Source organism: Amblyomma maculatum, chromosome 1 (assembly GCF_055883805.1).
Source record: "Amblyomma maculatum isolate TAMU_Amacu chromosome 1, ASM5588380v1, whole genome shotgun sequence".
Classification (NCBI taxonomy): domain Eukaryota; kingdom Metazoa; phylum Arthropoda; class Arachnida; order Ixodida; family Ixodidae; genus Amblyomma; species Amblyomma maculatum.
Window position 1 is genome coordinate 391,862,903 of NC_139344.1, and position 72,089 is coordinate 391,934,991.

General features: G+C 44.7%; 2 protein-coding genes across 2 annotated transcripts; both read right to left on the reverse strand.

The window, feature by feature from the left end:
- Nucleotides 1-382: 382 nt before the first annotated feature.
- Nucleotides 383-34,671, reverse strand: LOC146208542 (aspartyl/asparaginyl beta-hydroxylase-like). The gene is made up of 14 exons (XM_084594676.1): nt 34,393-34,671; nt 33,804-33,983; nt 33,105-33,208; nt 32,929-33,001; nt 29,576-29,839; nt 26,422-26,576; nt 22,996-23,230; nt 19,690-19,826; nt 17,320-17,514; nt 16,388-16,525; nt 15,585-15,714; nt 9,220-9,311; nt 4,477-4,607; nt 383-983 (listed from the first exon to the last, which is right to left on the reverse strand). Exons 1-14 carry the CDS (start codon nt 34,445-34,447, stop codon nt 833-835), a joined length of 2,040 nt encoding a protein of 679 aa, XP_084450802.1. The 5' UTR covers nt 34,448-34,671; the 3' UTR covers nt 383-832.
- LOC146208543 (uncharacterized) lies at nt 34,661-43,869 on the reverse strand. Its single transcript, XM_084578839.1, is given in 7 exon segments — nt 34,661-34,755; nt 40,088-40,330; nt 41,321-41,461; nt 42,509-42,637; nt 43,519-43,553; nt 43,555-43,575; nt 43,577-43,869. Coding segments are annotated over 7 exon segments (957 nt in total).
- Nucleotides 43,870-72,089: the final 28,220 nt, after the last annotated feature.

Sequence of the window (72,089 nt, forward strand, 5' to 3'; positions counted from 1 at the left end):
GGGGATCTTTAACATGCACTGATCATACAGATGCCTCTCCATTTCACCTCCATCAAAACGCAGCCGGCGGCCGTCAGGTTCGAACCTAAGTTGCCGCTTCTCGATACATGTAAAATATATGAACTTGTGAAAAATCTGTCACCTGCTTTTGGGCTACCTACTAGACTTGCAAATGAAAGCAGCTCTATCTACTTGCCAAAGCAAGTAAAGCGGTTTTGACCCGCGTTATTCTGCTGCAATTGTAAGTAACGAGAAGGCGGATAAAAACGAATAAATATGGTTCCACTGATGACCCCATAAATGGCTACCAGCCACTACCACCCTTCCCAGTCAATACGGCTGATTCAGAAAAGGAATGAAACGTATAGAATTAGACAGCCAATCCAGTATCAACAGGTAACAAGATTTTATTGAAGCAGCAGCATTTATGATTCACCCAAGGAACACTGGGTTCATAACATGGACATCACAGAGAGTTGCAAGAATATGAAACTCATGAGAAATTCATGAAGTCCTAAGGCTCATTACCAAGCATATGTGCCATTGTGTGCACTGTCACCTAATGAATGGGATTAGCTTTTCTGGCCGTACAAAAGAATAGCAGCCTCTTTGATTTCTTTGGCAGGGTCCCAGAGAGCTCCAACAAAGGTGAAACCTTAGCTAGCAAGCCTTTCATAATAAATAAAAAAATGTGTATTCATGTGGACCACAAGGCAGTATTTCAGAGGCTAAATGCTTTCAGAAAATGCAGCTTTCAATTATAATAAATGCAGATTTTAAGAATTGGGCAACAGAGATAACTGACAAAAAAAAACTTGTATTCGTAAAAAGACTAGATTGGTGAAAGGCTGGCTTTCTGACTGGCTGAAAGGTCAGGGTGCCAGAAATCCACAATAAGTACTATCCGCAAACTCTCTCCTTCATGCCAAACCTCGTGCTCAAAGGAGTCGTCAAACATCAGCACCTTGCCTTCTTCCCATTGCCTGCAAAAAAGGACAGAAATTTGAGAAAACGTTCACACAATATACCCTAGTCACAATTAAAATACAAGGAAAAAATCTATTTACACAGTTAATAAGACATTTGATCCACAAATGGAGAAAGACCACATCACGTCAATCAGTTCAGGCATTGTGGCATCTCACTCGAGAACATTGAGCTCTGTTTTCTGTCGCCGAAAGCGACAACAGCGTTGCAACCACTAGACCAAGAAATTATCCGTGCATTCAACTACAGATACCAAAAATGCATAGTTGAGTGGCTCCTAGTGAACCTACGGAAGAAAGAAAATCTCAAGATAAATTTGCTAGGGGCAACCCAGATGATGAACCGCACCTGGCAAGACTAACACGCAACACAATCGAGAACCGTTTTCGGCATGCCGGACTCTGTTGGGTGGGTGCAGAATCCACCAGCACCGCGAGAGCGGCTGAAGAGAACAAAGAGTTGGCTGCTCTTTGTCAAGAACTTTCCCGCATTCCTGATGCTGTGCCAAAAGAAGTCTGTTTTGAAGATTTGGTGGCAGTTGATAACGAGGTAGCCGTGACGGCAACCCCACTGGATGCAGGGGCCAGATCCCGCGACGGTTCCGTTCGGGAACTGGTTCCTTTCGCCGCTCCTAATTGGTTGCTGTGTCACGTCCGGCGTGACCCCCAAAACTTCCGGAGGTGGCTCCACGTTTTTCGCCTACGTCACGGAGCGGCACGGGGCGGAGCCACCGCTCCGAAAGGAACCGTTTTGCCGGCCGGCGCAGGAACCGCGACGAGTTGGTCTGCTTCGAGATGGAACCGCTCTGCGCTCGCTGTGGCGCCTCATGGCCGTAGTCGAGCGACGGCGCGCGCCGCGCAGCTGCTTGAGTACGGCCGTGGTATCATTTTTTTTTTGTGTGTGTGTCTTTTTTGGGCAGCGCTTTGCGGGTTTAGTAAACTGACGCAGTAAAAAAAAAAAAGAAAAACGAGACAACGCCTTCTACATGTCGCAGGAGGTTTTGCGGCAACACTGGCTAAGGCTGCGTGCCGATCGCGAAGCGAAGTGGGGACGAAGGGGCATGCCGGGCTGCCGTCAGAAGCAAAGGTGCTCTACGCGCTTCGATCGCTACTTAGCGATCGGGAGCTCGGCCAACAGCAGTGCGACCATTTGAATCCGGCAGTCGTAGAGACAAATAATTCGCGTCCCTAAGTGCGGACTGAGTTTTCCCTCCTTCTACATCAGCGGAAGGGGAGCAGACGGTGGCTGACTGGGTCGAGTGCAGTCGGATTCCATGTGTCATCGGCTGCGTCCTACATTGACAGCTATTCACGGAAAGGTCGCGCATACTCACGACGCTTGAGCGGCCGATAAGGCTACGGACGCTGCCCCGCTTCATAGGCAGGCGCGGACTCCCCGGCGCGGTGCCAGTATCAAGCAGCTCGTTCGTACTCGCAACGGCGGCAGCAACTCCTCCGTCAAAGAGCTAGCGTGATTCGGACTGCATACTACGGGCGTTGTAGACATCGTTATTAGGATATTTGCCACTCTGTGCGAAAGGCAGAACTTACAAAAACTTCACAGCGAGCGAGAAAGCAGACGACGCCGCCGCGCGCGCAGCACCATCTAGCGGCGAAGAAAGGTACTCATGAGCCAAGATAATTGCTTGGCAGTTGTTAACAGGATGCTTCTAAGAATATTTCAGTCTATTATTCACTAGTTTGCATTACCATGTAATTATTAGATTTATTTCGTGCTTAACACCACTTTGGTACAAGTATTTGGTACCAGAAAAAGCCACATGCTCGTGATGGACACGCCTACGATCTGGGGCCATCGCTGATTGGCCGCTGTCTTTCCCGTCTTCGTCGTGAGGTGGCGCCCGCTGTCTTGCTGACGTCAAATTGACGTCATCTTGAAAGAGAACGGTTCCCGAAAGGAACCTCCGCTGGATACGGCCCCAGAAATCGTTGCTGATGTGCTGGCGTCCAGTGACATGGAAGACGAGGAGCCGCCGCCGCAAGATGATTACCCTCGCCCTACATTTGCTACATTTGCTGAAGCACTTTCCAACAGATGTGCTGCGCCTCTACTGTGCCAACATCAAAGAAAGCGGACTTGAGTTGGTTGACATTCTATCACGTGTTGAGGATGCAATTGAAGTTAATGTTGCTAGGTGCTCTGTGCAATCTAAAATAACCGCCTACTATATTATCGATGCAGCACATACGACGAGGACGAGAGGAGACAAAGACACAGCACTGTCTGTGTATCCTCTCATCCTTGTCGTATGCGCTGCACCAATACTAGTAGGCTGTTATTTTAGATTGCGCAGAGCACCTAGCAACATCAACTTGAACTACATTGTCTCCTCTCATCCTTGTCATATGCGCTGCACCAATACTGTCTAATCAACATGCCCAAGCGTCTACCTTGCCTACTGCAAGTAAGTGCAGATTGCTGAACAATAAATTGCTTTTGGAGGAGATTATGCATAGTGAGCGGTGTGGCATTACTTTCATTAGCAGGTTTTTTTGCCCGACGTCTTTTTTTTTTTTTTTGCCCTACTTCGCAATATTCTGTATACTGAACTAGGTACTGAAATTCGTTAAAAGCGGGTTCGGCTATAACGAAATATTTGATATATTGAACTAATTCCGAAAAATAACGCTGTTTGTTATAACCGGGTTTGACCATATACAAGGTTTTCAAGCCTTTTTTTAAGACTCTTAATCACTGTTTCCTATTTATAGTCCTGGTTCCAGCAGGCTGTAATTATCAATAACTCTACTGTGCCACAATGGTGGGAATGCACAGGATACCAGTAAACTATGCATACATAAAATTGTATCATTCCGTTATTACAAAAACGCAGCACAACAGCTTCTAGTCAAGCACTCATGAGAATGGTTAAAGATAGTGCTTGTTTTGTTTGATTTAATGGTGTTTAACACCTCAAAGCGACTCAAGCTATGCCTGGGATACTGCTTGTGGCATAGTGGGTAAGCGTTCTAGGACGCACAAGACAGCAGTTCAAATTCCTTGCTGACATAATGTTTTATTTCATCATCATCATCTTCTTCGGCCTGACTATACCCACTGCAGGGCGAAGGCCTCTCCCATATTCCTCCAATTAACGCAGTCTTGTGCGAGTTGCATCCACTTGACCCCTGCGAACTTCCACCTAACTTTCTGCCGCCCCCTACTACGCTTTCCTTCCCTTGGAATTCAGTTTGTTGCCCTAATCGACCATCGGTTACCCTTTCTTCGCGCTACATGCCTTTTTAACGCTTTACTTTTTTTAACTTAACGCTATTTTGCACTCAAGACTAACAGCATGTAAATTATTAACAATTTTTTGTGGTGACAGTTATAGTCCAGGCCAGATATTGAGAAGCTGCGAGACATGCCAAAGGGCATAACCAGAAGCTGTGGTGCTGTTCATTTGCAAAGACTGGTTTGTGTCCTAAAATTAATGATTGGTGACCAGAGATCCAAGCTTGAACTGACCTCGTCTCATTGGCCACTCGAATCCGAACTTTAGGTGGCACCACGAGGCCGAGATGCAAACGAAGCCTGCAGTTTGTCGGCCCGACATGCGCCCAAACGTGGGTGCCCGGATGCATGAGTGAGAACTTTGCCTGGAACCAAACAAAAAGTGCTCATCAGACATAATGTGCAAGAAAAAAACCCAAGTGGCCGCCTAAGTACCCTTAAAAGTTGACGCAACAGCATTGCAGTATGAACATTAAGCACTACTGCTAAGTAGCTATCTTAATCTTCTGCTAATTAGTAGTCATCATTTGTAGTGCTAATTAGTACAAGGTCACATGACATGGCCACAAGAGCTGCAAACTCAGGTAGCTTCTTTGATATGGGCGGGTGAGATGGGAATCAAATCCTGCCCCTGAAACGATAATTGCAGTAATATCCTAACGCAACAAATTCATTGAGGTGGTAACTGTAGCTATTCGAGTCAAATTTAAAAGCTCTACATGAAGCCTATAATTTACAAATAATTTTTATAAAGTGCTCCTGGCGACCGCTCGCAACTGATTAGGGCAAAGCCTTTCTGCGCTCTCCTTCCATCTTGACGTCAACTGGGCTTTTTAGGTACGCACACTCACTGGACGATCCCAAGTGATGCGGGCCGGACGAGCGTCGTGACTTTTCGTTTTTCTTCCGCGCCGGCATGCGCTAAGCTCAGGGGGAGGAGTGTCATTTTTTATCACTAATATGTTCAATGTTAATTAAACTCTTGCATTACAGAAAAGACTGATGGAATAACTACTGCTCGTGTGCGTTTTCTAGTTGTAAATAGCTTTCCATGGTCCCTAATAAGTAGTCGTCATTTGTAGTGCTAATTAGTACAAGGTCACATGACATGGCCACAAGAGCTGCAAACCCAGGTAGCTATGGGTTTGCAGCATCAAATCCTGCCCCTGAAACACTTCATCAACCTTTGGATCCTTTATTGGTCAAGAGGTAGGCGGCGTCACAAGGTCATGTGACATGGCTGTGTGCTGATTGGTCAGCAGATGTATGACATCACAAACCTCTCTCAACGAATTAGGGAGTTCCATGACAGATGCAGGGTGCCAGCAAACCAATGGGGAAGTTTCGTGACTGATGGCAGATGCAGGATGCCGCCTGGTTTTCCTCACAATGCAGATTCCAATATAAATCTTGCATAGACTTCATAGCAAGTACACAGCTATTATGAAGGCATATCACTTGTGTATACAAGAAGTCTCCTTTTAGGGATTCTGAGTACTTTAAAACCAGGTCTGTATTTGAACAAAGATTATAATACAGTAGAATCTCGATGATACGAATTCCAAGGGAGCACGCAAAATATTCGTATCATCCCGAATTCGTTTGATCCAAAACAAGTCAACTTCCACATGGGAATGAATTGAAAATGAACCAAACTTTGTTATGGCGAACTACTTGCGACCGAAAAAGTCCGTAATGCTTGTCTGCACTTTTTTGCTGTTGATGTCGCGGACAAGCTCCGCCTGAAAGGCATAAAACTGTGCCGCGGTTTCGTCGCTCACGCTGCCCCGGCACTTACGGTGCGGCGCAGAACATCCAAAGCGTGAAGAGTATCTGCCGTTGACGGCGGCTGATCACACTCGTCGTCAGCGTCACCATCGCTGTCAGGCTCACTTTCGCAATCATTCGCTTCGTTGAGCTAGTCTTCAATAGACCTCAGCCCACAGGTCGCGACGTTGTCGTCCGCGGTAACGAAGTCCCGAGCCGAAGCTTCAGTTTCCAGATTGTCCCAGCCATCAATCGTGAGATCTTCATCTGGCTCTTGACAATCTCCTGCCGAAGCCGCATCAAGTCCGATGGCAAATCCGCACTTTCTAAAACAGTTCGAGATTGTGTCTGAAGTTACACTAGCCCACGACATGGCTAGAAAGTGCAAAGTATCTAAGAGACTGATCCGCAAGTTTGCTTTTTTACGGTCAATTTTCGCCAGCAGACGACTCACTAGAAATCCTTTGAAATGATGTTTCACATTTCTAATTATCCCAGCGTCCAGTGGCTGAAGATGGCTGGTAGTGTTCGCCGGCAGGAACCTAACTTTCACGTTATTGAATGTCATTTCCTTTTGGGTGGGCAAAGCACTGGTCCACAAAAAGCAAAATTTTCCGGTTTCTTGACGCCATTTTCCGATGAAGGCTTGTCAAGAACTCGCAGAAAAAATCTCCAGTCATCCAAGCCTTTCAGTTAGCTTTATAAAAGACAGGCAAACGCTCCGCAGATCGGAAACACCTCGGTTTCTTCGACTTACCGATGACGGTAAGCTGGAGTTTCTCGGATCCATCCGAGTTGCAGCAAAAGAGTACTGTTACTCTCTCCTTGCTTTTCTGACCGCCCTGGCATGCCTCGCCTTTTACGCACAAACTTCTTTCCGGTTGAAGGTTGAAAAAGAGGCCCGCCTCGTCGGCATTAAATATGTCGTGTGGCGCATACTCCGAAATCAGCGCCGGCAGCGTGTTCAGCCACTCATCTACAGCTGACTGGTCCACTTTCTTGCCTTCACCTGAGACGACCCGGTAGACAAGTCCGTGCCGCTCCTTAAACCGGTGCAGCCATCCCCCAGACGCTTGGAAATTTTCAATTCCAAGCGAAAGCGCGACAGTGTCGGCTTTTTCATTTAGCACCTTGCCGTCCACGTTGACGCCGGCCGCTGTCACTTCGCGGAACCAAGTCAGCAGAACCTCTTCCAGCTTGATATGGGTCGCTGTTTTAGCCTGCTTCACGTTCGCACCGAAGTGCCGCACATTCTTCAAGATGCCATCTCGCTGCCCGGCAATGGTGCAGAGCGTCGACGGTGCCAACCCTAGCTCTTTTGCTAAGTTGACACGCTTCTTCTTAGGGTTTTTGTCAACCCTCTTCAGCACTTCAAGCTTTTCTTTAAAAGAAAGGGCTTTACGCTTCCGCGACATTTCGGCAGCAGCGAACGCTTGAGTCTTTCTAACGTCTAGGGCACTTCACGTCACAGCAAACGACAGAAAGAAGCGGCGAACGGAGAACTACCAAGCCTCAAGGTGAACTATGCAGGGGCAGCCAGCATCACAGGCCTCCTGGGAACAGCCGGCGAGACGTTTTGATAGACCAATGAGCTGCCAGCAAATGAGTGACGTACACGACTGGGCACGTGCCTCGCCTGGGCCGTCCTTGTCTAGTGCTCGTCGGTTTGCTATGAAAGGGAGGTGGGGATAGGGTGGCTAGTGGGGTGAGGGGGTTTGGAGAGGAGAGGCAGCGGCCGCGGTGGGTACTCTCTCCCCTGAGAGCTCTTGCGCTGAGCTGCTCGGTGGCTTTGTGCATTTGTACAACGTTCGTTCGTATCATTCGTGGCGGGGGGGGGGGGGGGGGGGGGGGGGGGAGAGGAGTTAGCAGTGGCCGCGTCGGTTATGTTACCCTCTTGAGGCCAGCCGCGCCGGCCCGCTCGCATGCGCGGCTGGTTTGCACGTTCGTATCAACCGCGGCGGGTTCAGAAATTCTTCGTATCACCCCAAATCTTAACGTATTCTATGCAATGTAGTCCGTTCAAAGCATTCTTAAAATTCGTATCATCCCGAAATTCGTACCAGCCGTAATCGTATCATTGAGATTCTACTGTACAGTCAAAACTCGATTTAACGAAACCCGATTTAACGAAAATCTCGATTTAACGAAGGTATCCTAATTCCCCTCAGACGTCTATAGGGTTCAATGCTTTGACTAACCCGAAATAACGAAACCGATTCCGTGATCTGTCCCGATTTAACGAACCTTTTTTCGAAAAATACAGGTGAAAAAGTGTGAATTTTTGGTCTATTTTGTAGACAGCACCCCAAAATTTATTTATTGCGAGTCAGCGGTAACAGCGCGGAGCATCTTCATACCGTCGCTTTTTTCAAACTGCGCGGCGCAAAACGAGTTTTAATTTTGAGTCGAGCTCACGAGATGGCGCCAGCAGTAAAAAAAAGTTTCGTGCCACATTTCATAGATGGCGCTGTTGAAGTTCGCGTGTTTTTTTTGTGTGTGTGTTTGTGTGTTGTGCTCTGTGTTAGCTCTTGTGCGGATTTCCCCGTGCCTTTGAACGCACGTCTTTGTCAAGCTCAGCTTGTTAGGCCTCCATCAGTCTAGCCTTGCTATTGTGAACGCGGACGTGGTGTGTGCGAGCAAGCGCGCCGCTAACCCTCCTGACTAGCAGATGGAGCCTTGCAAGAAACGAAAAAGGCTTACCCTGGACGAGAAAGCGGACATAATTCGTGCTGTGACAAGTGGACAGAAGAAATGTGACGTGGCTGCATCACATGGCATTCCAGCGAGTACTCTCTCCACAATATTGAAAGGGACTTGACTTTACTACTTTTAAAACGAAAGTACTGTTTAAGCGGGTACGTTTTAACGAGGTTTTACTGTAATCGAATGTACTGAATTATGTGCCCAAGAAATGCCTCATTCAATTTAACGAAGTTCTCGATTTAACGAAATAATTCGCGGCTCCCCTCAACTTCGTTAAATCGAGTTTTAACTGTAAAAGGTTTTCGTCTGTTGAGGTTTTTGCCTTCAAAAATTCCTAAAAGTATAGCAATCATGAAAAAAAAAAAAGAAAAACAAACAAACAAAAAAAACATCATTGTCATTTTAGTCCAGTCATGCCTGGCAGTACTTCCAGAGTTAAGCCAGACTCAACAGCCTCTAGTACTCTCTTAGTCGCTACATCTTGGCAATCCCAGTGACCCTACTTACCTGGCCTCTCTTACAGCCTGCAGCGTCTGGTATCTTGCTTATCAATGCACATGTTTTCGGAGCCAGTCTACAATTTCTCTCAATTTTTCGACCTGAAACAAAGCATGTCTTCCATTAACATCTCAAATTAAAACAAAAGTGATCATGGCATTCCTATCAACAGATATGAAGACTCCATTGCTAAAATGCATAGCCTCTGTGAGAAGTTAAATTGCGCCGAAATTATGAGAAGTTCTTAGTTCTTCATTACGTGCACATACATTTATTTATTTATTTATTTATTTGGAAATACTGCCAATCCCAATCAGGATTATTGCAGTAAGGGCACACAAATTTGGAAATACACAACAAAAGTACAAAAATATACAGCGTTACAATGGTTTGAAACAGTAGTACAGTTAATAGCAAGTATTTGATAATAACGGATTACAAATAACATGAGAGTAACTAAAAAAATGCCTGAAAACACACCACAACGAAGCACACTTGACATTAACATAATGCATGAGAAAATTGCTTAATATTTAGAAAACATGACAGCAATTCAATAAGTGCCTTTGTGAGTTGTTTCGAAGAAATATTAATGAACTCATTTCCATAAATACCATTATCTGCCACAGTGGGCTCTGCAGCATACGATGGTAGATGAGATCTTAACATCCAAGGTTATTTTAACCCTTTGAGTGTTATTGCCATATGGGTACCATAGACGAATTCCGTCCCACAGGGTTTTTGCCCTCCGCATACTACACTGAGTGTGCGTTTGAAATTTTGCACCCTGAACAGACGCGCTTACTCGGAGGTGCTGCCATTTCTAGAATGTACAAGTATTAAAAATTGTCTATGCTACCATCTTGCGAAGAAAAAGAAAACTGACCACGGCCATCGTGTTGCAGTGTTTGCAGTGGCGCACCCTCCCAGTTTCAGTTTCTTCACGCGATCGCAACAGACACACAAAATTCGATCTCTACCTTTGTTAGAACTACTATAGCGGAGGCCCATGAAGATCTAGGACTTGCAAGATAAGTGTTGAAAAATTATTTTAACTACAATTATACAGAAAAAAAAAAAAACTTATTGTGACCTTCGGTGCTACGTGTAGTTTACGGCGACTCGCCCTCGCAGTTTCTTTTTCTCCGCCTGATAGCAAAGGAAACCCAACAGTTATCTCTATCTTTGGTTGGACACTAGCAGAGGCCCATGAAGGTTGATTTTTATCTTTGTTGGTGCTCTTTGCTTATCACCACTCGAGAAGTGTTATTGCTCTCCCACTTAGTTTCATTGATGCTATGACTGTTATACTCTCCCTATATGCCTTTCGCCTATTTTTTTCCAAACTTCCACAATTTTGTTTGTTTAAAATCGGTAATAAAAAAAATGTGACACTGGGCGAAAAAAAATATTTTCGACACTCAAAGGGTCAACAGCCTAAAATCAAACAGGTCAAACAGACTAAATATAGCACTAAAACCTCAAAATCAGAACATTTTTACATTTCATGACCATTGCAAAGCAGTCACAATAGCCATTCTAATTCTACGAGAAAACTAAATATGTGCTGCATTACTATAGATTTAACATTTGAAAAGGTATGAGCGAGCAAGCAATACTCAGCATGTTGCCGTGCAAAAAAAAACTATGGCTTCGTCTTAAAAGGGGGCGCTACAAATTTGGTTGGCCATATACATAAAGGTTACCATGATTTCGCAAGATCAAAGGAACGCAAAAATAGATTGCCACCACTTCAAAAGCAAAGGATGGTGATGGCAAGTGCAGCTTTTTAGCAGATGATTCCAATTCCAGATAAAACTAATCATCTCTTCTTTGTTGCTCTCATGGTGTTTCCAATGCATATTTACGGCCATCGTCAATGTCACAACATTGAACCAGAGTGGCAAAGAAACATGTCAGAGCTTTGCTATGCCTCTTGGTGCAAAACAAAACAAGCAACAGCAGAGTAAACAAAAATCCCCCTCTACCAAGAAAAAAAAAATTCACTATTTGTCTGCCACGCTCCTTTAACGAATTATTACCTCATGGGTACATGTTCCACATGGAGCAAGAGCATCCGTGGGTGGGCAAAAGCTGCATACAGTTGAATCCCGCTACAGCTGAATCCCGCCACAACGAATACCGCCACAACGAAATTTCTGCGACAACGAATAATTTTTTATTCCCCGCGAGTATCCTATAAGAATTAATGGCCTAATTTCTCTGCACAACGAACCATTTTTGCAGAGCGTTTCCGCTTCAACGAAATTTTCGCGTTCAAAATCGAAACCGAAACTAGTTTTATTGGCGAGAAGTCCAAGTGAAATCCAAAGCCACATTAAGCATGAAATCACGTGATTGCAGTTCCGCCATTTTGGCTTTGTGTCGTGGTCGCGTTGTTCACTCGCTGCCTTTCTCTTCGACAACGACGAGTTTTCATCCGCAGGACACGATGGCAACGCAAGTGAAAAAACGCAAAACTCTTTCCCTTGAGCAAAAAGCTCAAATAATCGCCCAAGCAGAAAGCGGAAGGAAGAAAGCGGCAATTGCTGAAGACTTCGAATTCCTACAAAGTTCGCTGTCAACGATTCTAGGCAATAAGGACAGCGTGAGAATGGCACTTGCTTCAGGCACATCCTCGAAGCACAAAAAGGTGACGCGGCCCCTCCATGAAGAGTTGGACAAAGCAGTGCATGCGTGGTTTGTGGAAGCACGAGCCAGCAACGTCCCCCTGTCCGGAAGCATCGTTCAGCAGAAAGCCTTGAACTATGCATGCCTACTTGGCATTGATGATTTTAAAGCCAGCATTGGCTGGCTAAACCGTTTCAAGGCCCGCCATAACATTGTTGGAAAAGTGTTGTGCGGCGAGTCAATGTCAGCAGACGTGGACGGAGCAGCTGCTTGGAAGGCGAGTAACATGGCCGGAATTTTAAGCAACTTCGCGCCTGCAGACATTTACAACGCCGACGAGACCGGGCTATTCTACGAGATGTTGCCGGCTAGGACGCTCGACTTCAAGGGGCAGCGCTGTCACGGCGCCAAACACAGCAAAAAACGCATCACAGTGCTGCTTTGCACAAACATGGATGGCTTGGACAAGCGTCCGCCGTTAGTCATAGGCAAAAGTGCCAAGCCGCGCTGTTTTAAGGGAACTCGTAGCCTACCTGTGCAGTACAAGGCGAACAACAAGTCATGGATGACCCGCGCTATTTTCACCGAGTGGATGATGGCATTCGACCGCGACATGAAGCGGCAGGGCCGTAAAGTTTGCTTGCTTTCGGACAATTGTTCAGCGCATCACTCCGACGAAGTCAAGCTCACTAACACGGAGCTGAGGTTTTTCCCTCCCAATTGCACGTCTGTCTTACAGCCTCTCGATCAGGGCGTGATTCTTACCCTGAAGCGCGCTTACCGCGGGAGGTTAATTCAGCGGCTGCTTTTTAACACTGAAACCGGCCGAGACACGAAGGTGGACTTGTACATGGCACTGCAGATTATGTCTGCTGCCTGGAGCACACTGGGGCGCTCAGTAATTGTGAACTGTTTCAGGCACGCCGGATTTGCCGAAGGTCGACCCGTACACTCTGCTGGCCTAACACCAGGCGTTACAGACGACGACGAAGAGGCGTCACCGGCTCCGGGGATCGCGGCCGCCTGGAAAACGCTGGGAGAAATAGGAACCGTGCCGCCTAATCTCGAGCTCGACGAATACATCGGCGCTGACGCTTGTGTTGTTGTTCACGAAGATGTGAGTGATGAGCAGATCATAAAAGCTGCCCGGAATGATAAGGACTCTTCCGATGAAGAAGACGACGACGTACAGGAAGCGCCGGCTGCGGCAACCGCCGTACAGGTGATGGACGCTTTTGATGTCATCAGGAATTTCGTTGCTGTCGGAGACGACGATGTTGCAATGGGTTTGCTGACCGAGTGCGAAAATCGCGTGACGGCGTTGCTCGCCGTGAAGCGTAAGCAAACCAAGCTTACAGATTTTTGGCATTAAACGCCTTTGCTGCTGCTTGGGCAATTCTTTCTGCGTTTCACGTCAAATTTTTGCGATAACGAAGTTCCGCGAGAACGAATTTTTTTTCGTGCACCGTGAATTTCGTTATAGCGGGATTCAACTGTATAACGAAATTCACGGTGCACGAAAAAAAATTCGTTCTCGCGGAACTTCGTTATCGCAAAAATTTGACGTGAAACGCAGAAAGAATTGCCCGAGCAGCAGCAAAGGCGTTTAATGCCAAAAATCTGTAAGCTTGGTTTGCTTACGCTTCACGGCGAGCAACGCCGACGCGATTTTCGCACTCGGTCAGCAAACCCATTGCAACATCGTCGTCTCGGACAGCAACGAAATTCCTGATGACATCAAAAGCGTCCATCACCTGTACGGCGGTTGCCGCAGCCGGCGCTTCCTGTACGTCGTCGTCTTCTTCATCGGAAGAGTCCTTATCATTCCGGGCAGCTTTTATGATCTGCTCATCACTCACATCTTCGTGAACAACAACACAAGCGTCAGCGCCGATGTATTCGTCGAGCTCGAGATTAGGCGGCACGGTTCCTATTTCTCCCAGCGTTTTCCAGGCGGCCGCGATCCCCGGAGCCGGTGACGCCTCTTCGTCGTCGTCTGTAACGCCTGGTGTTAGGCCAGCAGAGTGTACGGGTCGACCTTCGGGAAATCCGGCGTGCCTGAAACAGTTCACAATTACTGACCGCCCCAGTGTGCTCCAGGCAGCAGACATAATCTGCAGTGCCACGTACAAGTCCACCTTCGTGTCTCGGCCGGTTTCAGCGTTAAAAAGCAGCCGCTGAATTAACCTCCCGCGGTAAGCGCGCTTCAGGCTAAGAATCACGCCCTGATCGAGAGGCTGTAAGACAGACGTGCAATTGGGAGGGAAAAACCTCAGCTCCGTGTTAGTGAGCTTGACTTCGTCGGAGTGATGCGCTGAACAATTGTCCAAAAGCAAGCAAACTTTACGGCCCTGCCGCTTCATGTCGCGGTCGAATGCCATCATCCACTCGGTGAAAATAGCGCGGGTCATCCATGACTTGTTGTTCGCCTTGTACTGCACAGGTAGGCTACGAGTTCCCTTAAAACAGCGCGGCTTGGCACTTTTGCCTATGACTAACGGCGGACGCTTGTCCGAGCCATCCATGTTTGTGCAAAGCAGCACTGTGATGCGTTTTTTGCTGTGTTTGCCGCCGTGACAGCGCTGCCCCTTGAAGTCGAGCGTCCTAGCCGGCAACATCTCGTAGAATAGCCCGGTCTCGTCGGCGTTGTAAATGTCTGCAGGCGCGAAGTTGCTTAAAATTCCGGCCATGTTACTCGCCTTCCAAGCAGCTGCTCCGTCCACGTCTGCTGACATTGACTCGCCGCACAACACTTTTCCAACGATGTTATGGCGGGCCTTGAAACGGTTTAGCCAGCCAATGCTGACTTTAAAATCATCAATGCCAAGTAGGCATGCATAGTTCAAGGCTTTCTGCTGGACGATGCTTCCGGACAGGGGGACGTTGCTGGCTCGTGCTTCCACAAACCACGCATGCACTGCTTTGTCCAACTCTTCATGGAGGGGCCGCGTCACCTTTTTGTGCTTCGAGGATGTGCCTGAAGCAAGTGCCATTCTCACGCTGTCCTTATTGCCTAGAATCGTTGACAGCGAACTTGCAGGAATTCCGAAGTCTTCAGCAATTGCCGCTTTCTTCCTTCCGCTTTCTGCTTGGGCGATTATTTGAGCTTTTTGCTCAAGGGAAAGAGTTTTGCGTTTTTTCACTTGCGTTGCCATCGTGTCCTGCGGATGAAAACTCGTCGTTGTCGAAGAGAAAGGCAGCGAGTGAACAACGCGACCACGACACAAAGCCAAAATGGCGGAACTGCAATCACGTGATTTCATGCTTAATGTGGCTTTGGATTTGACTTGGACTTCTCGCCAATAAAACTAGTTTCGGTTTCGATTTTGAACGCGAAAATTTCGTTGAAGCGGAAACGCTCTGCAAAAATGGTTCGTTGTGCAGAGAAATTTAGGCCATTAATTCTTATAGGATACTCGCGGGGAATAAAAAATTATTCGTTGTCGCGGAAATTTCGTTGTGGCGGTATTCGTTGTGGCGGGATTCAACTGTATAAATAAACACTGTCAGATGGCTTCAGCACTTTAATCTCCACAGAATTCAATGCCACCATGCCTTTGCAATCAAGTGACAGGGTTGCAGTTTCCAGCAGAGCCACAATGTGGAAATTAAGGTGAGACTTCACTCATTTAAACCGCCGCGAGATTGATCATAGCCTTAATCAAAGAAACAGTGTGGGGACCCAGTGTGTGCTCCTTTCAATGGCTACAGACTACAGAAAAAGAGCGCACACTTGTACTTGCCTCTTGCGAAGATTTCAAACTGCTTCCAGTCTCCAGAATCCCTCAGGTTTTCAGATTCGGGTTTAAAGCCTTTGTCTGTCATTAGAGACAGTGCTTCGTTCTTTATGTCAAGCCAGTGTTTTTCCAGTTCCTAAATTAAAAGCGAGAAAAACTGTAATGTAATTTTCAGCTAGTCTATATACTACACAGGCCATATCTGCCCCAACAAAGCACATCTCAAGTCTCACTAACTGTCTTCAAGGGGTGACTGAAACAAAATACTGCAATTTTTACCGACACAGCTTGTAGAAGTACTCGCACACCTACTTGAAAATAACAATTTTCAGATTCACAACACTATTTGCAGTACGCAGTATCGCAAAATAGGAATTGAACTGGACAAACAATAGCTGGCGTGCCACTAAATTAAATTGGTTCACAGGAAGGGAAAGGCGCAGTAACTGTCACACTTGCTCTGTGGACACCCGAACCGCGCCGTAATGGAAGGGAGGAAGGTGGGAATGAAAGTGGAAAGAAAGAAAGAGGAGCCGTACTGGAGGGCTACGGAGTAATTTCGACCACCTGGGGATCTTTAACGTGCGCTGACATATTTTCGTAAATCAATTTTTTTCTGAGCACATGCTGAGAAATAGCACCCACAGCTTGCCAAGCTTCCTTTGCCACCGTGCTGCAAGTTTCGGTTAATGACCATTTCTATAGCTTTGTATGCTGACTCTGTGCTGACACAGCATACTTCAGTCCCAAAATTCCCTTGAATTGGGCTGCGGTACACAAACAACACAGTCAATGACCTTTGATGCTACCTTGATGCTTGATGCATACGGTGTTTCATCTGGGCTCCACCATGGCTGGGCTTTGAGGCCGTCAACACTGTACAAAGAGCGCTGGTACACTGATGCAAATAAGCCCTCTTTAACTCCTTCCTTGTAGATCTCCAGTGCCTGCAAAAGTAAACCTGCGTGTGAATCTTTCAACCTTGCATCGAAAAACAGTTATTAAGTTTTTTGCAAGCTCGTACATGACAAAAATTCCACCCCAAGATATTGGCAAAAGGCTGCTGAACTCTGTTGGTGGATAATAGGCAACTCTAGCCTCTGTACATAGATATCCCTTCCAAACGCCGTTGTGCCTTAGGTTATCGAGCCTGTGAATGCCCGAAGAAGCAATGAGATGCTATTTGCTTCTTTTAAACATTGCTACAGAGAAAGAAGCAAGCAATGCTGAAAGCGATGCATAACTATCAGCCATAATTAGCAGCATACCCATACTCTTTTGACCCTAACTCCACACTTGCACTTAATAAAACTAATGCCTTTACTTTATTAGTGTTATAAAAATGCTTGACACTGGAAGCGAGGCCAGTAATAAAGCAGCAACCACTGATAGCTCGACAGAGCCGAAAGCCTGCCTCACCACCCACTAAGCAGCCGTCACACCAACACCGCAACAAGTCTTGCCATTTCATGCTATAGACATTCACTTTCTTGTATGGAAATTAACCTCGCCCTCATTACGTGGCTCAACACACCCTCCACTAATTCCAGAAACTGCCTGCCTTGAAAGTCACGCAAATGCAAGAACAGTCCTGAAAAGTTGTGCAGAATTTCAGACTCTACAACATATGGCTGGATGCAAGGCATACTGGAGTATGCCTAAACCAACTTTTCTTGCTTCAGCATGTCTTGTTACTTTGTTGAGATAATGTGTGGAGTGGAAGGTACCATTCAAACGTCACCTTTTCATTTTGTCCAACCCTTTGCAGAGCATCGCCCAGGTGCAAGTAAAATCGTCCATCCACAACACCTGGCTCCCTAGTTGCAATGCCTTCACCCATGTACTTGATGCCTCCTTCAAGATCATTCCTCTCAGTTTTCAAAATGAAACCATAGTGCACCTTGGCAAACCCGTCATCTGGTTTTTGTTTTAGGACCTGGAAGGGTAAAAATGCAAACCATCATTTTGTAAGGTAGGGGTCATTAAATACACAGAGGTAGCAGTGCGAAAAACGTGCACCTATCTCATTACAGAGGTAATGCCTGTGGGCCTCTGCGGCAGTAACCGCAGTAACCGCAATGTGAGCATTCTTTACTCTTAGTTTTGCTACGTGATAAGTCACTTATTCAAATTCAGGTATGCTTTCATCAACAGAAGCTTTGTCTTCATGTACAACCTCTAATTACTGTGATAGCTGTTGCCTTTGTAGAAGAAAGGTCAAACACTTGTAATGCTGCAGTTATCACTCAAGTATGTAATGCAGAACTCAAAGTTGAGCCTCGTATAGGTTTGGTTTGGTTTATAGGGTTTAACGTCCCAAAGCAACTCAGGCTATGAGAGACGCGTAGTTGAGGGCTCTGGAAATTTCGACCCCCTTGGGTTCTTTCGCGTGCACTGACGTCGCACAGCACATGGGCGCCTTGTTTTTTGCCTCCGTTGAAAAGCACTCATCGCGGCTGGGATTCCATCCCACATCCTTAGGTCCAGCAGTCAAGCGTCCTAACCACTGTGCCACCTTGGCTGGGCTTAGCCTCGCATGGATATTCACAGGTAAAAATTAAAGCAATGGATGAGGACAGCAGCCATCACAATTAAGCCAGTACAGAACCCCAAATGATGAATTAAGCTCAACTTACCGCTTCAACAGTCGGTACTAAAGTTTTCTCATTGCTATTGTCTGAAATTAATTACACTTCTACGGTAACGACATTCATGCCTGAGGTCAAAGAAGCTGTATACAAGCTTGCGTTTCCTCCAACTAGTAACTTTTAATTCATTACATTGTGTTAAAAAGATACTGGGGATGAATTGAAGTTGGCCCTACATTGATTGATTACTTTGTCCCAAAGATAATTGAGTTAGAGAAGACCAAAAAAGAAAATACAAGTATCTTCCATCGTGAGTAACTTTCGTCAGCAAACTGCAATGCTGTCAAGTGCATTCTTTTTGTGACTGATCTCCGAGGCCGCACCACACTGCCGTCCAATTTACAGGGATTATGGAGTACCAAATATTCTTGACACCATCATATTCACAAGCCTGCACTGGGTGGTGGGAAGAATATTCTATCCTCAATGCCACTTTTCTTAGCAATACTTCTCTTACAGCCATATGATCACCAAACAAGCGATAAGTCTAAACAGTCCAACTTTGCCAAGAACAGAAATTGAATGGAAGGAACAAATTTTTCGCTCCTTGAACGAGCTTTTTTGGCAGTACGTCAAGAGACAGTACTAAAAACAAAATATGGCGTTTAACTAAAGCAAGTGTTTCAAGAATCGCTTGCAAAAACCATTGTTTTTTGAACTAAAACTGGAAAAAGGGTGATCATTACTAAGAGCCAGAAATGACGCAGAAAGGGGCATAACTAGACCATTGGGCGCTTTAGCTGTGGTACTTTGGTGGCTGTCTGCTGCTTGTAAAAATCTCGGCAAGTGGGCATGCATTGTCGTTTGATACTCTGAAGGACACGAACGCCGATCTAATAAATTTACATCTTGAACGAACGCCAACTGCCGATACGAAATACAATTTGTTTAGCCCTATGTTTTCTGTAGTTCAAAAGCGCATGAGACGCATGTGTTCTTGCACACCATGCATGTTTGTGCCACCAATGGCTGCATAGCATTTTGGCATGGTAATCTTAGCAGAAAATATGAAAACTTTACCACCATTGTAACAAACCTAGAACCTCCAAGCCACATTTCAGCCTCCAGCATCTTACTGCATGTCACCTGAAACCCATTCGCCCATTAAGAGCCCAGCTTGAGGACAACTCTCAAGTGCCCGTTTCTACATCATATCAAGTAAGTTGCCGAACTCCCCGACACGTCCTCCAGGTTCGCACGTCGTCTCCTATACAGATTTAAAACTGCTTGTAACAACAAAACTATTTTTGCAACAAGTATAAAAACTTGTTACGATTAGTTCTAGGACTCAGCAATCACATTGACAGGCATTGTAGCCAAAGCGAAATTTTGTTGCAGTTGGTTTTTAATGTACTTGTCATGCTAAGAGAATTCGGCTAAAAACAACTCCCGCAGTGAATGTCCGAAAGACACTCACTGGATGGAAAGACAGTGAGCAAGTTCAGAAGGGAGAAATGTGGCACCTGTTCAAGAAGTTGGGCAGCAACTTTCCCTTGACCAATCATGAGGTAGGAGACTGCCATTTGGTTCTTGAGGGCGACATTGTCGGGATAACTCTTGCTCATTTCAGCCTGCAGTTTTAGAGCTTTTGTAAGAAATCCTGAAAAGTGGAGAAAAGGGAGCTCAGTTCAAGTTACACAGCCGCGGCGACAATTTGCAGTGTAGGCCTACCTTGCCTCTAAATGAAAAAAAAAACATTGTCGAAGTATGCCTAAACTAAGGCACAAATATGAACTTCCTAGCATTCAAGCTTTATGCACTGCTTCAATCTTACAGTGCTTCAGTGCAAAAAAATTAACAGCCCTTTTGCACCCACAATGTATTCTCTGAGTAGCTTATTGCAGGTAATTAAGCACATTCTGGGTTTTCAATGCAGCAAGATTTTTCGACAAGAGCCAGGATGTCCTTTGATGAGACAAAAAAAGGAACTACTACATAGATATCCAACTCGAATTTGGAAAAAAAAGGTATTTTTCTTTCAAACTGGCCAATTTATTTTCTCATCCAATGTCCTCCTTAATCATGCTTGTACCACTAGCAATTTCCTAATGCAGTAGAGCCTGTGTATAATAAGGCCACTCAGAATAGCCAAAATCCCTACTGCACCAGTGTCTTCCCTATATTGGTTGTTGGTGATGACATAATTCTTAGGATGTTACCTGGTAATTTTGCTACTTACCAAATGTGTAGTACTAGTTTAGAAAAGAAGCACTTGAGATACCTTCCATGCTGTTTTTCTCATCCCACAATGAGCCAAAAGTTCCAGTTATCAAACTAATTTTATTGCACTTCTGATTCAATTAAAGCATTATGGAAGTACCATATTTCTGCAAATACAACTCGGCCATTAATATAATGTAAAGAGGAAGTTTGAGTCCCTACAAAAATGAAAGCTTTGTATGAACATGACATTGCATTCTGCAGCCTATCATTTAGAAGGAAACAGTTACAAAATACAATAGACATAACCAAAGTTAATTAGGTTTCTATTGCTGCAAAATATTTCACACTGTTCAAGTACCATGTTCATTGTTCTACAGGACAAGCATAGCCATAGCCAAAGCGTTTTACTGAAACCATTTCTTCATTAACGACATCCTTAAAATAAACAGAGGAAAAAAAGTGAGGGTGAAACAGAATGACAGCTGCACTTAGATATACCAATGCTTTTACTATACTACTGTGAAGCCTCGTTCTGTCTGTTTGCTCACACTCAATGCCACCGGGCACAGCTTCATCCCTTTTTTTCTAGGGCAACATGCACTGAAATTTATCTCGAGCCATCACAGCCATGCGTGACTTCTTCTGCGTTGTTCCGGAACGTTCTGGTTGCCCTTAGTGACTTTATCTCGATATTTCCTTGCCAGCTCTGCGTGCTAACGAGAGCAGCAGGCATTCTGAAGTTATAACCGCTGAGCAAGTTTGCTGCTATAATCAACGCTGAATTACTCTTTTCAGTTCGCGGGATTTAACGTCCCAAAGCGACTCGGGCTATAGAGACGCCGTAGTGAATAACTCCGGAAATTTCGACCACCTAGGGTTCAACGTGCACTGACATTGCACAGCACACGGGCTCCTTGCTTTTCGCCTTCATCGAAAAGCAGCCGACGAGGCCAGGATTCGATCCCGCATTCTTGGGCACACTAGTCTAGCGCTGTAGCCATTGCGTCACCTCAATAAAAGCATTACTTAAAGAAGCCCTTCACTGTGTTCCTGAGTACTGCACTACCGCCACAACTTTGTGACAAGTGGTTGAGGTGCTGCTGTATATGTCTGGAGCAACCCCTACAAGCCACGACAACAGCCTTCAAAGTGTCGCCCCAAAGAATCTGCCTAGAGCACATTGAGCCAGCCGCAGAAGGGCTGCCACCTAAACACAGGCTACTCTACAGGACCCTACTTGACCCCGAACAATGGCCCAGCCCATAGCCTCGGTACTAGTTATTACCCAGCAGAGCCGAATCGCCCCAATTTTCCACAGCCCCTCGAGCAAAAATGCAAACGACTGTTTAGATCAGTGCGGGCAAGTAGCAGCCTTCAACAATTGAGACAACAATTTATAGCTCCAAAACATCATCTTTACACTTTATGCTGCTCCTTGTAGATGGCATGAAAACCACGAGCTTCCTCAATGACTTGCCCTGCTGCAGTGGCACAGTGGTTAAGATGCCCATTTACTGTACCAGACCACCTGGGTTTGAACCCAACTGCCAGCGGCTCCATTTCGATGAAGTCAAAACGGAGAGGCGTCCGTGTTCTGTGCAATGTCAGTTCAAGATCATCAGGTGGTCGAAATTTCTCTGTAGCCCTCCAGTGTGGCACCTCTTTGTCTCTTTCCGCTTTTACTCCCACCTTCCTCCCTTCCCTTACGACGCAATTCAGGTGCCCACAGAAAAAGTGTGACAGATACTGCTCCTTTCCATTTCTGCAAACCAATAATTATTATTATTATTATCCTGTATAACTTGGGAAGAACTCAAGAAGAAGCCATTGAAGGTATTGGTGACAGATGCGAGAAATGTAAGAGCATAACTGCTCCCGCAGTCCAAGATCCCACTCCCCTATGTGCCCATCCTTGCTTTCGTTGAGGAAATGAAGCACATCTTTCATTCCACCGATCTGGTGCGAAGAATCAAGTTAAATTTAAAGTTAAAGTTAAAAAAGAAGCAAGATGAATCTTTAATGCGAGGCATCAAAGAATTGCTTTTTTGCCAGCCTTGCCAGAAATCTACCAAAAGCTACAGCCCAATTTGTTTTTGCTTTTCCATTGCATGAGCTAGTGAGTGAAATAAAAATGTTTTTTTAGCCCTTTGTTGTCTTTCTGACTGCCGCACTACCATCCCAACTATGTGACAATATGCAAGTTCACTGTGGCAAGGCTTCATTATAGTGCATGCATACTTATATTAAAATTGGATACTTAAGGTCCTCCTATTACAAGCTCAACAGATTTACAAGTTCCGTTAAATCTTTCGTGAGGGGAGCCTGCTCTACAGTATCCAAGATAACACTCAAGAATATGCCATCTGTCGACATGCAGCTGCATCAGCATTGTTGCCAGAGGCAGCAATGCTGGTGTGGAGCAACAGTGTAATTAAGACGACAATGTTTCCATGAGTGAAAGTAATGGAATCACACGGTTGCCTACATAACTCCTTGCACTTTGTCACCACCAAGGTTTAAACCGGACATCGAGCAGGGTTTATAAGTGCTTTCAATTAGAAAACAACTGCTATATTCATCTAGTGAGTAGTTTTAAAGCTACTCACCTCGGAAACGCATGCGTTCCACAGCTTTCTCTCCTGCCCTGAGGTAGAGTGTTTCAGGGACTCCAGGCAACGCCATCACATCCAAATAGGCCTGGATACACTGCTCCAAAATCGCATTGCTCTTCTTGAGCTCAGCCATCTTCTCCAGGGATAGCGCTTTGCCATAGGTGGCTCTGGGACTTTGAGGGTGAGCACGGAGCAGTGCTTTAAACTTCTCTAGGGCCTTTTCCGGGGACTGAAAGGGGTAGCTAACTTGAAAACATGCACCTACGGAGGGTGACCATGAGCACAGCTATACTGGGAAGTGACTCAGGGAAACGCCAGTAACAGAACAATCCGTGAAGCACACATTTCACACGCAACTTCAAACACGGTCAGTCATGTCAGTAGCATGCTGCATTTCGACAATAGTGTTCAAAATACTATAATTAATTCACAGCAACTTCAACACACACATGGTGCAAACTTGTGACTCGTAGAAAAAGCAAACTATGCAAATAAGTCCAGCATACCCACATGGTACAGCATGTGCTGTCATGCCCATTAAAAGATAACACAAAAATCCACACAAAAGCATTCATATTGGTGCCTTTTTACAATGAGACCTACCACACACAAGAAAGAAAATGAATTTCTCTCCACCATAGAGCACATAAAAAACTGAAGTTAGTTCTAAGTTATGTCACTTAAAGTTGGAGTAATCAAGCGTAACCCACTAGTCTCGTAAAATTATGTAATCACCCAGTTGAAAAAGGCGACTTCCACAACAAACAAACCATAATATGCCACAGTGAACCTTCCCCTAGCTCGATTTTAAGTGATAAGAAGTGAAAGATGAAGTCAATCTAGGATTAAACACTGACTGATATTCCAAATAGTACAGCTATTACTTTTTTGTGGTGTCAGAGGACCCTCCAACGTGACAAAAGACAAAAGCATGACAGGGTAGGGCTACTGCCATCATTCCACATTATGTGCACTGGGTCAATGTTTTGTTTGTCTCCAAAAGTGCGCCTCGAGAAATGTACCAACATAGGTTTTCTCTATGTTCAGTGTGCAGTTATAATACCAATCAATACTGCCTCACTAGTGGTCCAAGTGCTGATAACTTAAGCTAGTAAGACGAGATTCATCATCATTATGCATTAGTTGAATGCACAACAAAAACATACAGTCCCCATGAATCGTAAAGTACAGTTGTATGACTATTGAAAGAGCAATTTAAATATGAATATCAGACAGGAAAGTGTTATGACATTGTCAATCGCATTACAGCCATCACATAACATATACTGGTTTACATGTGTGCTAGCCAGCGCAAAATTAAGGCTTAAACTAGACCAGTGCACACTGGAAGCTGCCACTACTGCAACATTTGCACAAAACTAAGGTTATAGTAATGCAGAACAACTCAATTTCACAAGTAAATTATGAGCTTAGCTGTGTTAGCAGATTTCCATAGCAGAGTCTATTGTCTGTGCGTGGTTATACAAGGGCATGCTCATACACATTTATTGTAGTTTTATTTAACTAGATACTTTGTTGGGCGAGTTGGTACTTATTCATTATTGATATAAACAGCGCGAACACGAAAACAAGGGACAAGAAACACGAAAGCCACAGTACATGCGCATGTACTGTGGCTTTCGTGTTTCTTGTCCCTTGTTTTCATGTTCGCGCTGAATTATTTAACTAGACTTGTGTAAGTGGGCATGCATTACCTCATTTTCACTACAATAATTAAACCTCTCTTTCTGTCTGCAGCCAGGTCAGCTTCTTCAGTTTCCAAATGCTTTAAAAAAGAAGTGTGGGTTAGTGTATGACATGGTAGTAATCTGGGCCCAGATAATCGTTAGTACACCCCAGACCTAATTTCATTTTTTTCCCCCTGAACTATGAATCAGCTACCCAGCCTACATGTCCCAGAACACATCCATTTCCTAGAAAAGAAAAAAAAGACTTCCAATATAACACAAGTTTAAGAGTATCACTCTTTTTTTTTTTTTTTTTCACTTGAAATGAAAATACTACTAATAGGAAAATGCACATGTAGTCAGCCTAATACCCTTCATGTTTGTTTTCACACTCTGCACATGAAACAGCAGAAATGAAACTAACTATGCTTCCTGTGCACAATCTATATCTGTTCATGACAGGATCTCTGAACAAATCTGAACTACTGCATTACAAATTTTCAGAAAAAAAAAATAAAAAAAAAAAAACATTGGAGAAATATTTAAGTTCCACCATTTTAGGGTATGACGTGACAGCCTTATAGAAGTATAGACGCCTAATTTTTGGGTTCGTGGTTCATCCTTTGTAATAATGTCTAGGACATTACTGCACACGGATCACCATGTCATATTTGCCTACGACAGATGAGTAATTTAAAATCGAATTTCTTTTCTCACCTATTTCGATTTCAACAGTCGATTGATGGCAGTGACGTCAAAGTCAAGTCTAGGTCACATGAGGGTGAAAATACAGCAATATCATTCCTGTGTCATTTGAATTGACTACAATGATAAAGCCAGCTTGCCTCAAGAACAGGAATCCCTACAAGTGAAGAATTGGTGATTATATTGCTGTTTTTCATGCCGCGCGTCAGGACTTGATTGTGATGTCTCAGCTATTTCTCTGCTGCTGAAGCCGAAACTGGCGAGAAAAGAAAATTCAATAACTTATTTAGCGGTCGTAGACGAAAACTGCCTTCTGATCGATATACAGGAGCAGCTTACGTATCATTAACAAGTAAAATGCCACCAAAATTTGATGCCTATAGTCCTTTATTAGCTCTGGTTTGCAGGCTTCTATTGTAGATCCTTGTTAATGTACATGCCCTTTACTACTAATCTAATTACTAATCCCTTAATTTGTGACTATATTCTCTCACACATACTCAATAGCATACAGCTGCAAGCTACCAGATTATGTGAAAGACCATCCGAAATGATATAAAACATTGCTGTAACCAAGACACACAAACATGCCCGCTGGCCTAAGGGCAGCATGTATAACTTGGTAATTCGGATTCCTAGTGCCTTGGAGGGCCGGGTTCCAGTACCACCCTCCCATCTCAACGGCGAAGCCCAAGTTAGCAGCTTCGACCAAGTGATGTTGGTCTCGTGATGTCACGCAACCCAATGACCTGCCAAAAGCACGGCATAATTTTTCACTAGCAACGCCGACACTGCCAATGTCGGATTTCCTGGAGAATGGGCCTTATTACTCTCACATTAATAATGAACAGTTCGAGGAAAGAGCTAGTAAATGTTCCTTACACATCTTCCAGATTAGAGGTCTAAAATTAGGCAGTAAACCAACAGTGCCCACTAAGGATCCAAGTGGCTCAGTGAGCGACACAGACTCTTACACCACAGTATGCTGCTTTTCGGTTATTTTGCTTGCACTGCAGGATGTACTAACCTTCTCTATAAGCTCTTCAGACTCCGTAAGATCCTCATGAATCTTTGCATCATACTCGTTCGTGGTGGCAGTCTGTTCATCAACAGAAGCCGGGTTTGTAACTATTGTCTCCACCGTAGATGTTGCCATTTCTGAAACCGGCGGTGACGAAGCTTCTGTGAAAGAAAAATGAGAAAACAATTAACACACACACACACAAAAAACACTGCTATAATACTGCACTTCTATCAATACTTGACACTATCCAATACTTTTCAACTATTCACAAAAAAATACTGTCCTACAGAAAAAGTGCGCAATGACATTAAAGCACGCCACAACCTTGGACCACAACTTAAATTTTCTGCAAACTATTGTCTCAATATACCCATAGGATTACTGTAACTTTGCTGCATCTATCACAGTGAATTCTAGTGGGCAGATGGCAGAGGAACAGACAGTGCAACCTGGTTCAGTTTAGTCTGCACCAGTAAAACAGTGAAAAAGTGAAAAAAAAAAAAAAAAAAGGCGCTGCATCTTTGCATAGGTTGATAATGCTGACAATGGTTTGATTCATGGTGAAAAAACGGTGTGGCAAAAGAGTGTCACAGCTAACATGTTGAGTCACCAGCAGCAGCAGCCAGACTATACCCACCAACCAAAGGCTACTATAAACCAAAGTAGCCTGGTGCATACACTAGGCCGTCCTTTTCAACACAACACTGCTCTGTGGCGATTGCTTCGGGTTGCAGGCTACTGTGAATGATTACTGTGGCAAGTGTAGCTGTTTTTTTTTTTTTTAAGTTCTTTATAACTAAGTTTCCTTTGATTGCATCATATCCAAAGGTCGTCCTCATATTTATTAGAGAAATACCGATAACATGTGCGATTTTTTCGCAAAAAGTTTGTTCCTTGTCATATTGCTCATGATTGTATATCATTCACACCGTTGCAATGCAAGCCAAAGACAACCGACAAAGCGGAGAGCTTCATGAGCACTTCTACCCAACTACCCAGGGCACATCCTAGGCGGGGGGAAGGAGGGGCCAGTTCGTTGGTTCAAGCAGTCATTATACCACAAACCCCCATTATGCCTTTGAGACACACATTATGTTCTGTTGCTGTAAAATTTGAAAATTTGTGTGTGCATTTGCTGCACCCCCTAATTAGAAGAAAGAAGATAATTTAAGCTGCTCAGACAGCATTTTCTAGGCGCACTGGGCCCATCTCTATATTTTTGGTTTCGAAAAGAGGCATGCTTATTTCTAGACAAGAAATGGTCCTACCCTTCTGTACAGTAGAGTTTCAAATGTGACTGGCATAACTGAAATCCTAAAAACAATACTAGATGCTTTAAGAAAAATTAAAAAATGTCGCATGCACAAATCCGGACAGCAGGCCACAAGATGTTATACTGGAGCCATGGCTCCACTTCCTACATGAAAAACATTAGACAGGTTGCCTTCATTTATAGTAACTGAGCATTCATTATATGTGGGATCTTGAAAGCCTGATCAAGTGTACCATCTAAATATATCTTATACTTCACAAAGTAATCGTTATAGCATGCAGCCTCAACTGTCTGCAAAAACCTACAGCGACAAATACACAGTGACAGTGACAGTATGGTGACAGAGCAAGCATTCACAGCACTGAAATACAGAAAAAAAAAATTAACTAAGTATCTATACCACCAAAAAAAAGTACTGAAAACCAGAGTGGCTGCCTCTACAAACTTTCCAGCTAATATTTTTAAGCTTTTGACAGCCACGTTTTGCCCCCATCAAAAATATTTATGCAAACAGGCCATTGGAAAAAAAATTTGTGAGCTTTCCAGTGCAAAATAATAATTATTAGAGATGAGCAAAATTTCATACAAACTGTTATAACTGATAGAAACAGCAACACAGAAATGCCATGACGTATTCCCCGAAGGATCATGGAACTAATTTCTATTTTGAAGGTTCACAACACTTAAAACAGCACAAAAAAAAAAAAAAATGATATTATTGGTAGCAAAATATGTTCACATAAAAATGGCACAGCTATCCCACACACTGTTTGGCAATATATTGTTTACTGCATTTGCTTTACGGCCTAAAAAGAAACCACCATAGTTGTGACATGAAGTATGCAAATTCACCCAAAACAAAGAAGTCACTGATAGGTGCAGCCCTATCTCAGAAAAGCTGGGAATTCACTTTGGACACAATTGTGTATGTAGTGTGCGAAAGGGTTTAAAAATCACATCACAACCACAAAAACACGTCATAAGCGTGTCTAAAACTGTAGCTACAATGTTATTTTCTGCTAGACTGACACATGCTAATGCAATGGACTCTCAATCGATTCAAACAATCAGTTTGCTTCACGCTGACAGTTTGTTCTTGTCAACATTAAGTGTTTTGAAAAAGGCTCTCATTACTCTGAACTCTGTCTATTTTAAACAAATATCTGTTCCCTTTTAGTTTGAATCACTTGCAGCAGACTGTAGCAGTGAACGAAAATGTTATAGTAGCATGTTCATGCTTAATGACCACTTTTCGATGCACTACTTATTATATAATGTTTGTTTTTATTATAATGTTTAATTTTTAGAAGCAACTTGTTCCCTTTAACTGCAGCCACGTGCCAAAAAATTATGGGAGACGCTTAAACTCCGCTTTTAAGGGTAAGATGCGATAGCGTAGGCGACCACGTGACGTATAAAGCTATGCTTTGACCAAGCCGTATTTTTATTATAATGTTTAATTTTTAGAAGCAACTTGTTTCCTTTAACTGCAGCCACATACCAAAATATTATGGGAGACGCTTAAACTCTGCTTTTAAGGGTACGATGCGATAGCGCAGGCGACCACGTGACATATAAAGCCATGCTTTGACCAAGCCATATGAACGTTTCTGCGTGACATAGGAGTAGCGTGCCTGACTGAAGAGAACCGGAAGGTTGATTTTTATTCCACCTTCCCATAACAAATGAGCAACACGAGTTGGCATTCTTCCTAACTGTCTGGTATCATGTGGTCTCATTTAGTTACAAAAGCTATCAAAGAGTCAGTGCTCAGCCTGCCAGTGCTGTGGCTGTGATTTTCGCTCATAACGTCGACACTGACGCTGTCACCGGATTATCTGTGTAACGAGGACTTTAACCATATTGCGTTGAAAGTTAACCTACCTGAAACTTTCGTAGCTTCCAGAGAGACTGCCTGGGCGCTTTCATCTTGCTTGACTTCTGTCGTATGTGATGGTTGCAATATTTCGGTGGAACTCAAAACTTCGCTTTCTGTGAGTACTAATAAAGTTGTCTCTGAAGTTTGTTCACTGGGCACTTTTACGCGGTCAGCAGTTGCAGTTGCTTCGAAGTGCTCACTTGGCATAGTCGTCTGGCTGGTATCGAGTATCACATGCTCCTCAGAAGGCTGTAAATGCTCCGTTGAATCTGTAGAAAACCGAATTTGTTAGCACAGTCGTTTTTCGCTGAGTGACAGCCAATTTAAAGAATGCAAAATATGCTTCATGCACCACAGTGATGCAGTTAACTATTTGCAGGCTTTTTAAAAGCATTCATTTAAACTTTGACCTGCCTGGCATATCAAAGGTAAAAGCAGTCACTATGTGTACCGAGTGTTTCAGCAAACACTTTTCAAGATTCCTAAAAATAGGGAGTTTGAAATAAACAATTTTCAGGAAACAACACTCGGCCTGTAAAACTACATTTCATTTTTGGTGCACCTGGACTTGTATCATGCACAGACCTGTTTTCTTCCCATTTTTGTACATGCCAGTGCACTTTCGCATGAAGATGAATGCACAAGAATAAAATAATGCCCCTGTTTTAAGCAACATTACCTATGCTTGCTTGATCTATGAGGTCTAAAGAGGTGCCTTTCTTGTCTGAGCACTTCATTCAGGCGTACTAAAAGTTATGTGCAGTTTATCAGAAGTGCAATTTCCAAATATGCTTAATGATGTTTCAGTGATGTATAAGAATTCCTGCTTGTCTCAAGTCAAACTCTAAAGGCGGAGTCACGCTGCGGAAACACAACAGCGACAGCAACCGAACAAGTTCGCCAAACAAGCCGCCAACAAGTTTCTGAACCAACTTTTGCCCAACAGTATGTCACATCGCACAAACAGCAGGGAAGCCGAACAGGTTGCTGCAGTGTTGCCTCGGTGTGACAGTGTTCAACCAAAAAAGTTTGCCGAACAAGCCGTCAACAAGTTTCCAAACCAACTTGTTCACCAACAGCATGTCACACCGCACGAACAGTCGGGAGGCCAAACAGGTTGCTGCAGTGTTACCTCGGTGTGATAGTGTTGGGCAACCAAAACAAGCAGGAAACAGTGTCCGTCAACGCTGTTCGGCCTGTTCGCTGGCCGGGCGAATTACCTGGCGACAACAGACCAACCAAAGTACTCATATTTGAGCTGATTGACTCATTCCTGCGAATTTCCTACTTGCAGATACGGTTTTTCTTTTTTTACAGAAAGTTTCCATGCAAACCATTTCCCACGTTGTGGCGTCTTGCAGGCAGCGCATTCACCCGTTGGCAAGGGCACAGAACTTCGGCAACGACGCCTCCCACGGGTGGCGATGATATGCGCTGCTACCTGCAAGCCGTAACGTCGTCGGCTGACTTATTGCGCTGGGAATTCCCGCCTTGGCGGCGGCTGTGTGAACCTTGAACCAAACGTGAGCGTCCCGTGTGTGTGCCTGGGAACATGTAAACTGAACACCCCCATCTGCAGCGTCCCTCCGATGATTCGGTGCCGCGGTGGCTGGCGCCGTGCCATCCGTGTTTACCTTGTTTTGGTTGTGGTGTTTTCATTTTGGAATGGGCCTAGTGCGCAGCAAATACAGCGTCCATGTTTTGATGCGAGAGAGTGCGATCACGGGACACCGAGCAGCAGTGCCTGGTGCGTCGACAATGAGGGCGGGCACGTGAAGAAATGTGCGAAGGAGAGAGTGGTGCGTCAGCACGGAGAGCGGACGTTTGAAAACTGTGTGCGAACGTGCGTGTGTGAAACGAAGAAGTGTATTTGTAATCGAGTGGTTCAATATTAATAAGACGTATGACGGTGATCGGATCAGCGAAGCTCGCGTGGGCGAGCTGTATAGTTGTGCGATCAGAACGCCGACTCGACGTCCGGACGAGGAATTCCACTCGTGTTGTGTTGCAAGCCAAGGTGGTGGTCTGTCGGATTCTCGTTCTCACGGTCGAGGCCTCACAAATGCCTCTCATGTGACTTTCCTGCACTCCTGTAAGTATGTAGATAAATCTCATGTAATGTCTTCTTTGTCGTAAGCCTCTGCCCATTCCTCCAAACTGCTCATCATTTCTCGGGACGGGACCTGAGGAGATCGACCAGAGTGAGAGCCGAACCGAGGGTCTCACATATAACAGTGCCCTCGTTCATCATTAAAGCAAGTTCAGAGTAATTGGAACAGCCTCTTTGTCTATTGACTTTTTCACAGGCCCGTCTATAGCGCATGAATTTGGGCGAAATAGTAGCAGAATGGGCAGCTCCTGACATCAGCGCCTCAACGAGCAGCAAGTTTCCGCGGTGTGACATGGTGTCGCCCAACTGTCGGAGAACAAGTTCGCGGCAGCTGTTGGCGGGCGACAACGACATGTTTCTCAATAGTTTGTGTTGGCGCAATGTGACAGGGCCGCTAACACTGCGCGAACACGCTGTTGACGGACAGAGTTGACCCACTGTTTCCGCAGTGTGACTCCGCCTTTAGTATATAAAAAAAAAAGGAAAGGATTTGAATTTTCTTGATTAAGACTTGAGTAAAGCAGGAGTTCAGATGGATCGGTACGCATTCATATTACACTACAGCATATTGAAGACAGGAAAAAACAGGGAATGAATTCAGTTGACAGTTATCTCTTGTGTTGAGGTCAATTGCAGTTTTTAAGTGGGGGAGGGGGAGGCAGAGAGAGAAATGTTAGATAGATAAGGTATTGTCTCCAACTCCATTCTTCAGAACAAATACATGATTCAAATGGGACCCGCATCCACTTTCCCCAGCTGCCCCTTCCAAGAGTGACTCATAAATATGCCTGTGGTTACAGTTATGTTTACAACTTTGAGAAGCAACTGCTCAGTGAAATGTCATGCGATCCAAGCTTAAAAAAGTGTGACCAAATAACTGATCTGAAGAAACGGCAGACAAATCAACCAGAATCAGTGCACAACTCAAGCCATTTACCCATCCCTTGTGGTAGAAGAGGACCAGAAAAGAAGGGGACAATGAAAAGCCATGATACGCTGAGAAAGAGGGGATGGGTAAGCACACACAGACAACATCATGGTGTTTTCAAAATACTGAGTAGGGTTGGGTTCCCCTTTGTGCCAACCCACACACATAAATGAATGCATATTTTCAACAAAATTCAATATAAAATTGCCTTATCAATATGGCAGCAAGAGCAAGATGTAAAACTTCAGATTCAGTATGGTAAATGCTAATTTGCACAAGACAGCATTAACAATGAAAGCAAATTGTTTATGCATGCGTACCTATGTTGAAGGCACCAAGGTTGATGCTCTGCTCATTACTTTGAATCTCAGGCTCTGGCTCACTGGACTCTTCCTAAGAAAGGGGGAAGGTGAAAAATGAATTCAAACGCAAAGCCCAGAAAGCCCAGGCTTCTTCAAGAATTATTATGAAAGGCAAAAATGGAAAATTTTCTTACCACATCAGTAGCGTAATGCTGGCTTTCAAGTTCCAGTTCCTCTTGAGGAACAATGAACGGCTCGCTTATTTGTGGCTCATCTTCATTACGAAAGGCGTCTAAAGCTGGAAATAACATGGGACTAAGCTTAGAGATCAAGCAACATTCAGAATAACACTATGCTAAGAAATATCCTTACAAGAATCAGTTTTTAATGGCTTACTCAATGCACAGGTGCAAACTAAAGTTACTTTACCGGTATGCACTTCAATTCAAGCAGCTGTTGCAATGTTTAAATGTTGCGACTTTTCAATATTTTTGTATTTCTTGTACAAAATGATGCCAGTTTAACACTGTAACTACTTTCACACATGCAAGCTCGAGCTGCATCTTTCACATCAGATGTGAAATACTGGTGCCATCACAATTCACCATTTAATCACTTCCACCCCATTAAACTTCTCCGCAAAAATTTGCTTGCTCTTGTGCAAAGTAAACGCACTCAGGTGGCAACTGAAATGCATGCATTAAATAAGCATAGTGGTAGAGCTTTTAATGAATAACAAGAACAAATGTCCATCATTAATAACCGCGGTGGTTAGGAGGGAGCAACAATTTTATTACGATACTAGCTCGCAGAACATAGAAAGCTTGACAAATTGAAGCCAGCCAACATTTGTAGCAACATGGTAACGCACTCACGATGCAAAAGTTACTCACATGAAGAACTCTGCAAGGCCAAAAATACAGCTCCCACCATGACGGCGAGGGCAACGAAAACAACCAGGAAGGTAACCCTTGCCGTAGCGCTCGGTTCACTGACCGATGCATCTTCTTCGAGTTCTGATTCCGAGTGCTTGTGGTGCTTGTGCTTTTCTACCGAAATTTCGTCCGCTGCTCCTAAAAAGGAAAGAGATGTGCAGATATTAACTCACAGAATTTTTCAAACGGCAACAACGATCGATGTCGCATGCAGCACGGACAGATTGCTGGAGGTAGTCGCTCGTCGGCAACGTTAACGACAGTTACATATTTCAGCCGCGAACCAATCGGCAAATATAAAAAAAACCCTAGAATTTCCTCAAACCCAATGAAATATTGTTGAATACATACATTTGGTTGCTGCACGCAACAGGTCCTGCCCACGCAAGCCGCTTTCGTGGGGACTGATATATATATATTTTATTTATCCTTTTATATTGACGCTTGTAAGAAGCAATCAAAATGTGCTGTACTAAAGCTTTGCGACAATAGCGTTGTCAACAAAGTGAGATCTGGGGCTGTAAATAGCCGGGTAAGTTAAAAATACCTTTCTCCAAAGCTCCTTTGCGCTTCTTGCGGGAACGAACTTCGCGGTCAGACATCTCGGCGCACAGGGTACTCCTCAGAGCAATAATCACTTAACAAAACAGGGCAATGCAGACAGATTGAAGAAGTTCGACTAAGATGTCACCATTTTGCGTAGTTAGGTGCAAAGTGCGTATGCTGGATTAATAACAAAAAAAAATGAAGTCTCTACGAGTCCCTCAGAAGAGGTGCGTGATCCGCAAACGGGACGGCCGAAGGCTGACCGAAAACTACGCCAGTGTTGACAACGGCAGTGGACGTTTCCGCTGCTTGTAACCAAACGCCAGTTCCGAAGATTCATGGGAGAGTTCCGAGAACCCGACCTCTGCGAGAGATGGGGAGGTAGAGAAAATAGACCTTATTTCAGTTTACAGCTTACATGGAACCGAAGACAGGGGAAGGAAGCTACGACCCTGTTGGCACTGGGACCTCGAGATGGAATCAAAGCCATGGTCAAAGCTGCTGGAAAATCACCGTCACAATTTTGATTTGGTTTGATTTACTTGATTCCGCGGTAAACCCGGATATATCGAATTACTGTTTATATTGAACACACATATCGGTATCGTATGTGGTACAAGGTATTGTGAACATAACCTTGATAATATGCAAAAGTACAGCAGTGTTCGCACATATCAAATTCCCGTTAGCGGAACATCCCGTATATCAGGTACTCCCGCAGTACATGCAGTGAATAGAGCCGACCGGGTCGGCTGGGCGCCACTGGGCGCCCTGCCCTCGGAACTAAAATCCCTTGATAATATGAAAGTAGCGACTTTACATAGACCTTGGACTTTCTGTGAACTTTGCCGCCACCCCGCGCTCCCTCGCAGATCCTCCTTTCTCAACTCTTTCACCGGCGCTCTTCTGAACGGTGATTGGCTCCGCGGGCCGTCGCCAGGAAAAGCGCGCGAAAAGTTTGCTCTTTTTGTGTTTTCATTTTTAGCCGGCGCCATTTTTTAGGCAGCCGCCGTTGCTAGGAGTGAGCTCCCTAGCATTCCACGCTTGCACTTCGCGCCGTTTTAGTGCAGCGCTATTCCGAGTTGCTGCGCATTTCATTGCACAAGCTGTCGTGAAAAAGGGTTCATTCTTTTCGTAATTCCGAGCGGAAAGAACGACACCATTCGAATAAAAAAAGTGGTTCAACAACATCGGCCGCAAGAACTTCACCCCGACGAAGACTACCTCTGCTGCCTCTGCGACGTATTGTACATTTGTTCCAAGCGACATGAAACTGCTTGCAAACGCATCACAAAGCTGATTGATTGATTGATTGAAAACATCTTTATTTATTCAGTATTCTCAGAACATGTGGGTGGGCCGCGTAGTCCGGTAGTCCATTGGCTGCTGCTGCTACGCTGGCCCTTCCCACCAGCCAGTGCTGACGGTCAGGATCATCGCTGAGCAGAATAGCCTCCCACTGCTCCTCCGAGGGGTTGGGAATGGGGTCAACTAAGGGATTAAATTGGCATGCCCACACCATATGGTAGAGGTTAGCTACCTCTCCACAGTGTGGGCACTGCGGAGAGTATAGTGTAGGGTACCACAGGTGTAATTTAGCTGGTTTTGGGTATGTGTTGGTTTGTAGTCTCCTAAGGATGTTCTCTTCTAACTTATTGAGGGATTTGTGTGGTGTTGGGTACTCATTTCTGGCTGTTCTGTATGGCGCGAGATTGTCAGCATACACTGCTAAACCTATCAGGTCACGGCACCCTTCATGGTCATCAGGGGGAGACGCCCGGTATAGAAGAGCTCGGGCATGCCTGTGAGCGGCTTCGTTTCCTCCTGGTAGTTCCAGGTGACCGGGAAACCAGATGATTGATGCTTGGTTGGGTGGGTGCTTAGTTAGCAATGACAACCCTGACTTATGAATTAATCCGTAATTGAAGTTGCGACAGGCGTTCTGTGAATCAGTGAGCACAACGGCGTTGGGGTTAGATGCTACAGCTAATGCAATAGCTGCCTCCTCTGCGTGAGTGGGGTTAGATGTTTTCACCGAGGCGCAGTTCACCATCGACCCCGCAGGCGTTGAGACTACAATAGTCATGATTCCATTCTGTGGTCCTGCTGCGTCCACGTCAAGGGTGTTAGTCTGCTTGTCCCATTTCTTCTGCAGGGCTTCCCCTCTTGCTATCCTCCTCTCGATGTTATACGCGGGATGCATATTCCACGGAATGGGGTACACGTTGATGCGTCTTCTCACATCGCGTGGGACCTCTTCCCTTTGGTCAATTGTATAGGGGCTGATTAACATGGATCTTCTCGAGCAGTTCTCTGCCGGGTGTTGTAAGTGCGAGCCTATTGAGTTGTGAGAGCCATTGTGCTTCCCACATCTCTTCGAGGGTATTATGTACTCCTAGAGCCATGAGCTTGGCCGTTGGCGTGGAGTTCGGTAGCCCCAGGGCCGTCTTGTAGGCTTTCCTGATGAGTGTCTCGAACTTTCAATTTCCGACCTGGAGAGGTTAAGGAATGCCGTCCCGTACAATATCCGCGAGATCACGAAAGCTTGCACTAAGCGGATGGTGTCCCTTTCCTTCATGCCATGGTGTTTATTTCGGATACGATGTATCATCCGGAGGATTTGCTCGGTGGATGTTGTAAGCTTTTTCATTGTGGTGGTGTTCTGTCGCTCCTGCGGGATATACTGCCCTAGGATCTTGATCTCCGTGGGTTTCTGTACTGGGTAGCTCTCTATATACACCGAGATGCTCTGTGCTAGGGGTGTCCTCAGGTTCTTCAGAATTAGCGACTCGGACTTTTCCGGCGCACACTGGAGGCCTCTCTCCCTGGCGTACCGGGCCACCGTGTCCGCTGCTGCTTGAAGACGCTCCTCGATCTCGGCGTCACTCCCCGAGTTGCACCAGACAGTGATATCATCCGCATACAATGTGTTTGATGCCGGGGATTTCGGAAAGAAGGCCTGGTAGATCTTTCATAGCTAAGTTGAACAAGAGGGGTGACAGTACCGCCCCTTGCGGAGTTCCCCTCGGGCCTAGAGTGATGAGATCTGATTTTATTCCACCGAAGTTTATAGTGGCTTGCCTGGCTGATAAGAAGTTTTTGATATAGTTGTAGGTTCTTGCGCCACAGTTGGTATCGGCGAGGCTTTGCAGGATATTTTTATGTAGAACGTTATCGAACGCTCCTTTCAACAATCTCACTTAATTCACTGATCATTTTGCACCGTTATGCGCGTTATTGTTTTGACTTCGTGGTTCCGCTCAACGTGCTATATAATAGCGACTGCTGATGCATACAATGCGCATACAATAGCCGCTTTAATTTCTGAACTAAAGGTCCCGCTTTTCAACGCTAACGCGTGCAATGAAGGAGATTGTTAATTCATTAATAGGCTTATGTCGCAGGAGCGTGTAGAGGACTCTTCCGCAGAACTTGTCCACAGAGTGTATATATATCCGCACATCAAAATTTTGTCTTTTAGACCCTCAAAATTAGACCTTGTCCTAATCTGGCGAACACTGGTGTCCAACCTAATTTGAATATGGCGAATTTACTTGTTATGTCCATATTTCGGTGGGCCTCCCTCAGAATGTGGCCCCAGGAACCCCTTAAATTTGACCTCATCCGAAGGTGGCAAAATTGGCGACCAACCTCATTTGCGTATGGCGAATTCAGTGGTTACCTCCAAACCTAGGTGGCCTATTCCCAAAATTTAGCTCTCTGAACCCCCGAACTTTGACCTCGTCCGAATTTGACCAAAATTGGTGTCCGACCTATTTTGGTATGGGGAATTCAGTGTTAATCTCCAAATTTAGGAGGGCCACCCCCGGAATCCCCAAAATTTGACCTGGTCCGAGTCTGACCGGAAATTGATGTCGATAACCAAATTTGGGTATGGCCAACTCAGTCTTGACGTCCAAATTTAGGTGGGCCTCCTTAATTATGTGCCTAGTTAACGTGCGTAATGTCCATTTTCGTAGCTAGAGCAGCCGTCGGTCGTGGACCCGAGAAGTCTAGTGTGTACAAAGAAAACAATGCTGTTTGGTCTTGAGTTGATATAGGAGTATTTTTTACGTGCGCATCTTGTCGCAGTTATCGACATAAGGCCTGTAATTCTTCCACATTTTGCCACTAGAAGAGGTGAAGGTGTTCTGGGTCAAGTTTCTTTAGTCTAGTCAAAGCAAAATAAAAAAAAATATTGGTCGTACTAAAATTAGGGTTGACACCAATGTGGACGAACTTCCGACAAGATCAAGTATCGGTGGTCGACACGACCACATTTTGGGGTACGGACGACACTTCCCTCGGACGACGGGAAATCGGTGCCCTGATCTTTGCTCTCGGTTTCGGCTCGACGTCACTTCAAGGCCACCGACAGCAGGAGCTAGATTCGTTTTATGCTTAACAGGAAAGAGTTGCTATGCGATCGTTTTCAAGCAGCCGCGAAAATTCTTAACTACGAAAACAATTAGGCAGCTGCATGTGCACAGCGCGGTACCAAACTCAGTCTAAACCCTATTAAAAAAAATTAAGGATTACCATCAAAGCAAATGTTCCAGCCTGTTGCTAGCACCCATCGCATTTCTGAAACTTCGCTCGTTAACAACTGCATAAACTTTACTTCTGCTAAAATTAGTTTGAGGTGAATCTACATTTAACTGAGCATCGGTATGCTGAGAATATTCAGGAATGTTCAAATCTATAGTAAATATTATGCTTAATATATTATGCCGTGTTGAGACACACGGAAATGAAAAGTCAAAAGGAATGTCAGGTGTATGCAGCAAGCGGTTTTTGTTTATGCCGCAAGCGCTCGTAATTTGCACTTTCATTGCGCGCACGAGACGCTAATTTAAGTGGCTCGCGGTACAGTCAAGCGTGTCGCATGTCTTACTCGTGTCTTTATTCGATAACAGAGCATGGAAAAAGCGCGCGCTCGTGCCAGCCAATTTCCCGGACGGCGAAGGAGCGCTGCTCCAAAAAGCGTGACGTGTGCAGCGCGCGCAGCCGGCGGGCGAGGATATTCAAGGAGGAAAGTGCCGGAGTGGAGGAGAGTTTACTGGGAACCTGCCGGCAGAGCTAACGGTGTGCAATCGGGAAAGGTGAAAATCGAGTCCGCTTGAAAATGGCTTCGGTCTGGCGTCTTTGTTTTCAAAACGCGACACTACTATTATTATGCGGGGAGGCCGGCTTTCGGTGCACAGGTAGTCATGAGGTCGAAGGCTTGCGCGGTTTTCGCATGGTCTGCTTCTGCTAAAAGCAACGTGGAAGTGTTACATCATAAGTACGCGCATTACGCGTTCCGTGCTTCCATGAACCACAGACGGACGCTCGATGTGGAAAGGCGTTTATGCCTGACCGGGAGAGGGGGAAGGGGGAAAGAAGGAACGAGGGGAAGGGTGGAAGGCATTTTGGCTGGCGTTCGCCAAAGGCGGAACTGATTGCAGAACGTTTTACAACATTTCTCTTCTCTTAATAAGAAAGTCGCTGTACTGGCTTCTTTTGGCGCGTGGAACGTCGAAGTGTCGGCGTCGTACACGATGGCTGCGTCGATGCGGTTCCTGCTTGCTGCTGATGTGGACAGCTTTCGGCGTCTTGCGCCACATTCGCCGGTGATGTTGAGGCTGGCTGTGGGGTATCTGCTCGAGGAACCGCGCACTCCACTCCTTTGTCGTGTTCTACATGCGTTGGTATACCAGCTTGCACAGCGCTGTCTTCCGCTGGGCTGTGATCCTGCGCACGTGGAGGAGTTGTGTGTCGAGCACGCACCTGGTCGACGTGACGCCTGACCGGTCCGGCCGGTGTCTCTATGGTGACCATCCGTGACCCTCGTGACGTGACTGTTCCAGGCCGCCATTTTTCTCCTACGCCAAAGTTGCGCGCATACACTGCAGCTCCAGGAAGAGGTGATGACCATTCATGTGGTTCAGAGACTGAACCTGTAGGGATGGGTGGAAAGCATGTATCTAGGCGAGAGCGGAGACGATAACCAAGAAGCGCCTCTGACGGAGACTTGCCCGAGCTGTTAAGTGTCCTTCTGTAATTAAAGAGCAGTCTGGATATGTGGATATCTAATCTTCTAGCCCTTATCTTTTTGAGGCCATCCTTAATCGTTCTGACTGCTCTTTCCGCCAACCCATTTGACGATGGGTGAAACACAGCCGTTCGCAGATAAGTTATATTATTCTTTTTCATGAAAGTGTCAAATTCAAGACTGGTGAACAGAGTCCCGTTATCAGATACCACAGTCCTTGGGATTCCAAACCTGCTGAATATCTCGCGCAAGGAATTCACTATTGCAGTAGCATTAGCTTGCTTCATAGGAACTGGCTCAATCCACTTACTGTATGCATCAACTACAACGAGAATCATGCTTCCCGCTAATGGCCCCTGCGAAATCTACATGTATCCTGGACCATGGTTCTCGATCAGTAGGCCAGCTTTCTGGTGGTGCTGCGGCTGACATGGTCAAGTTTTGGACACAGTTTTGACATGTTGCTGATAGTCGTTCTATGTCGTGGTCCAATCCTGGCCACCAAAATGATCTGGCAACTGCTTTCATCGCTGTAGACCCCTGGTGTGTTTCGTGCAGCAGGTGTACAATACAATCTCGCGCTTCCTTTGACACTATTACGCGGTGCCCCCAGTACACCAGCCCGTGGGCCAAAGACAGCCCTTGTCGTTTGTCAAAAAATGGTATAACGCTCTCATCAGCTATACATCTTGCCGTCGACGGCCAGCCATCCTTTGTCAACTGCGCAACCTTTAGTTACGGGTCATTCGCAGTTAATTGCTTCAGTTCATCAAGGGACACCGTTCCGTCATCGAGTCCGGCTAGAACAAGAATGTAATCAGGAGGATCTTCTGATTGCAACTCTGTCGTACGTTGTGGCAGTCGACTCAGGGATCGGCATGCAGAAGTTGCTTACCCGGCGAGTACTGGAGCTTGTAACGGAAACCACCCAGGAACAGAGACCAACGTTGTATGCGCGCGGTTGCCAGCGATGGGGCCGGTCGATCAGCTCTCAGCAATCCCAGGAGAGGCTGGTGACCAGTAACAAGTGTGAACCCTCGACCTACAAGAAAATCCCGGAACTTCGTTACGCCAAATACAAAAGCAAGGGCTTCGCGTTCGAGTTGCGAGTAATTTCGTTCAGCCTTCGTTAAAGTTCGCGAACGGAAGCCTATAGGCTTGTTCACCTTGCCATACGTGTGGAACAGCGCGGCTCCAATCCCGTGTTGCGAAGCGTCACACTCTAACTTCAGGGCTGCAGCCGGATTGAAATGGGCAAGTACCCCTGCCAGACGAAGGCCTTGTTTAGCTTGCATAAATGCCGCCTCCTGTTCAGGTTCCCCATCGTGCGTTCTTTTCTAGCAGCTTTTACAACGGTGCAAGGACAGATGATAAATTTGGCATGAACTTGGCGTAAAATGTGATCATGCCCAAAAATGCGCGCAGCTCCTGCACATTTTGCGGACTAGGAGCTTGCATGATTGCTTCAATATGCTGTTCTGTCGGATGTAAGCCCTCGCGGTCAATTCGGTGACCCAAGTAGGAAACCGATGCCTGGCGAAATTTACATTTGTCCAGTTTGAGTTTGACCCCGTGCTGTTGGAAACGCTGGAGCACAAGTCTTAATGTATCAGTCTCGCCGTGTTTTTCCGATACCAGAATATCGTCGAGGTATGCCTTGCAATATCGTGTCGATTTTCCGTTGGAAAATGGCAGGCGCGAAAGCTATACCGAAAGGCAAGTGGTTGTAGCAGAACAACCCACGGTGCGTATTAATAACGCACAGTTTCTTGGACTGTAGTCATCGAGAGGGATCTGATTATAGGCGTCACGAAGGTCAAGAGTGCTGAATTGTTCGTCATCATTCAAAGACGCAAAAATGTCATCAATAACAGGTAGCGGGTACTGTTGCAGCTCACATGCAGGGTTCAGAGTTACTCGGAAATCTGCACAGATTCGAACACTGCCGTCCTTTTTGAGTACCGGCACAAACGGTGTAGCCCACTCTGCGTGCGTTACTGGGGACAATACTCCGATAGTTTCAAGCCTTTCAACTCTTTGGATACCTTGTCGCGCCATGCAAATGGAAGAGAACGGGCCTTACAGAATTTTGGTGTGGCTCCTTCTTTCAGTTGCAGATGCACTGGTGGTCCGTCTATCAGGCCCAATTCTGTGCTGAAAACATCTTGGAAGTCCGAGAGTACATCGTCCACCGTTGATGTGCAGTTCTTCCCTAAGCTCTCCGGCAGCTTCGCCTCGACGTTGAGGACTGACGACCCTGCGCTGCTGAACAAATTTGATATCAAGTCGCGTCCGCAGAGACTTGGTCCTAAGCAGTCAACAACAATTAATGAGCCCTCAACGCTGGTCCCGTTGTACGAAACAAGCATATCCAACTGCACCAGCACTGGTAAGGTTCCTAGGTAACAGGAAAGTTTGATTTGGCACGGCGACAATGGTGACCACTGTTTCTTGTGCTGCTCAAAAACTTGCCTAGGCACCACACACACAGCCGAACCAGTATCGACGATCATCTGTATATCGCTGTCACACCATGTGAACGTTCGGCGACTCGGGAGATTCCAATTGAGCTTTCCGAGACGGAACTAAAGTCCATATGTGCATGCTGTCGGCCGCGTCATCAAAACTCTCCTCTGTTACATTTAAAGCTTGGCTTGACCTGCTCCGAGCATAGGTTTTCCGGCGTTCCTTGCTGTCGTCGCTAAGACATTTTTTTGCAAGGTGCCCGCACCTGCCGCAGCGGTAGCATCGAGCGTTCGTCCAGCCACACGCGTTTCCGTTGTGTTTAGTGCTTCCGCACCGTCCACACTCTAATACCGGCTCGTCGAAGCTCTGTCGACGCGCGCATCTTCATTACAGCTGTCAAGTGCGAATAAATCGCGTTGGCACCCTGTTCTGCTGCCTCAGAGCTGAACGCTATCCCTTCGGCTTCCTGCAGGATGAGGTCTGTTTTCGACAAAAGCTGCTTTTGCAGGGCACTTGACCGGACGCCGCTTACTATCTTTTCGCGAAGCATTCTATCGAGCATGCTCCCGAAGTTGCAGCTATCCGCTATTTGGCGAATTTCGACAATGAAGGTATGAATTGACTCACCTTCCAGCTGGCGCCGGTTGAAAAAGCGGAAACTGGTGTTTTGGGTCAAAGTACGAACACTTCGATTACTTCTTCGTACTTCATCGCATTTTGCTTCTTCGGTTCAACTTTCCCTGAAAGCACTTGGACTGTGCGTGTGCTTAGCGCAGAGATGAGCAACGCCCTTTTCTTCATTGGATCTTCGATTCCACTTGCTTCGAAGTAGGCTTCAACCTTCGTCAGATATGCACTCCAGTTGTCACCGCGGTCGTCATACTCGGGAAGCTGGTGATGTGCCATGGTTGAACTGGTTGCATCCAGCGTCTCAGTCTTGACCGTTGTTTCAGGTTGGTTCTCGTCGTGGGTTCGCATTGGGCTCGTCGCCACTGTTACATCACAAGTACGCGCATTACGCATTCCGTGCTTCCATGAACCACAGACGGACGCTCGATGTGGAAAGGCGTTGTTGTTGTGGCTGTAGGAAGAAGGAAAAGAAAATGCACGGGCCTGCTACTGGCTCTGTAGCTGAGCCACCTCCGCTGCCTCGTGCGGACAGAAGATAAAATAAAGAAAGAAAAAGAAGAGGGAGGGAAAGACGCGCGCCACAACAACTGCCGTCGTCCACCACCACCGAAGCGGTGGCGGGTGCAATGATGGCCTACAACAGATAAAAATTTGGTGGCTGGCTAGCCCTGTCGCAAGAGGCGCTGACCTACTGTCCCAGCCCCGTAGGGCCAGGAACTACCACCAGTTCCTTCAGTTGTTTTTGTAGCTGTAGGAAGAAAGAAAAGAAAATGCACGGGCCTGCTACTGGCTCTGTAGTTGAGCTACCTCCGCTGCCTCATGCGGATAGAAGATAAAATAGACCAGAAAGAAAAAAGAAGAGGGAGAGAAAGACGCGCGCCGCAACAACAGCCGTCGTCCACCACCACCACCGAAATGGTGGCGGTTGCAATGACGGCCTACGACAGATAAAAATCAGTGGCTGGCTAGCCCCCGTCGCAAGCGGCGTTGACCTACCATCCCAGCCCCGTAGGGCCAGGAACTGCCACCCTTCCTCAGTTCCTTCAGGCCTAACAACCGGCTTATATAGCCTGACCGGGAGAGGGGGAAGGGGGGGGGGAGAAGGAACGAGGGGAGGGGTGGAAGGCATTCTGGCTGGCGTTCGCCAAACAGCGTCCGCCAAAGGCGGAACTATAATGCAGAACGTTTTACAACAGGAAGTGAACAAATGTTTTCTTAAATTTTTTTATTAGTGATTACTGCGTTTAGTTTGCACCAAAATTAGCAGAGGTTTAGAATATTTAAACATGGTGTTCAGCGAATGTTACACAACGTGGTTACACTTGGTAGAACTCTATGACATAATTTCAACTTGTGGATCTTAATCTTGGCTTGGACTTTCATTCTGGCTAAGCGCAATTTATACACAGTTTTATGGGCAGAGAAGTAGTGAGTCTTGGTTTCAAGTTGGGTAACGATGAATTTAAACTGTGGTTTTCCATTGGTAAAGTCTAGATCTATGCAGGATCCCCACAGAGCAAGCGCTAAACGACATCGTTGTAGAGCTCTAAGCGCACTGCCGTCTCCATTGTCTCCCATATCTGCAGGATCTGAGTCAAGGCGATTGCTCCGCGGTCATATAACCCAGCCGCAGTTGACGACATGGCCATTTTCATATAAGAAAATCGTCGAAAATTATACATTAGGACGATAAGTATGATGCCGCCACTAGATCATAGCTTAAATAACAAAAAGTCCGTAGCCTGGCGGCGATTTACAAGCCGGAAACTTCACCAAACCCCGTCTGGTTGTTTCACACCCCAATAGGTGACAAAAAAGACTAAAAATGTAGAACCTCAGAAGTGAGGGGGCCCTCGACCACATAACTTGGGAATGCCCAAGATCTCCAGGTGCTAGGGACACCATTAAATGTAGAGAAGTCTGGGAGACCCTGCTGCTTTAGTGGGCGCAGGACGAAATATTATTGTACATGTAGTATAGTGGAGGTTTCTCTCTAAAATAAAATTCATGTGAAATTCTGTGTGCTTGAAAAGCGCCGCAGGAAACATTATTTTCTTTTAAGTTTCTTTCGATGCGTGGCAGCTTTAGTTGATGTGCCAATATCATAATTTTTTCCCATCCTGCTCTAATTGTCGGTCACTCATTATAAACATTTTGCTGTCTGTATAATCAGTGAAGTCCGCAACATCCGAGGATAAAACAGAAGACGGACTATGTACTATATGAATTTTCAGCATTTAATATATACTAGAACAGGAAAGAAAGCCTTATTTAAAAAGGTAAGTAAAAATGCAACCGAAGTTGTTTTTTTCTTTGAGCCCGTTTGAACCGATTTGGGCAGGATCGAACCGGTTCTACCGGAACGTATACTGTGTCTCCGCAGCCAACCGAACCCGAATCCGAAAGGCGTCAATCTGAATTCGGACCCGAATCGAACACGAAAAAATTCCGGTTCGACACCTTGGCAGCTACTGCGCTATTGTGGCTCCAGCTATATAGCTCCAGCCTCGACTCAGAGCCAGCAATGGACTCCAGTGGCGACGATGCTGCGCTTAGCGCGCCGTACCGAGACCAGTTAAGTCGGGCTACGAAAGAGTTCTACTAAACGTAATCATGCCGTGAAGCTTTCGCTGAACACCATAATTAACTGTGCTAAACTTCTGCTTTTTTTTTTTCTCTTTTGAAGCCGAGTGGTGGCTCAACATGTGACCTCCCCATGTGCCACGCGCTCGTGGGGCCGCTCCGCGCTCCGCTAGGACGGAGGTGCAGGTCCGCTTGCGCGCTCCCGTCTGAGCATTTGGCGCATGCGCAGTAGCGCTGCCGCTTGCCAGCTGAGCGGAGCGGAGGCCCCAAATACGCTCCGCTGAGAGCTGGCCGGTACAAAATAATAAAGCGGGAAATCGTCTTTCAGTTCACCACAACTAGACTGACATATATTACACATTGCGACCGTAAATGGAAAACCTGTGTACTTTGATTTACTTCGTATGCTTATCCCTTTTATAAGGGGACGTGAAGACTGGCTAATGCTGATTTAAAACAGACACAAAAATTGAGAACAATTGCACGTTAGCATCGGGGAATGCAGACTCAATGTATATATTCTTTCACTTCCTCTCCGCCACACCGTATGTGCGGACTCTAACAAAACTTTTATCAATCTGTTATCGGTGAATACTGCAAGAAGTAATGTATGCAAGCTAGTTCGTCAGGCACGGCTATGCTGGCAGTAAATGTTCTAAATATGTGAACGGTATGAATAACCAGAGGTGGGCAACCTCATGAGGTTTCGACCTCATGAGGTCGACCTCAACCTCAAAATGACCTCAACCTCACGGAGTGAGGTGAGGTTGAGGTGAGGTCGGCGATAGCTCAAAATATTTTGAGTGAGGTCAGGAAATTGGACCTCAACCTCACGCATGAGTTTGAGGTTGAGTGAGGTCGTAATTGTGTGAGGTCAAAATTGCGAGGTCCAGGCTTTTTGCTGTTGCCGCGGCTTACTTCGAAAAGCGCCCCTTTTGACGCGGAGTTGGAGCGTACTGCCGCGGTGTGCCCGTCGACTCTTGGTGTTCGGTTACCCCCCGTTCGGACGACCGGATGCCGTAGCCCCTGCCCAGGCTTCCCTCTGGTCTTGTTGGAAGATTTTTTTTTTTTTTTTTTTTTTTTTACGACACGAACTCCTCTTGCCCCCCGCCCGCCACCCCCGTTTTCTCTGACTTTTTTGTGCCGATGCTTGCCGCCGGCTCAAACACCCAGGAGCGCGCAAAGCACATAACTCACTCTGACCCGCGATGCTTTTGTCGGATGCCGCAAACAAACAAGCAAACTAAAAAGTGAAGCAAATTGTCTTTTGCGCAGACGGCGCAAAGCAGAACTGTTTGTCGTGTGCATGCCCGTTCCCAGGCGCTGACGTCACGGCTGCTGCTTTACATTCGATGAAGGATCCCGCTGTACATTAGACGGAACCTTAGCAGAAAATGGTGCAGCGAAATTGCATGGGATGAAGGTGCTAGCGTTTCTTACATAACCAATATAGCGGTAAGACATGCAAGAGGATGAGACGGACGGCACAGCTTATAAGACGCAACTGGTATACAGGAAAAAAGCCTGCGCATGTTAGCCATTTGCCTATGTAGAAGAGGCAAAAAAATTATATGCGGCTTGTATACAGTAAAGCCCAATAAAAACAAAAATCTTTTTGCTCCGCTAAGGCCCTTTGTTTCTCTCTCAAATTCTCGTGAAACCAAGCAATGCAGGAGGAAGGATGATGGTAAGAGATTCTTAACTCCATAATATCAGGTCTATCTTGAAATCTCTTTAGGCGCAGGAAAAAAAAAAAGAGAAAAGCGTTCTCCTACATGTTTTTATAAGTTAAAAACTATTGAGATGTTTTCTGACTAACATTTTGGTGTCTAGACAGACGAATTAGTGTGGCAAACTGAGCGTGTCTCTTTTGTGCTGCCGTCTGCTCGAGACGGACAAATCAATCGGATGAAAATTTGTGTGGTCAGATATCGGAGTAATATATTCAGACATTCGTTTTTTCTTTAAAAATCCATTTAAATATATGTGAATGAAACCAATTACATGCTAGCACTGAGGAATGCAGTACTAAGTCGATGTCTCAAGCCTTACCCTCTGGGAAGCGCAGTTCTCTTCTTATTTATTTGTACATACTATCAGTTCATCTGGACTAAGATAGGAATGGGTTTGACATCAAAATACATAAACGCAGACCAGTACGATAAAACAGCAAGTACAGTCAATAAAACACGGTTCATAAAATAGTGTTAGTGTTTTAGTGTGCGAAATTTCGTATACTTTCGTCAACATAGTATTTCTTTATATATATTTCCTTGTATGACATTTACGTTCGTGTACTGGCGAACAGAGAACAGGCTTCTTCCCTCACATTTGGCTCTTTCTTTGGCATCTTTCCAGAGGCCCATAGCACAACCCTCCTTTCCACTTACCGGAGCGGTCATTTAGTTTCTCTTTTTATTTTTTTATTTTTTTTTTTGCAAGTATTGCAAAGCGCGATGTAGTCTCTGAAAACGAAGCTGACACATTCGCTTCTGCCTTTGGTGTGTATTGGTGACAGTTCGGCATTCACTGCATGAGCAAAACCTAGAGCCTAGAGACGGACGGCGCGAAGGGAGGAACGCGTGCACAGCAGGGAGCGCGGTCCCTCCAGGCTGCTTGATCGCCTCCTTTCTCTTGTTCTTGTCTTTATTTTACGTTTATGTGCTGTAACTACACGACACTAATGGGGAAACGGTTTCTCTGGATGCACGTGTAGTGCATGCGACGAAGCAGCTTCGAAGACACCACCGTGTAATCAATTAGTTCAGTCTTTAAATGAAAACAAGTGAATAACACAAAGAAGCTCGTCTCAGACTTGTTGGAGAAATGGTACCCAGTATTCTGTTCGGATGTACAAGTATTTTATCGTTTTTTCGTGTTTTCTTTTTTTTTTTTTTTTTTTTTGGGGGGGGGGGGGGGGGTGGGACATTTTGGTCCAGCGAAATTTGACTGCAAAGTGGTTCACGTTTAACCCTCTTTCCTAGCAGTTCCGAACCCTGTAATTTTTTAATGTAAGCATGGTGTTCGAAGAAGCAATTTCGCCAATTCTTGCAATACGCCACGGGATCACAGAATTATAGACAAACACCTAGGAGGGACCGGTTGGGACCTCGTAACATCCACAGCGTTCCTCTGAAATTTTCTGAACTCGGCGTTGGCCGAGTTTTGTGATTATTTGGTGTGTTGCTGTCTTTCCTCTTTTGTTTGTTTTGTTGGGGATTTAGTCATCACGACAGATCGTTTCATGAGTAGCTTTTATGGAAAATTCGTGCCCCGTTAATATGGACGACCCGAATTATGAACAGTTTTTCTGGGGACGAAATGTTTTCAATGTATTTATGCCTCGTTAATGTAAAAACTCGCTGTTTGAACAATGGACAGGGGAAGAATGCATAGAGCCCACTTGGGCCCATATATTTTTGTCTCGTTAATATGGACATCGTTTGAAAAAAGCAGGGGAGTCCGAACGCAAGTTAAAGAAGGGCGCGCAGGCCGGGAACCTATGCGACAGCCGATGCGGCCGGATGCCTGAACGAGTCCTGTGGAGTTGGAAAGAACCAAAGCGGGTGTGTGGTCGTTTTAGGAAGTGGAGGGACGCAAGAGCGGAAAGGAACGTACACAGAAAACCGAGGGTCAGCTAAGTAAGAAAGACCCTGAATGAAGGGAACCGGGAGATTTCTGGGTGCAGCGGCAGCGCCGCAACGAGAGGCCGCAGTCGGGAAAACAGCAACATGTGGTCGCAATAAATTCTGCTGAACGTGAACAGAGAGGCCGGTAAAAGCGTAGGAAGGAAATAATAGGAAGACAGACAAGCGCCAAAAAGTGGGGGTGGGAACTGAAGTTTTTCTTTCCCAAAACACAAAGTGTGTTCCATGAAGCCGTTAACGCTTTTCGGTCAGAGTTAAAACACACTCACGAAGTAAAGCGACAAAAGAAAGGCGGCGAGCACGCAACCAGGACCGGGCGTCCCATCCTGGACGCCCTTCCTTCTCATGCTCCTGGTTTTCGTCACTGTTGGGGTGCCGAACTGCCACATTTCGCGCCCCGGGCGGTCCGCATGTCGGCTTCGCCTTGAGTCAACGATGCGGCCTTGACAAGGTCTGAGCTCTTCGTAGTCAGCTCGCCGTCGTTCTAAACTGTACTTCAGCTTGCAGTGTTTGTTGCATAGGAACACATACAAACGGCACAGGAAAGGGCTGTTCGATAGCCCTCAGCAGCCTGCCAACTTGACTCCCTCGCTTCCTCACATAAACAGTACAAGGCAGAAAAAAGAGAATCAGAAGAACGGAAAGGCGGGGAGGTTAACTAGGCAAAAAGAGTGCAAAGAATCAGGAGCCTGTAACCCTCAACTTTAGTCGGACTTTTGGCATGGCGGGAGTTGAAAGCAAAAAAAAAAAAAACGTAACTGAACGTAGGCGCGAAGCGGGACATCTGTGAATACAAGCGGCAAAGACCATCTCAGTTAATCCAAGCCGTGAGGGACTGGACCCAAGTTCAACTAGGTCTCAGCCTCGCCAGGTCGACGGTCATCGATACTAATGGCTCAACGTCGGCATCGCTCATCGCAGCGTCAGCTACAGTCCGACAGCGCCCAGCACAGTTCGAAGAAATGGAGTCAGCCTTGTTAATGTGGTTCGGAAATGTGTGCGCGAATGGTGCTGTCGTGAGCGACGAAATGCTTCAACAGAAGGCTCGATGCCTCGGTAACATTATGGGTGCGCACCCTTCCTTCTCCTCCGTCTTGATAGGTTTTACCTGTGATAACGTACGGAGTTTTTGTTCAGTAAAACAGGGATGTTTGTTGAGAAAAATTATTCTACGCTATGTATAGGCATTACTAACTTCAGCTACTCATGAGGATAGCTGACAAGATTTAAGAACAGACATGACATTTTTGGGTCGACGGATTCATGGAGAAGGGGCTAACATCGACAGCTTGGCTGTTTTTAATTAGAAATTTAATTTAAAAAGCTGTCATTATTTATAAAGTTTTTCTCAAAAAAATACTTTTCATTTTTATCATGACTCGTTATTATGGATGACTCGCGTTATGGACAGTTTTGGTCGGAAAACAGTGTCCATACTAACGAGGCACGACTGTATTCCTATTTTTTTCCCAATTTGATGTGTACGGTCGCAAGACAATGTACAGTGTATTAAAAAACAATGCTTGGCAATCATCAATTTGTTTTTTTTTTTTTTTCGAAATAAGAAAAAGAGCATATCGTCATTGTTGCCATCGTCACTAGGGTCAACAGCATTTGTCTTTTCAGTATATAGTAAGAACTGGCTTGTTTTATTTCTAATACGGATTTTATTCATGTTGGTCGGATGTGATAAACTCTTTGTATTGTATTATGGGCCTATGCGTAGCAATGTGGTACCCATGTAGGCCTTATAATAAAACGCACCAAAAAATGGTAGGCGAAGAGGGGGAGAGGATTGCTACTTTGTGCAGGATTGGACATGGAGTCTCCGGAGTTTTTCTTTTATCCGGGATATTAATTGTTGTATAAAATTAAGAGTAAAATACAGCCTTCATACGACAAAATTCTGGCTTGCCTATATATGTTAGGATTACCGAGAAATGTATATTTTCGTTAAGTTACGGTTTAATTTGAGGTTTATTTATTTATTTATTTTTTTTTTTTGAGGTCGAGCGCCCGACCTCAACCTCACATTTTGAGTTTGAGGTGAGGTTGAGTGAGGTCGCCAATGGTCACCTGAAAAGTGAGGTGAGGTCGCCTGGGGGACCTCAACCTCAATTTATGAGGTTGAGGTTGAGTGAGGTCGCCAAATATTTTTTGAGTTTGAGGTGAGGTCGAAGTTTTTGAGGTCAAATGCCCACCTTTGTGAATAACTAATCATTTTACTAATCATTCATTGGTTCATAGGAAGAAAAAGGCACAGTATCTGTCAAACTTGTTTCTGTGCACACCTGAACCGCGCCGTAATGGAAGAGAGGAAGGTGGGAGTTAAAGCGAAAAGAGAGATAGTGGAGGCGTAGTGGAGGGCTACGAAGTAATTTCGACCACCTGGGGATCTTTAACGTGCGCTGACATGAATTCAATTTCACCTCCGCATATGTTAGATTACGGAGTGAGCGATATATATATATATATATATATATATATATATACTCATGCAACTTACGTAGTTTCATTTTTATGTGTGTAAAAGTGGGTCAGTGTAGGCTGGGGCAAAAGTAATACATATTATATGCTCTATATACACTTCCTGCAATGCACGACATGGGCTAAACGCACTCTCAAAGCCCAATTTTCTGTTGTAATTATTGCGCATTGCAAACACAGCCAAGTAGCAGTGTACTATTGTATAAGGTTCAACAGGAGCCCGTTATATTGTCGAAAATCTGATTTTTTTTTATTCCCGTGGCAACCTTGTTTTTTGCATGATATGATAGGAAAGCACGCTCTTCAAAAATTTAACGACAGTGCTGCAGAAGTGCAGATCTTCTTACATGAACACTTTTTGTCTCTCAGGTCTGTTCGTTGTCGGAGACAGAGCAAGTACGTTGTGTGCTGTTTCCGTCGCATCCATTGTTCGCTGCGATGCACCGAATTCTTCCAGCCTGTTACAGATAGCAGTCCAGCCATTTGTATATACTGTTTCGCCTGCATGCATTATCTCAAAGGATTCCAGAGCGACGGCATTCTTTCGCCTTTGGGCACGTTTCTTTATGCTTCCGCACATGTGCCGCAATTTAGGGCAGCGTCAAGTATCTATCGGCAAGCCAGGCTGGTCGTTGATCAGTTGGGAGCTCTGTTAGCACTAGTTGAAAAAAAATCTACCCTGATCGCACCTTTTGTGCATTTCGAACGGCGCGTTCCCCATATAACCCATTTTCGTGTTCTGATGGCTGCGCATATCGCCCCGCGATAGCCCAACTAAAATTGCCCGCCGGCTGATCGCCGATGAAAAGCTGGGCGAAGCTCGGCCATCGATATTTTCAGCCAACCGACGCCGGTCCAAAGGTGGGTTTATGGTTTGGCTGCCAAATGCACTGGTTAAAAGTGGGTCAAGTACTTTTAGCCAATCATCGGCAAATGGTAGGAAGTTAGTCGACACGTACCAATTCCCGGGCAGCCAAATATATCCCAAAGCAGAGGCGTGGTTGGCTGCCTACGAGGTTGGTCATGTAATCTGAGGCAATTAAGACGACACGAAGAAAGAATAACACGACAGGAGAGCGCTTCTTCGTGTCATCGTTTTTGCGCATAACCTGTCATGGCCTTACAAGATTCAAGCCAACTAGCCTGACAACAATTATTGCTGAAATTTGAGACAGCCACAAGTCGCGCGCAATAGACTGTCTGAAATGCGCGGCATAAATTTGCCGTGGCTAATATATTTAAGGCGAAAGTCTTTCCTGCCTCATAAGCGCCGTGACGGGATCCTGTGAAAGGTAGCTGTGAACGAAATTGGTGAACGGATGAAAAATGTCTCTTATGTAGAGACAAGTCCTTGAATGTAGGGAAAAGTTATCTAAACCTAGAATAACAAGTTTACCTGGAGACAGGGACAGTTTATTCCTAGATAGCCATCACTCATGGCTACACCATATCCGCAGTTGTTTGCGCCATAAAATCCAATATAACTAACTAACTAACTAACTAACTAACTAACTAACTAACTAACTAACTAACTAACTAACTAACTAACTAACTAACTAACTAACTAACTAACTAACTAACTAACTAACTAACTAACTAACTAACTAACTAACTAACTAACTAACTAACTAACTAACTAACTAACTAACTAACTAACTAACTAACTAACTAACTAACTAACTAACTAACTAACTAACTAACTAACTAACTAACTAACTAACTAACTAACTAACTAACTAACTAACTAACTAACTAACTAACTAACCAAAATAGAGATGACCTATACTCCGTCTCATACATCAGGTACAACGCAGCGAAAGCTACACAAGTAGTCCGCAAGAAAAAAGAAAAGGAGGCGTATCACTACGCGCTCGTTTTGTGGCCGAGTGGTTTCTGCGGAAACGGGTTTTATTACGAGCATACACGTTTGCAATAACTTGCTTCGCATGCCTAGATATCTTCGCAGTGCGAATCTTAAAGAAAAAATCCGCTGTGAAGAGGCAGTCGAGGTCGCTGCGTTGCGCAGCGCGGAGGGCACATCTGGCAGGGTTGCAGGGCAGTGAAAACGCGACACGGACGAAAACGACAAAAACACACACACACACACACACACACACACACACACACACACACACACACACACAAATTCACCGAATCCGATCCTTTCTCCATAAAAAAGATGCTTTTTATGAAGTTGATGGCAAATGTAAGATGTATTAAGCTTGCAGACAGAGCAACTATTATTTCCTCTCGTCAAGAGCAGGTACTATTTTTCATCGCGGATGCGGGGAGCGCAAACAAGAGCTCTAGCTTTGGCAGTGTTGCACTTTATATATGAAACGGAGTATAGGGATATGACGTTATGCTGCGTTAAAAAAAAAAAAAATGCTCTCTGCCCGCAGACGTCAGAAAGCGTCGAGATGAGCAAGTGCGGAGAAAGCCAGAGTCGCCAAACACCAACAGAGCCAAAACGTGCCACAGATATGCATTGGTCAGTGACGTTTCAACAACGGGACATGTATCTCCAAGGTGTGTTCAAACCGAAGTTGGGACGGAGCAGGTTAATGCACTACTGAGAACAAGAGTTTCCAGGACTCAAGAAGAGCAAATTTGGCGTACAAGCGTCGTTATTTGGCGATATCTTGATTTCACTAGACGATGTCACAACATGAGATTCCGACTTTCGTTAACTCCTGACTCCGGCTAACAACATAGCTATTGGCTTCGATTCCTGATGATGCGTCCTGGAAAATTCTGTCGCCAGTAGAACGTATTCTTTTGAATGTTGATGCTTTCCGTGAACCTGGTGCATGCAGTATAACAGGAGGATGCTAAATCAACATAGTAATAGGTCTCGGAAAGGAGCCTTCTATCAGAGCTAACATCTAGAGCTTAAAGTCAGGGGGGTCTCGGGAGGTCTGAGACTCCTCCGCTCTCAAATATTGTATAAGGACTACATGAACACAATGCAGGCCGTCAATTAATTCCTTTTCTGTTGTTTCGGCATTTCCTCAGTAAGTTTCAAAAGACATTAACATATTTTCTAAAACCGAGAAGGTGAAATATGATTTCTTCCCTTATATTTGTATAAAACTATGTGCGAGGCAGGCCACCAGCTGTTTTCTCTCTCCCTCATTATTTCCCTTTCCAACTGTGCTCGGACTACAAGAGACCCCCTCCGATGGAGCCATACTTTGAACATTATCTATGTTTTTTTTTAGTGAATGCATTTGCATAATGTTGGCTCAAAGACGGCAAAACAGACTTTTTGAACAAAAATTATGTGCACAATGATCTTGCAGTTTTTTGTTTTTCATTATTGTCGGCGCAAGCTCATGTACATAATTGAAATAACTTCTCTCGATTTGCAACAAGCAGTGGTAGCGCCGCCAAATTCTAACTACATTCATGCTCTACTGTGACATCTCATGCTCTTTATTCCTCTACATCGCTCCTAAAGAAACGACAACGCAGCTCGCAATGCTGGCCTTTCCCACGCATTAATATGCAAGGCAAAATAATGTATGTGTATGACCTGGTTCAACAGCGCTTGAAGCTAGAATTGAACGCCGTTGCCAATGTTCACTACATTATAGGGCGTCGCTTCCGTACCGAGCGTTCTCAACACCCTCTTGGCCTTCTGAGTTTCTCTGGCGCTCAGTTTCGGTTTTGTACGGTCAAAAGCGCCTGATTTCTTCGCATTGCAGGGATTCAGAAAATGAGTTTTTCTTCGCATATTCAAAAGCTGATATGACATAATCTTATCCGCGGCTTGGAACTCCCCATTGGGACTAACCTTCCAACCTAGCAATAATTAAATAGCTTTGCAGTGAATTTAATTAAACAGCTGGACAAAGGTGGGCATTTGACCTCAAAAACTTCGACCTCACCTCAAACTCAAAAAATATTTGGCGACCCCACTCAACCTCAACCTCATAAATTGAGGTTGAGGTCCCCCAGGCGACCTCACCTCACTTTTCAGGTGACCATTGGCGACCTCACTCAACCTCACCTCAAACTCAAAATGTGAGGTTGAGGTCGGGCGCTCGACCTCAAAAAAAAAATAAATAAATAAATAAACCTCAAATTAAACCGTAACTTAACGAAAATATACATTTCTCGGTAATCCTAACATATATAGGCAAGCCAGAATTTTGTCGTATGAAGGCTGTATTTTACTCTTAATTTTATACAACAATTAATATCCCGGATAAAAGAAAAACTCCGGAGACTCCATGTCCAATCCTGCACAAAGTAGCAATCCTCTCCCCCTCTTCGCCTACCATTTTTTGGTGCGTTTTATTATAAGGCCTACATGGGTACCACATTGCTACGCATAGGCCCATAATACAATACAAAGAGTTTATCACATCCGACCAACATGAATAAAATCCGTATTAGAAATAAAACAAGCCAGTTCTTACTATATACTGAAAAGACAAATGCTGTTGACCCTAGTGACGATGGCAACAATGACGATATGCTCTTTTTCTTATTTCGAAAAAAAAAAAAAATTGATGATTGCCAAGCATTGTTTTTTAATACACTGTACATTGTCTTGCGACCGTACACATCAAATTGGGAAAAAAATAGGAATACAGTCGTGCCTCGTTAGTATGGACACTGTTTTCCGACCAAAACTGTCCATAACGCGAGTCATCCATAATAACGAGTCATGATAAAAATGAAAAGTATTTTTTTGAGAAAAACTTTATAAATAATGACAGCTTTTTAAATTAAATTTCTAATTAAAAACAGCCAAGCTGTCGATGTTAGCCCCTTCTCCATGAATCCGTCGACCCAAAAATGTCATGTCTGTTCTTAAATCTTGTCAGCTATCCTCATGAGTAGCTGAAGTTAGTAATGCCTATACATAGCGTAGAATAATTTTTCTCAACAAACATCCCTGTTTTACTGAACAAAAACTCCGTACGTCATCACAGGTAAAACCTATCAAGACGGAGGAGAAGGAAGGGTGCGCACCCATAATGTTACCGAGGCATCGAGCCTTCTGTTGAAGCATTTCGTCGCTCACGACAGCACCATTCGCGCACACATTTCCGAACCACATTAACAAGGCTGACTCCATTTCTTCGAACTGTGCTGGGCGCTGTCGGACTGTAGCTGACGCTGCGATGAGCGATGCCGACGTTGAGCCATTAGTATCGATGACCGTCAACCTGGCGAGGCTGAGACCTAGTTGAACTTGGGTCCAGTCCCTCACGGCTTGGATTAACTGAGATGGTCTTTGCCGCTTGTATTCACAGATGTCCCGCTTCGCGCCTACGTTCAGTTACGTTTTTTTTTTTTTTTTGCTTTCAACTCCCGCCATGCCAAAAGTCCGACTAAAGTTGAGGGTTACAGGCTCCTGATTCTTTGCACTCTTTTTGCCTAGTTAACCTCCCCGCCTTTCCGTTCTTCTGATTCTCTTTTTTCTGCCTTGTACTGTTTATGTGAGGAAGCGAGGGAGTCAAGTTGGCAGGCTGCTGAGGGCTATCGAACAGCCCTTTCCTGTGCCGTTTGTATGTGTTCCTATGCAACAAACACTGCAAGCTGAAGTACAGTTTAGAACGACGGCGAGCCGACTACGAAGAGCTCAGACCTTGTCAAGGCCGCATCGTTGACTCAAGGCGAAGCCGACATGCGGACCGCCCGGGGCGCGAAATGTGGCAGTTCGGCACCCCAACAGTGACGAAAACCAGGAGCATGAGAAGGAAGGGCGTCCAGGATGGGACGCCCGGTCCTGGTTGCGTGCTCGCCGCCTTTCTTTTGTCGCTTTACTTCGTGAGTGTGTTTTAACTCTGACCGAAAAGCGTTAACGGCTTCATGGAACACACTTTGTGTTTTGGGAAAGAAAAACTTCAATGCCCACCCCCACTTTTTGGCGCTTGTCTGTCTTCCTATTATTTCCTTCCTACGCTTTTACCGGCCTCTCTGTTCACGTTCAGCAGAATTTATTGCGACCACATGTTGCTGTTTTCCCGACTGCGGCCTCTCGTTGCGGCGCTGCCGCTGCACCCAGAAATCTCCCGGTTCCCTTCATTCAGGGTCTTTCTTACTTAGCTGACCCTCGGTTTTCTGTGTACGTTCCTTTCCGCTCTTGCGTCCCTCCACTTCCTAAAACGACCACACACCCGCTTTGGTTCTTTCCAACTCCACAGGACTCGTTCAGGCATCCGGCCGCATCGGCTGTCGCATAGGTTCCCGGCCTGCGCGCCCTTCTTTAACTTGCGTTCGGACTCCCCTGCTTTTTTCAAACGATGTCCATATTAACGAGACAAAAATATATGGGCCCAAGTGGGCTCTATGCATTCTTCCCCTGTCCATTGTTCAAACAGCGAGTTTTTACATTAACGAGGCATAAATACATTGAAAACATTTCGTCCCCAGAAAAACTGTTCATAATTCGGGTCGTCCATATTAACGGGGCACGAATTTTCCATAAAAGCTACTCATGAAACGATCTGTCGTGATGACTAAATCCCCAACAAAACAAACAAAAGAGGAAAGACAGCAACACACCAAATAATCACAAAACTCGGCCAACGCCGAGTTCAGAAAATTTCAGAGGAACGCTGTGGATGTTACGAGGTCCCAACCGGTCCCTCCTAGGTGTTTGTCTATAATTCTGTGATCCCGTGGCGTATTGCAAGAATTGGCGAAATTGCTTCTTCGAACACCATGCTTACATTAAAAAATTACAGGGTTCGGAACTGCTAGGAAAGAGGGTTAAACGTGAACCACTTTGCAGTCAAATTTCGCTGGACCAAAATGTCCTACCCCCCCCCCCCCCCCCAAAAAAAAAAAAAAAAAAAAACACGAAAAAACGATAAAATACTTGTACATCCGAACAGAATACTGGGTACCATTTCTCCAACAAGTCTGAGACGAGCTTCTTTGTGTTATTCACTTGTTTTCATTTAAAGACTGAACTAATTGATTACACGGTGGTGTCTTCGAAGCTGCTTCGTCGCATGCACTACACGTGCATCCAGAGAAACCGTTTCCCCATTAGTGTCGTGTAGTTACAGCACATAAACGTAAAATAAAGACAAGAACAAGAGAAAGGAGGCGATCAAGCAGCCTGGAGGGACCGCGCTCCCTGCTGTGCACGCGTTCCTCCCTTCGCGCCGTCCGTCTCTAGGCTCTAGGTTTTGCTCATGCAGTGAATGCCGAACTGTCACCAATACACACCAAAGGCAGCAGCGAATGTGTCAGCTTTGTTTTCAGAGACTACATCGCGCTTTGCGATACTTGCAAAAAAAAATAAAAAAATAAAGAGAGAAACTAAATGACCGCTCCGGTAAGTGGAAAGGAGGGTTGTGCTATGGGCCTCTGGAAAGATGCCAAAGAAAGAGCCAAATGTGAGGGAAGAAGCCTGTTCTCTGTTCGCCAGTACACGAACGTAAATGTCATACAAGGAAATATATATAAAGAAATACTATGTTGACGAAAGTATACGAAATTTCGCACACTAAAACACTAACACTATTTTATGAACCGTGTTTTATTGACTGTACTTGCTGTTTTATCGTACTGGTCTGCGTTTATGTATTTTGATGTCAAACCCATTCCTATCTTAGTCCAGATGAACTGATAGTATGTACAAATAAATAAGAAGAGAACTGCGCTTCCCAGAGGGTAAGGCTTGAGACATCGACTTAGTACTGCATTCCTCAGTGCTAGCATGTAATTGGTTTCATTCACATATATTTAAATGGATTTTTAAAGAAAAAACGAATGTCTGAATATATTACTCCGATATCTGACCACACAAATTTTCATCCGATTGATTTGTCCGTCTCGAGCAGACGGCAGCACAAAAGAGACACGCTCAGTTTGCCACACTAATTCGTCTGTCTAGACACCAAAATGTTAGTCAGAAAACATCTCAATAGTTTTTAACTTATAAAAACATGTAGGAGAACGCTTTTCTCTTTTTTTTTTTTTTTCCTGCGCCTAAAGAGATTTCAAGATAGACCTGATATTATGGAGTTAAGAATCTCTTACCATCATCCTTCCTCCTGCATTGCTTGGTTTCACGAGAATTTGAGAGAGAAACAAAGGGCCTTAGCGGAGCAAAAAGATTTTTGTTTTTATTGGGCTTTACTGTATACAAGCCGCATATAATTTTTTTGCCTCTTCTACATAGGCAAATGGCTAACATGCGCAGGCTTTTTTCCTGTATACCAGTTGCGTCTTATAAGCTGTGCCGTCCGTCTCATCCTCTTGCATGTCTTACCGCTATATTGGTTATGTAAGAAACGCTAGCACCTTCATCCCATGCAATTTCGCTGCACCATTTTCTGCTAAGGTTCCGTCTAATGTACAGCGGGATCCTTCATCGAATGTAAAGCAGCAGCAGTGACGTCAGCGCCTGGGAACGGGCATGCACACGACAAACAGTTCTGCTTTGCGCCGTCTGCGCAAAAGACAATTTGCTTCACTTTTTAGTTTGCTTGTTTGTTTGCGGCATCCGACAAAAGCATCGCGGGTCAGAGTGAGTTATGTGCTTTGCGCGCTCCTGGGTGTTTGAGCCGGCGGCAAGCATCGGCACAAAAAAGTCAGAGAAAACGGGGGTGGCGGGCGGGGGGCAAGAGGAGTTCGTGTCGTAAAAAAAAAAAAAAAAAAAAAAAAAAATCTTCCAACAAGACCAGAGGGAAGCCTGGGCAGGGGCTACGGCATCCGGTCGTCCGAACGGGGGGTAACCGAACACCAAGAGTCGACGGGCACACCGCGGCAGTACGCTCCAACTCCGCGTCAAAAGGGGCGCTTTTCGAAGTAAGCCGCGGCAACAGCAAAAAGCCTGGACCTCACAATTTTGACCTCACACAATTACGACCTCACTCAACCTCAAACTCATGCGTGAGGTTGAGGTCCAATTTCCTGACCTCACTCAAAATATTTTGAGCTATCGCCGACCTCACCTCAACCTCACCTCACTCCGTGAGGTTGAGGTCATTTTGAGGTTGAGGTCGACCTCATGAGGTCGAAACCTCATGAGGTTGCCCACCTCTGCAGCTGGATAATCTGAAGAAGAAATGGGCATGGGCGGGACACATAGTGTGAAGAGAGGATAACCGATGGTCGCTTAGGGTAACAAACTGGATTCCAAGAGAAGGAAAGCGTAGCAGGGGGCGGCAGAAAGTTAGGTGGGTGGATGAGGTTAAGACGTTCGCGGGGGTCAAGTGGATGCAGCTAGCACAGAACCGGGTTAAGTGGAGAAATATGGGAGAGGCCTTCGCCCTGCAGTTGGTATAGTCAGGCTGATGATGATGATCTGAGTAGCTTTTGCAGCGTATTGTGCCCACCGCGACGCACGTGTGGGTGGCTTCTCGAGTCGGTGGGAAGACTGGTCGCTGCGTCGTCCTTATTTTGTCCCGTCTTGACGTTCAGCAGTCGACGGAGAGAGATACAGGACGCAGAAGCTCCAGGACTAAGCTGATGAAGGATGAATCGACGCGCAGTCTCATGACGGTAAGCCGATGAAGACACAAAGAATGGTGATGGTGTGATTTAATGGCTGCAGAGCCCACTAGCAGTCGTTGCTGTTGTTTTAGTTGCCCTCATAAAATGGATCATGCTGACGAGAGAGATTAGCCATGACCAGGCGATGATTACAGTTTCGTAGATTGCATACTGCAGAAATGACATACTATAGAAATTTGAGCAACTCAGTTTCAGTGAGAGATGGTTGAGGGTGGTACTGGGACTTATCTGAACTTTAATTTGTGTGATTAAAGAGCTGTCAGTTCCCCGCCCTTGCCCACGTCTTTTCTAATCCGTGGCGAGATACATAGGAAATAATGGGTGCTTCATCGTACTTTTCAAAATGTCTTACTTATAAACATTTTTAAATGTAATTTTTTTCCAGAAACATAGCCTTTGCGACAGATGAAATAATCTTAAAATTAAAAAACCTGCCGACCACTTCACTTATGAACCAAATTTTACTAATGAATTTGATTCATTCTTTTGAGGGTTAGTGCATATTGGGAAAGCTCGGAGCTATGGAGAAGACAGTGCTTCACCAGTTTTTATTGAAACGAACTAAAACTCCTCTAAAGCTCAGCGGCGAAAAGTCGGACATATATTTTAGCATAAAACCAAAAGCGAGCTCTTCGGCCGCGCAGGAAGCTCGGAAGAAATGCAGCTTGTGCCTCTTTGGTGGCGCTTGTGCTGGGGACGTGTTAGAGTTTTTACGGCGTCAAGTTGGAACTGCCTGCTTTACTGTGCCGTGTCGTGCACTACCGCGCAGTGTGCAGTTACTGTCCTTTTCCACGCACCAAGCGAGGAAACAAAGACAAATGCATTACGCGACGAATAAGAGCAAGCAGTTCGAATACAGCACCGTAGTCACTGCAAGGTGTCATCAGAGGACGACACGTTTCTTCCCATCTTCCTGTGCATCGAATGCTCTGTTTCGGTTTATTGCGGAAAATACGCAATATTTCCCCACGCTAGGGAGGATTAGACTATAACATTTTCTTTGTTTTAAATATAGATACGGCCATTGCCTTGTTCATTGGATCGAGCTTCCAAAAGGCACTATAACCCCGTAACTGGGCTACTGAAAACTTAGTAACTTTTGTTAATTAGGTAAGTATTTTAAAGCTCATGTTGCTGTTAATTACGTCCGCCGCGGCGGAGATTGTGCTACTGCAAATATTGTTAAGTCGAGCGTCAAGCTATTGATAGCCCGAGTCCTCGCGCTTTGTGGCCTCGGGATCGAACAGAGTCGCCACCTAGCGTCATAGTGGTGAACCCTACCTAGTGTGGATGCGTGTTCGCGTCGCGTGCCAGCCCGCACGGGTTTTGCGTGCGCACGTGCGGCGTGTACAAGAGTGCTTTTTGTTTGTTTTGCGGTTCCTGTGCGCTTTTGCTTGCTTATCTGCCTCTTGCAGAAGAAATATGAACAGGCTACTACCCCACGCTAAATTAAAAAAAAAAAAATAAATACTTGTCCAAATCGAGTATGTCACGCTGAAAAGAGCATATCATCTGCCGCGGTTTTCGGCGCTTGAAATTCTTTGACAAGCGATGTCTCAAACGAAGCGGTGCTGTCGTTAGGCCGTGTCAAAGCAAAACAGGTTGCCGTCGTCAGTACAACTTGATGCAAACGCTCAAAAATCGTGCTGCATAGCAAAATCCAATTTGAACAAGTCACTCTCTGCCTTCAGTATCCACGATAGAGTTGTCTGAGTACTTTATTTATTATTATTATTATTATTATTATTATTATTATTATTATTATTATTATTATTATTATTATTATTAATATTATTATTATTATTATTATTATTATTATTATTATTATTATTATTATTATTATTATTATTATTATTATTTTATTTTTTGCTGTTAAACCTTTGTCGCGGTGTCTCAGTGGTATAGGGCGCTCGACTGCTGATTTCGAGAATGGGGGGTTCGATCCCGGCCGTTTCGAAATGCGCTCATCGGCTGTGGAACTGCGCGTTAAATAATCCCACGCGGTCAACGACACCACGGCCCGCCCCTACATCATATCCGTCATATAGCCGATGTTACACGTTAAATTCATATATGCATTTCATTTCTTCTTTTTTTTTTCTGTTCAAGAATTCTGCGCATCCGTAACAGTGGTAATGAGCACATTTCGCTTTAGAAAAATGCTCGAACGTTTGAGAAACAAATCTTCGCAGCACCTGTTACACTAAATATTGCATAATACACATAGATCAATGTACACTGTTAGCCCATTAGAATCATTAGAACCCCTTTTTGTCTGTGCTGCCTTTCGAGCAAACATGGTTGTTCCTGACAAGGGGAGTGAAATAGCTTCATATGGGCTTAACCATCGGTGTTTAATAGTTCGGGAATAAATACATATTTATAGTCGCATGATAAGATGAACTCCATTTCTTTCAGGATAGTTTTATATCCGGCACCTGTTTTGAAAGTAAACGACAGAACCGCCCCAAATCACTGCTCAACAATAATTACAATGATAAAGAAATCATCCTTCAAAATTTCTCGCCAGAACATGATATAGCGACCGCAGTTCTTACGATGTCTTCGCAGCTACTGATTCGTAGCTTGCACTTTAACGTAAATAAAAATTAATCGCTTGATAGTCCTAAATTTTGTCAAGCGTGTAAAAGTTATCACATGGTGAAATTCATTGCTATTGAAAAAGAAAAAAACACACTACTAATTTATTACAATAAACATCACACACATCAGAATGTTTTTTTGTTGAACTCATGTTGAAATTATGGGTTGATTCAACACATGTATACCATATTTGTCTGGGTGAAAATAAAAAAAATGAAGGCTGGTGCGCAGAACCAATTTCTAGGATGTTCAACATTACTACAGCTATACGTGGTTCAACATTATCTACATGTCATCTGGGGTATTGTTTGACACACAAGGAATGTTACAAACTATATATGTATACATTAGAAACACATACACACGCGCACACACTCACACACACATCAAATTCTTACGCACACACATTCACAGGTTACAAAGCACAGAGCGGTCACCGCCTTGAGATAAACACAAGTGCATATCTCAAGTACTTGTACATTTACTCCACCACAATGGCGTTCCTGCATGTGCAAGTACTGGACTGCAGATGAGCAAGGTTACGTAAATTATTTTATTTACAGTGAAATTAATCAGGGTCACATGAAGCGTTCTGTTAATTGAGCCTCTTCATTCCCTTGTCGACAATAAAAATAAAGCTATTAGTTAGAGCTTAATAAACAGCGCGAAAACGAAGACGAGACCACAACACAGTCTGGTCTCGTCTTTGTTTTCGCGCTGTTTTTTATTACCTGCTATCATGCACTAACTAGCCCGCCAATATGCTCTCTTATTTAGAGCTGTTTTGTGCTCTTCGGAGAAATATACTTTAATAGAAGAGACATCTGGGCCCGTCCTGTTTGCTTCTTGATCTTCTTCCTAGTCTGTAGCGCTGTTTATTCATTATGTCTTCGGAGAAGTTGGGCGTTAGTGGTAGCCACGAAGTCGAGCGACGCGTTAGCTAGGCGCCACGCTTAACTATTGCCATATATGCCTTTTTTGCTTACTTGTGATCCTCATTGTATCTTAACCCTTGCTCATATCGCGGTAGGCTGCATGTAGTGCAGCATGTTGCGTGGCCTTTTTATATTTTTCTAAACCAATTGCCATGTTTCAGCTAATGCAATTATGAGCCTGCATTTGCTGCTTATATGCTCTGATAATCCACAACAGACAATCATTTGTAATCCCCCAGACTATGTAAGGGGAACTTCAACAGAAATTTTAGTTAGCAACTGTTGAGTATAGCAGCAGGGAAACCGTCAATGTTTCCTAGCTATAATCGGACGAACAGTATGCCTTTTGGTTTTAACACTAATAGAAAAATTTTGCGGCGCTTGTTTACGCGCTTTTGTGAGACATGGTGCAAGATCCCAGACAGCTTACCTGGAATGTATTTAGGATGGTCTAACAGGGGGAGTAATCGGGACATCCGACGGATATCCTCTTTTGGAGGTTAAACATATCCCAAAGGGGGCTTGCGGGGACATCCCGCGGATTACCTGATTAGGATGTGGAGGTAGGACTTAAACGGGACATCCCTGGGAATTAGTGCGTTGTCTGGGAAGCACTAGTTTTAGCTGCCTTCAGTGGGTGACTGATAAACGTACTGGATAGTGCCACAGCCCTTCTCTGCGTGACAGGAATGTCCCGTGAAAATGTATAGATGTGTCAGATCGAATTTTTTATGATGAACATCTTGTGGTCGACAGAAACGAATTTAAATTTTAATTTTCGCCACTTAGACGACATAGTTTTTATTTTTTATTTTTGTCTAAATCGGCGGGATTTGTAAAGTGTGTATTTGAGAATGCGGTTTATTTTATCGTGTACGGATGAATTTCCGTTTTTGTTTTTCGATGACATGAATGCTTATTCAACCCTCATCTATACTCTCGTAAACCAAGCGACCCGTACTCGGGACGCAAAATAATTATCCCTATCAGTGGGCACGGCGAAGCTTCAGAAATCATGACGCTCACAAAACGCCAGTTCCTGCTTATTTCACAGCTTTTGCTGCTGGCCAACGCCGTCATACCATGCATCACAAGCAGCTGTCCAGTGCACCATCTGCACCCCGCCGGGGTGGCGGAGTGGTTACGGCGCTCGGCCACTGTTCCCAAGGACGCGGGATCGAATCCCGGCCTCGGCGGCAGCTTGTCGATGGAGGCGAAAAGCAAGGCGCCCGTGTGCTGTGCGATGTCAGTGCACGTTAAAGAACCCCAGGTGGTCGGAATTTCCGGAGTCCTCCACCACGGCGTCTCTCACAGCCTAAGTTGCTTTGGGACGTTAAACCCCACAAACCCATCAAACCATGTGCATCATCTGCAAGACATCGTACCGGACTTCGAAACGCTGGCTTGTCCGTCCTCGATGGAACACTGCTTGCTGCTAGGAACTCATGCCGAATTATCGACACATGTGACGTCACCTGACTTGCATCTGCTTATGTGTGGGTAAGTTGAAACAAACCCTTGTCCTATCGAATAAATGTTCGCTGATCTGGAAAACGGCCAAGCCCTTTTCTTTTGAATGGTCTTACTGACATCCGCAATCGTGTCATATCAGCAGAAAACAAATTCGAAGCACTTGAAGGTCGTTCAACTGAAGTAGATAAGCTGTTCCAGGAAAATTGCGACAAAACAGCACAGAATGCCACTCTTCAGGTTAAAGTATGCACTTTGGAGCGCGTAATAGAATAGACTGGGAAACTAACCGATCTATAGAGAATCGCAGTTGCCGATCCAATCTTATTATTTTTTGCCTAAAAGAAGAAGACGAAGAAAACGATGAAACATTAAGCAAAGCTGTTATCGAGAACATCTATCAAACAAAACTGAATCAGTCATGCCATTCTGTTACCAGGATGCACAAACAGACAATTCATTGTTTACTTTCATGATTTTCTAGAAAATCAATCGATCAATCAAAATCAACGCAGTTTCGAAGAACCTGAAAGACAAACATTTTCATCCAGCCCCGCCGTGGTGGTGCAGTGGTTAGGGTGCTAGACTTCTGTGCCCAAGGATGCGGGATCGAATCCCTTCGACGGCGGCCGCTTCTCGATGGAGGCGAAAAGCAAGGCGCCCGTGTGCTGTGCGATGTCAGTCCACGTTAAAGAACCCCAAGTGGTCGAAATTTCAATTGCCCTCCACTACGGCTTCTCTCAAAGCCTCGCTTTCGGACACTAGACCCCCATAAGCCGAATCATTTCCATTAAAAATGATTACATTCAAAACAGGCTGCGTAAAAGAAAGTTTCTGTGCCACAGTGCAAGCATAGAAAGAGCGGACACTAAGAAACGAGTTTTCCCTGTGCATGACAAATTGAAGATAGACAAACAATTGAAGATAGATGCATGGCAACCTTTATTTCTGGGACGGCACGCTGGATAAACGCGTTCTTATCAGACATCCTCGTGAATTGCGAACTTCCGTCTGACAGGGCGCATGCTCCTTTCTTAAAGAATTGAGAGGCTTAATTGTAATGCTGAAAACCTAGCGAATAAATCTGCGGAACTTCAATTTCTTCTAAAATATGACCCGCACATAACCGTTATAACTGAGACTTGGCTGCATGATGGTATTAGAGATGAGTGCTTAGTACCACCCACTTACCAAATTTTTCGTCGAGATTGTCTCTCGCAAGGGAGCGGATTGTCTATGATTTTGAAGAGCACAATTGTTTCAAGCCTCCTTCTGCAAATTCATGATCACGAAAGCTTGTTTTTGAAGGTCGACTGTTGGGGCATTCCACTGTGGTGTGTGCGGTTTATCGATCACCATCTGCCTCTCCTGAGTTCCTTGTATCTTTGTACGATTATATGTCCGATCTTAAACACCAAAGGGCGATTATGGCAGGCGATTTTATCTTCCATCTATAAACTGGATGAATAAGCCTGACTTCACTTACTTGACAGCCCTCTAATTAATATATAGTGACTACATGCGACTTATGGCAGGCTGTACTTATTAATTAATTTATGTATTTATTATTTTATTTATTTATTTTTAGTACTATCAAAGCCCGGAGGCATTACAGAGAGGAGAACTATACAAAATCAGCCGCAATCTTCTTAAACTTTTCGACATCAGTGATGGCAGTGACGAAGGCAGGAAGGTGGTTCCAGTCATTCGCAGTTCGAGGAATAAATGAATTCAAACAAAGCGTGGTTCGGCAGTGCGGGATCCCTGCCTTGAAGCTGTGATCAATGCGTGAGGATATATAAGACGCAGGAAAAAGCAATTGATCTTTGAGAATAGGATTAGTATAAAAAAATTCGATGGAAAAGACATAATCGAAAATATTTACGATGCAAAGAAAGAACAGGAAGACCAAGGGTTGAATTTATTGCAGATACGCTTGCAGTTCGTGAAAAATTCGAAACAATAAAGCGGGCGGCGCGGTTCTTAACGGACTCTAAACTGTTCATTGAAGTTACCTGATTAGGATCCCAAATACAGAATGCATATTCTAGTTTGGGTCTTATTAACGTCTTATACAAATGAAGCTTAACGGAACTGTCTGCAGCTGTGAAATGGCGGCGTAAGAAGCCTAGTGTGCGGTTAGCCTTGTTAGGGATATAGTTCACGTGCATTTTCCAAGAGAGATTATGTGTTATGTGAACGCTGAGATATTTGTATGATGTATCAAAGTCTGACAGCAAAAACATATGCTTCATCAAGGGGATTAGTAATGATACGATATAGAACACAGTCATCTGCAAAAAGTTTAATGTGGAAGAAACATTGTTAGGAAGATCATTAATATAAATTAGAAACAAGAGGGGACCTGACACAGAACCTTGAGGTACTCCAGAAGTTACAGAAATAGGAGGCGAGGCATAGCCGTTGACTGTGACATACTGGCTTCGGTTAGGAAGAAAACATTTAATCCAGCCCAATAACTGATTGTCAATAATCAGAGCACTGAGCTTAATTAGTAGCAATTCATTTGAAACAGGTTCAAATGTCTTAGCAAAATCCAAAAAGATACAGTCAACAACAAAGTTATCATCCAGAGCTCGAAAAAGATCATTAGTGAAAGAGAGCAGTTGCGTTTCGCACAGAAAAGTCTTGGGAAGCCATGTTGGTATGAACTAAAAAAGTTGTTCGAATTGAGCAAAGAAACAAGGTGAGAGTAAATTATGTGCCTATGTGTTAGTGAAATGGGCCTATAGTTAAGTGTTGAAATGGTGTTACCTGATGTATGTAAAGGAACCACCTTCCCCACCTTCCAATCATTGGGCATGGAGCAACTCTGCAATGACTGTATAAATATTTCACAAAGGAATAAAATATGAGCATAAAGCAGTATTTTTCAAAAACTTTGATGTTATTCCGTCCACACCTGAAGAAGCTAACCTTCTGTCTTTCAATTAAACATGGTACACCAACAGAATCAATGGTTATCGGATCCATAGGTAGGAAGTCAGATGTAAGATCGGGGTAACAGTTCAGAGATGTGGACGAGAAACTTGAAGCAACAAATTCCTTCAACACTTTGCAGCATTCACTCTCGGGTATTGGTGCGTTGCTATTATCGGAAAGATCTAATATATTTGACGTGTTCCCGGTGACCACATTCCAAAATTTCTTGGGATTTTTTTTTTTAAGAGACGGGAGGGTGTGCTGATAGAATTTTTTTTTTTTTTTTCAGATTCAACTTTTTTTTTTGTATTTAGTATTAGCGGTAGCATAGGCGTGCCAAGGTTCGGCCGTTCGTGTTGCCTTGGCCCGCCGAAATATCCTTTTCTTCTTGTTCAGTAGGCGCCGCAAGCACGCATTAAACCACGGGGCATAGGAGTTAGATGTAATGCGTTTCTGAGGGACGAATTCATGAATTAAATATTTCACTTTTTCTTTGTACAAATCGCAGTTGTCTTCAACACTGCGAGTTTGAAAACTTGGAATGTAATCAGCGATGAAATTCATTAGTTAAAGATTTATGGAGTCAAAGTCAACGTTTTTGTAGTCAGAAATAACTTTTGGCGTTCTCACAGTGGGAAAAGAAGTTCGCAGTTCGAAATAAATAAGGCAATGATCACTTAAAGAATACTTGAGAATACCCTTGTGACGGAAAATAATGGTTCAATTTTAGATCTCATACTTTTAAACAATGAATATGCTGTATGTACATAAAATGGAGTGTCTGATCACAAACTTGTATGGTTGTCATGTTTACTTGCCGATTGCCTGAAGAAGAAAGAAAATCTACAAGATGTAACTGTAAAAGACTTTTCCCGCGCTGATGATCAGTCTATTCTTGACGAGCTTTGGAAACTGGCTGATAATCTTCCAGGTAGAGATGCATTATGACTATTATTTAAGAGCACAATTAAACTCTACATGAATGAATTCATTCCGAACCGAAAAATTAAGCCTAAGCGAAAGCATCTTTGGATTAATCGAAGAATTATTCACTTAAGACGCAGGTTGAAGCCCGCGAAAAAGAGCAAATGTAGAAACCCTGAACTTCAAGCTGAGCTCTCAACTGAGTTAATATCCTCTCGGAAAAAGTACTTCTCCAGAACACTGTCGAATTTTATGAAGCCCAATCCAAATAGGTTTTGGTGGTATCTTGGCACTGAAAGTATGGAAATTGATCGAATTTTTAAAAGAATTATAAAATTGTTACAGAACCAAACGAAGTTGCTGATGGTATGAACAATTACTTCCACTCTGTGTTCTCTCCTAGGGGTGACACAGCTAACATGTTTTTACCATCCATTTTGGAACCAGACTTTCCACTAGTACTAAATCTGAAAGAAAAATCGGCTGGAGGCCCACGTAGCATTCTGAATTCCTTCGCCGTTATGCTGAACCAGTGTCCCATATATTAGCGTCCATTTTTCGCCTCTCGTTACGCAATGCAATTTTACCGGATGACTGGCGTGCGGCTTGCTCGCGTTATAGCGGTTCACAAGGTGATCGCCCTACATCTTTAATCTTTACGTACTGTAAATTATTTGAGCATATCGCATCACATTTTCTTTCCAATTTTCATGAAAGTAACTATTTCCTGTCCCCATTCCAAAATGGATTTGTAACAGATTATCAACGTGTACTCAACTAGTAACAACAGTTCATGACATTACTAAAGCTCTTGAATCTGCTGGCCAAGTCAATCTCATTTTTTTTTTTCAACTTTAGCAAGACTTTTTATCAGGTTCCTCATAGAAACCTTTTGATTAAACTTAAACATTTCGGTATTCGCCCATTCATAATGAACTAGAAAAATGCTCACCTCTCAAATCACGTCCAGTTTGTCGATGTCAGAGGGCACTGTTCCAATACTCTACCTAGGTAGTTTCATCGGGAGTTCCACAGTGAAGTGTTTTAGGGCCTATCCTTTTCTTGATTTACGTTAATGACATAACTCAAATTCATGCCGATATCAGCATCCGCCTCTTTGCAGATTATTACCTTCTCTATAAACAAATAACATGCGAAAATGACCAAAGAAATATCCTCAACAGTTTGACGAATATCAGTGAATGGTGTGCGGTGTCGGGTATCACGCTAAACTCCGAAAAAAAAAAAAACAGTACTGCTCCGTGTCCCAAATAAAAAGCATCCCTATGTGTTTTCTTATGATATTGATGGTCACCCTTTAAAAGAAGTAGATGAATATAAATACTTAGGAATTACAATTGCTAACGCTCTCTCGTGGTCTAAGTATATTAAAAAACACTTGCGCATCTGCTACACGTAAACTTGGCTTTTTAAACATGTTAGAACAGATACCCTCCAAACTAAAGTTTCAAGCCTGTAAAGCATT

Bases quoted from the DNA above. Each gene is read 5' to 3' on its own strand.
- LOC146208542 (XM_084594676.1), bottom strand. From the start codon at position 34,447: ATGTCTGACCGCGAAGTTCGTTCCCGCAAGAAGCGCAAAGGAGCTTTG. The intron at 17,515-19,689 runs GTGCCACATTTC...TTACCCTTCCAG, and splicing joins CTGCCCAACTTCTTGAACAG to GTCCTAAAACAAAAACCAGA. The intron at 4,608-9,219 runs GTAAGTAGGGTC...GTTTGGTTCCAG, and splicing joins CAGGCTGTAAGAGAGGCCAG to GCAAAGTTCTCACTCATGCA.